The sequence below is a fragment of the Sparus aurata genome, chromosome 10 (genome assembly GCF_900880675.1).
Source record: "Sparus aurata chromosome 10, fSpaAur1.1, whole genome shotgun sequence".
In the NCBI taxonomy this organism is placed as follows: domain Eukaryota; kingdom Metazoa; phylum Chordata; class Actinopteri; order Spariformes; family Sparidae; genus Sparus; species Sparus aurata.
Window position 1 is genome coordinate 35,298,926 of NC_044196.1, and position 72,089 is coordinate 35,371,014.

At 42.1% G+C, this 72,089-nt stretch overlaps 3 protein-coding genes across 15 annotated transcripts in view; 1 reads left to right on the forward strand and 2 right to left on the reverse strand.

Moving 5' to 3' along the window:
* rcor2 (REST corepressor 2) overlaps nucleotides 1-1,539 on the forward strand; it is a 15,676-nt gene extending 14,137 nt beyond the window's left edge. Inside the window, exon 14 of the mRNA XM_030431503.1 lies at nucleotides 1-1,539. This exon is cut by the window's left edge and continues 772 nt beyond it. The gene's annotated coding sequence lies outside the window, so the exon portion shown is untranslated.
* A 1,191-nt stretch (nucleotides 1,540-2,730) lies between these two features.
* mark2b (MAP/microtubule affinity-regulating kinase 2b) lies at nucleotides 2,731-57,616 on the reverse strand. Of its 11 annotated transcripts, none has more exons than XM_030431086.1 (21): nucleotides 56,273-57,616; nucleotides 36,557-36,724; nucleotides 35,008-35,061; nucleotides 33,354-33,402; nucleotides 33,092-33,157; nucleotides 32,683-32,753; nucleotides 32,270-32,326; nucleotides 30,375-30,611; nucleotides 28,131-28,250; nucleotides 27,088-27,187; nucleotides 26,826-26,938; nucleotides 26,376-26,450; nucleotides 26,006-26,063; nucleotides 25,503-25,651; nucleotides 24,145-24,233; nucleotides 20,607-20,756; nucleotides 13,189-13,455; nucleotides 10,965-10,991; nucleotides 7,431-7,469; nucleotides 6,570-6,679; nucleotides 2,731-5,542 (listed from the first exon to the last, which is right to left on the reverse strand). In XM_030431086.1, exons 1-21 carry the CDS (start codon nucleotides 56,321-56,323, stop codon nucleotides 5,193-5,195), a joined length of 2,400 nt encoding a protein of 799 aa, XP_030286946.1. In that variant the 5' UTR covers nucleotides 56,324-57,616; the 3' UTR covers nucleotides 2,731-5,192. The 11 variants fall into 11 exon arrangements, with proteins under 11 accessions (XP_030286946.1, XP_030286950.1, XP_030286947.1 ...); XM_030431090.1 differs by having other exon boundaries at nucleotides 26,412-26,450; nucleotides 27,088-27,190; XM_030431087.1 differs by having other exon boundaries at nucleotides 7,431-7,466; nucleotides 27,088-27,190.
* Nucleotides 57,617-67,632: 10,016 nt separating this feature from the next.
* The window catches only part of krcp (kelch repeat-containing protein), a 7,228-nt gene continuing 2,771 nt past the window's right edge, over nucleotides 67,633-72,089 (reverse strand). The window contains exons 5-13 of one of the 3 annotated variants that reach the window (XM_030431097.1): nucleotides 72,073-72,089; nucleotides 71,874-71,972; nucleotides 71,466-71,597; nucleotides 70,841-71,028; nucleotides 70,555-70,751; nucleotides 70,364-70,458; nucleotides 69,900-69,954; nucleotides 69,510-69,607; nucleotides 67,633-68,774 (exon numbers count right to left, since the gene is read on the reverse strand). The exon at nucleotides 72,073-72,089 is cut by the window's right edge and continues 242 nt beyond it. In XM_030431097.1, coding sequence (XP_030286957.1) covers nucleotides 68,542-68,774; nucleotides 69,510-69,607; nucleotides 69,900-69,954; nucleotides 70,364-70,458; nucleotides 70,555-70,751; nucleotides 70,841-71,028; nucleotides 71,466-71,597; nucleotides 71,874-71,972; nucleotides 72,073-72,089 — 1,114 coding nt within the window. In that variant the 3' untranslated portion in view covers nucleotides 67,633-68,541. The remainder of the gene's footprint in view (nucleotides 68,775-69,509; nucleotides 69,608-69,899; nucleotides 69,955-70,363; nucleotides 70,459-70,554; nucleotides 70,752-70,840; nucleotides 71,029-71,465; nucleotides 71,598-71,873; nucleotides 71,973-72,072) is intronic. The other 2 variants (XM_030431099.1, XM_030431098.1) reach the window with 2 other exon arrangements.

Here is a 72,089-nt window from a genome sequence, read left to right on the forward strand (position 1 = left end):
GCAACTGCTGAACATCTGGAAAGCGGAGGAGTGTGGTTGAACACACACACACACACACACACACTATATATATATCTATAGTGTAGGTTCCACTGGGCAGGTATCAAGTCATCCAAACAACCTTCAGGAAAATGAAATGATGAGTAAACGAGGGAAAGGAAAGATGGAGGAAGAGTTTCTCACATCTGAGCCGAACCTGAGAGGTCGTGCAGATGATAAAATCATTCTGGAGAGGATGTGGAGAAACTTGCCTTTTCCTGTTGAGCTCTGCTTTAAAATTTGACCCTCAGAGGAGTTAAAAAGGTACTTTTGCAAAGAAATCAGACTGAGTGTTTTGTTGGTTCAAAAATGGAAAAAGAAGCAGTAGAGGTCCCTCCTCTCGCTCTGTCATAGCCATGTATTACTAGTGTTAACTGGAGTGATGTTTTCCTTTCTTTGTTTTGACTAGACTTTAAAGTGAGCCCTAGGTCGGCAACTAGCTATTGTAAGTAGTATAGGTAGTGCATACTTTATTCTAACGATGATGATTCTTGACTGAGCACTAAGGAGAAAAAGAGCCTTTTAACACAAGTGACTGAAGACGCCTGCCGCACTCTGTTTCTGGCTGGCTCAGTGTTCAGGTCTCACTGCTTACTGTCCAGGATATTTTCAGACTTCAGCCACAAACACGAAACATTAGGTTCTTTAGAGAGTGTGTGGAGGATTGATCTGATGGAAACAGATGGCCTCTCCTGACCTTCTACAGACACTGATGAAGCTGGTTTCCCTCTGTCTGTAGTCTGCAGCTGAACTTAGCTAAACATTGACGGTGCAGACATGAGTGGTCGGCATCTCTTTGCAAAAACCTGAACAAGTCTATTTACCAAAATGTTGAGGTGATTCAGTTCAATGTTTTATGTCCAAATTACAAAAGTGGATTTATAAAGACGTGCTGACACCTGCGTAAAGCACTGTAAGTGTCGTAAAGGCAGCTTTGTGTCCTGTAGTCTAGAGCTGAGAGGTCAGAGGGCGTCTGAAAGGATTAGTTCAGCCGTCGCGAAATGCTGCGTCATGCCCGTAATGTTCCTCTAGGTCGCGTTCAAGGATATCAGGCAACCTCAAGAACAAATGTACGACTGAATGATCTCCCGCTCTGTAGTTTTCTTTTTGAACTCCATCTGCCGGCCGCCTGCTGAATCTGTCCCTCTTCATAGTCTAGTTTCTGCGTATCGATGCCTTTTCAAGCAGATCTGGGATCACACGTCATGTATAAACCTTTCCTCAAACTGTGTCAGTGCTTCTTCACTCATACATGTCACATCACTTAGTGTTGTTAGCAGAGGCCTTTTAGGCACTGAGCAGGACTGAAAGCGGCCCATCACTATGTTTGGCTTTAAGTGGCTTGCCTTTTGACTTTGCTTGGACTCTTCTTCTTACATTTGTTCCTTCCTCCAAAAAACTGCTTGTGTGTTACTGTATGTGAGAAGTTGTTTACATTGTGGAAACTGAACTGTTTGTGTTTGAGAAATGTTTTTTTAGAATAAAGAAATGACCAAATCATACAGTGTTTGTCCATAATTTTATCCTAAAGATTTACATTTACACCTACGACTGTTGGGCGTGAGCTTCATGTGCATCTTATCAGAACACCTGCAGCTCCACATTCCTGAGCAGGGCTTCAACCAGTGAGCAGCTTAGATGAATTTATCATGAAGATTTGAAAACATCCCAGAAACATCCCAGTCACTCATAGTAATTAGACGAATTTCAAATTTGTTTGGGAATTTGTGACCCTTATCCAGTAAGAATCAAGGTGGGTCCCTCGTTCTAACCAAACTCTGTGTCCCCCTCTTCCAGACCAATACAGTTTAACACATTGTGCTTATGTTACGTTCTATTTTACTAGTCCGACAAAAAGGAAAGAGGCTGAGAACGCCTGCAGACACGTGATGTTGATTTGTCACGTGTGAACACAAAGCAAAGGCGACAGCAGGTGGTGATGTGTTTAAGTCCTCAGATATTCATCAGGTAAATGAGAAAAGTGGAGAGAACAAGTGATTCAAAGTGCAACAACTTTTGGTTTGATAACAATGTTTTTGATCTGATGCCTCTCTATAATTGAGTAAAGCCATGATGGATGCCGACACTCTATATTCAGAAAATACATTCCACACTTTCAGCTGTTCACATCTGCACAGGAAGTTAAATGGTTTCTGTCACAGCGCCCCCTTCTGCTGACGAGGAGCTCCAACATGTGTCTGACACATACAGAGTGGAACCAGCAGCAAGTATTCATCTTAATTTTACTGCCAAATCTGAAACCCAGCTGTTGTGTATCCTGATACAAAATAGCCTTGGATCTGCCTGATGTTACTCAGTGGCTAAGTTGCATTGTGGGTAATGTAGTTTTAAAAAGGATCAAGAATGCATGGAATAAAAAAGGCGGTGCATAATTTGCACACTGCCCATAATGAGCCCACAGTGTTAGAGTGCAATACTAGACCAGTGAACTGCTTTTCAAAACATGGTACCTACATTACCCACAATGCAACACAGCCAGCACCAATTGAGGTAATTTATCAGACTACATGCAGCCACAAAAAGTTTTATACTCCTTTTTCCACACGTGCAGTTGAACTCTTCAAGGCCTGTCAACACACTTCCAGGTCCATATTTCACCCGCAGCTGTACAGCAGCTACTAAACGGACCTGGTGCTCACATTCAACATAATGGATTTCAGAGGCAGACTATCATTATATCATTGTTTTTATTACTATCATTGTAATTTTTCATCATTTTGTCTTTGCACAAAAAAAACAAACAAATAATACATTTTTTCAGGAGTTGATCACCCCTCCCAACCCCAAACCCACCACTACAGTTACAGTTTGCTCAAAACACATTTAAAATCAATGTAAATTACAGCAATGTAAAACGAAATAATGTAAAATAAAATCAACCCTGAAAGAGATAATATAACAGCAACAGCCAGAATAATAATTAGAATCCAATACCCAGCACCTTAATACAATGAACAACTTTTAAAGAAAATATCTGACGTATTAAAAACTGAAAGAAATAATAAAACGACAGTGTGTCATCGTGATAGAAAGAAAGAAAAGTGTTAAGTTAGGTACAACCAGCTGACGGGACCTTTCTCAAACCCCCGAGTGTGTGTGTGTGTGTTTGTGTGTTTCTTCTGCTTCGAACAAACTGGAGCAAAGAGAAAGAGAGACGGCGAGAAGCAGCTTCTTCTGGTTTGCGGTTCTGAATGTGAATGTGCTCTGATATGAGAAACGTCTTTTCTGCCGTCTCTCTTTGCCTCGAGCCTTTCTGGACCAATACGGCCTTTAAATAAAAACAAATGGATGAAATTAAAGAAAACGGCCAAAGATGAACGCGCAGTAGTTCTCACCGCCACCGTCAACATTATTAGATACATCGATAACTCCTGTCTGAACTTGGGGGGGCTTTGTGGTTAATCTGAAACATTATGAGCTGTGTGTTAAATGTGTGTGTTAAAGGTGCACTACACTGAAAAAGGCAGCAATGATATGATCCGATGTGACCCTTCACACCCGGTCCAACCCCCCTGAAAATCCAAATCTGTACAAACCAAAAATCTTCAATGACGCAAAAATATATTATCAAATCAAAAGAAGAAGAAAATAATTCACCATTCGTCATCGTGATCATTGTCGATTCTTCTTGTACTTTTTGGGGACCATAAATCAAAGTGTGTGTGTGTGTGTGTGTGTGTGTGTGTGTGTGTGTCTGTCTGGGGGGGGGGGGGGGGACAAGAAATGTGTCGGTTCAGGGTTGACATTCTGGATATGAAGGCATGATGCCAACTGAAGCGATACCAACATCAACACACAAAAAAAAAGTACAAATAAGTCATTTGAGCATTCATGTGCTGACGTATGCAACAAAAACAAACCCCAAATTTAATTCTATAAAGAAAGGCAACATAAAATCCATGAACAACCCCATCCGTCAACTGTCCTTCCCTCCCCAGTTTCCCATATGCCTCTCTTTTCCAGTGCACAACTCTTTTTTAAAAGCCATAAAAGAAGAAACTAAAACAAAAGGTGTGGACTTGAAGGGTTGAAGCCTGAAACAATCAACAACGACATCAAGTTTAACTGGCCTCTTCAAGACTTGATGGCATGAGAGAAATTTTAAAAATGAGGAAGAAAAAGGAGTGAAGAGGCAGAAAAGATGGATGTGTTTGTGCCGAGTTCAGTTTGAAATAAGAGGGAGAGGGTGGTGAAGTGTGTGTGTGAGAGGAGGGATGTGGTGGAAGGAGGGATCAGGTGGATTTCTAAAGTTCGTTTCGGAGCAGGAGGGGTTTGTGCGGGCAGGTGGAGGCCGGAGAGGGTCCTTAAACCAACAACAGCAGAGTTCGTCCATCCACAGTCCATCTGTGTGTGCGTGTGTGTGTGTGTGTGTGCGTGCATGTGTGTGACAGTTGGCTTCAGCGACCAAAGTCCTGGCTCAGTTGGAGTCCATCAGTTTTGGAGGAGAATCAGAACAAATTCAAATCAAAACTCCTTTTGAGTTTTCCAGCAAAGTAAGGCTCCGAGCTTTCGGTCATTCATCACCACTTGTTAGAGATTCAGAGAGAAAGTAGAAAGTTGTTTTTTGTCGTTTTTTTGTGTTTTTTTAAATTGGCAGTCCCTCTGCTCTCCCCTTGTTCTCCATCCAGCCCCCGTTTCTACCCGGTTTCCCCCAACCCAAAAAGACCTGGCAGCAGAACCGTGCAGAAAAACTGAATAAATAGCAGGAAGAAGTGACAGGAGTGGTCAAAGTGATCAAAGTGTGACTTCTAAAAAACAGAGAGAGCAGGTCGGACATGCAGAAGAGTGGAACGTCTAAGTAGAACGTGACAAAAAAATAAAACCCAGCAGGGAAGAGAAGACCTCGGTCTATAAGTACTTCACAACTCAGAGGACATCAACGCCTCGGGAACTTAAGGAACAAAACTTCTAGAAAAGAAACGTTTTCTAGTCTCAGAGATCCGATAGCCCTACTTCAGACCTTTGTCCATAACAATCAGGTTATTTTTAAAGTGATCCCACCCTTTAGCTTACCTCCTGACCTCCACAGTGACCCCACCCCACTTACAGCATCATCTTCCTCCTTGCCATCACCCCCTTCACCCACCCACCTCCACCCTTTAATCTCATCTCTCCTCGCTGCTCCTCCGCACTCACAGTTTGAGCTCGTTGGCAATCTTTGAGGCAATGTTCTTGAAGGCGATGGACGTGCCCGAGATCCGTTTGAAGCGCACGCCGTTGAGGGAGAGCCGCGGGAGCTTGCACACCTCCATCTCCCACTGGACGAAGTCGTCGCGGGCCGGGTTGCCCGACACGCACAGCAGCATGTAGCGCTCGCGCAGCTCGTACTCGCAGCTGTTGGAGTCGAGCACCTTGCGGATCTCGCGCATCATCTCCATGGGCTCCATGGACGACGTGGTCTTCATGGACCAGGTGAAGCGAAGCGAGCGCGGCTTGGCCGAGTCCTTCTGGCTGGCGATGGCGGGAGGTGTGCCGGTGCCACCTGAGAGAGGAGGAAAAGAGACGTGAGAGGGTGATCGATTAGGGTCAAAGACAAGAGGGAAGAACAACAGACAGAAGTTAGTGAATGACAAACAATTGAGATGAAGTCCGGCAAAGTGATCTGTTGTCAGGGGCCAGGATTTATGAGAGAATGTGACAAGGAAATAAATCACAAAGTGCATACGACAAAGATGGGAGAGCAAAAGAAAGAAGAAAAGGAAGAAGGTGACAAACCAGCGGAGAATGAAAAATGAGGATTAACACATAATGACTGCAATATTCTCTTAACATGAAACCCATTAAAACAATTACCACCATAACCTGACTGGTGTTATAGCTGGATGACCTACAACTGAATCATGATCCAACACAGCTGCAGCCGTTTACTTCAGTCTGTTCAACAGCTATCTGCGAGGAACTCATTGTGGTAGATACATAAACAGGGATAAACAGCAAAGGTGCAGAAAGAGTTTGAGTCTTAGCAGCAACAGTGAATGTTATCATGATGCTGACTAACACACTGAATCTAATGTAGACAGGAATGATGGCAGAATGAGCGCGGGGCTCATCAGAGTTCAAACTCATCTGTGGACCTCTAGTTATAAAACAAGCTCTGCACAATCAGTAATTGTAATCAATAATAGTTTTAGTTATATTAGTCATATCATGATGTTTTATACATTTTAATACCTCTTTTCACTTTCATGGAGCTGCTGGATGCCCCAAAATGTTTGTGACACACAGGTTGTTGTTATCATTAGTAAGAACCTGCAGCTGTCCATCAATCCCACTAAAAGTTTAGGTGTTCATTTGAATTCTTTTTTTCCTCATTAATCAATCAATCAGACATGTTTTATTATTTTAAAGTGCTGAGAATCTGCAGCCTCATTTTGAAGCAGCTGTGCCACAACAACAACATGACAAGACAACTGGCTTCTGAGTTGGATATACTGACATTCTGCCAGTGACCGTGCTGCTTTACCCGACTGTTGGTCAACTTAAAAAAATAGCAATAGAGCCAAATATACCAGTGTTGCCAGATCCTGGTGAGGAGTTATTCTCGTCGTTGTTGGAAGAGGAAGAGAGAACACCACCAGACGTCTTCTCCGACTTGTCCACTGTACTGCTCAGCATAGACCTGGGTGAGGGATGGGAGGGTGGAGGAGAAGGAGAAGGAGAAGAGAGAGGCGGAGGAAGACAGAGAAGAGAACAAAGAAAGGACAGAAACAGAGATGAGGGTAGGAAGAGTTAAAGCGAGTGGTAGGAGAGGCAGGGAGAGGGGTGGAAGAAGACAGGAAAGAGGAGGGCGAGAGAAGCAAAGAGAGAAAAAGAAGGTAAGTTTGAGAATTGAGGGAGTTATTCAAAAAGTAGAGACAAAAAAGGAGGGAAGGAGGAGGGAGAAATGGAGGAATGGTTGAGAGGAAGAGGGAGATGATGAGGTCGTGAAAATGAATGAAGACAAAAAGCAAAATCTCTTAAGTACCCCTGTGTGTGTTTGTGTGTGCACGTCTCCGGTTATCAAACGTGTGCAGATTTAAATCTGTTTGACAGTAAATTTCAGGTATATTTGCGCACAAACACACACATTTGGGTACTTTGATTCGGATTTCCCATCACACACCTCCATGCAGGTCAACCTCCACACCAGCACTCTCACTCTCTGGGATGCTACCATTCACGGCTAATTTCCAGCCCCCTGATTGGTTAACCCGTTATCACCATCACCAACCAATTACATCCCAGCTCGCCCTCCCCCCCTCTCCCAGCCATTCACAACAAGCTCAGAGATCATCTACTGATTGGCTCCAGTCTACTGATTGGCAGGCGGTTTTGGTAGATTCTGGGGGTTTGTTGGGTTTTTCAGTTTTTCGGGCTGTTCTGTATCTCACCTGCTCCCCTCATCCCGACCCTCTCCCTCATACGGACTCCTCGAGAAAAATCAACACAAGTTTAGTCTTTTGAGGGCTTGGGGCAACAATTGGACTCTTAAACATGGAGTAATGAGCTGACTGAACACAGTCGCGCTGCTCGCCACGCCTATCTCAACGTTCCAATCCAATCACATCGAGTATCAATGCCAGAATGTAATCTCCACTCCAACTGCTCAGATTCAAATCCAGAGCCACCTGAGGACTTCACATCCCACAATGCCTGTGCCAATGCCTTTCCACTCTGTGCCACTGCTTCATTTCAGCTCCTCAATGAGGAGGCGTCATGAGTGTTCAATGGGTTGAAGAGATGAGCGAAGTAAAGGGCTGAGTTGTACCTGCTAGTCATAAATGCGTTACACAGTTAATGTTTAACGTCCTCCATATGTTCTTAGCAGCTACTAGTTTCAATTTAGAATTATTAAACTGGGTTTTGCCAGTGAAGAGTAAAGAAATGTCTCCATCGTGAGTAAACTAGCTGCAATGAATCAAATCAACAGAAAGTCACTGTGGCAACACAAGATTTAACATAACTTCACCTGCCACTTAATAGGTTTACAACTGAACTGTTTGTCAGGTACAACCTGGTTTCATTTGGCAAAATTGACTTTGCAAAAATCTGTTTCAACCAGGTTCATGATGGATCAGAACAGCTGGTCTAAAATAAATGGAAAGCTGAGACAAAAAGTAGATGGCTCAAAATTTCACAGTTCAGACATGAAGTATTTCCAACAAGGTGGAACTACATGGAATGGCTTGTAAAATGGAATATTTGGAATTAAATGTAAAATGGATTTTGAACATGATTGAATTAAATCAACAGAATGGAAAGGCTTGGAACGGAATGTGTCCCAACAAAATGGAAAGTGAGAACCAAACTGTGAAATGGTTCCACTTGGACCAGGATGGAATGGTTTGGAACAGAATGGTCGGCATGGTGAGGGCGAGTTGTGCGACTAATGAAGGTTAGGATAGGATCCCAGCACTGCAGTAAAACCGTTATTAGTGACATTGGACCTATACAGCGTTTTAAGATTACACACATACATATTCCCTGAAAACAACGCTGTAACTACAGCATATTATATATATATACATATATATATATATACATATATATATATATATATATATATATATACATATATATATATATATATATATATATATATATATATATATATATATATATATATATATATATATATATATATATATATATATATATTATATATATATATATATATATATACATACACACACACACACACAGATACATACACACACACACACACACACACAGTCTCTCTCATCTCAACAGACAAGACTGAAAAAACAAAACAAACTCAGTGGAGAAAAGCAAACAACAACAACAACAACACAGAAACATAAAGACAGACAACAGCAAAACACATGCAGACAATGGAAGGAAGGTGACACACAAATGACAAATCCAACAGCTTATGCTCTTAAAATTATTGTGTTGTATGAAAAGACAGCATTCCTGTTTTACCCCATTAAAATAATAACCAAAATCATCATGTAAAATACCTCCTGAAACAGAAACATGATTAAAAATACAGCACATGGGAGATGACAAGTGGGAGCAGTGGAGACAAGTTGCACAAGGAATTCTTAAATAATAGAGGTAAACTGGTGAAAAATGTAGAATTTAGACATTTTGCATGCCCTTGTATGATTTTGCATGATGAACAGATGCGATATGGCTCCCAGGAGGGGCACTGTGACATCAGGGGAAAACAAAGGATTGACATGACGATTACTTGAACTCAAATATATCCCACTTGCCTTTTTATAAAGAACTTTCACAACACTACACAAAGAGTACTGTAAATAGATACAACTACACTTAATTCATACACTCAAACATAATGAAACATTTGCCACATATTTATAAATATATTCTTAAGGCAGATTTATTATTTCCCCTCTCTTACATCTCATGAAGAGATTCATTAAAACCCTTAAATAGCCTGAAGGCTGTGCTACTTGTAGAGAAAGGTAGTTCATCTTAACACTGTGATTAAAAAAACCCCAAAAGAAACCCCAACAAATTCCAAAGTTTAACCACCAGGTGGCGCAATGGTTCAGCTTTAAGAAATATTTCTCCACCTGCTGGTTAAAAGCTGCCAACACACTAAAAATTGTTTATGTGAGTATGTGTGACAAATGTGGTTGTGAGATGTGTGCTCAGCATTTACATACAGTATTTAAATGTAAAATGTGTCCATGTGTGATTTGCATCTGCATAAACTATAAATATCTACATGAGCAGAGAGAAAAAAGTGTGTCTTGGTGTAAGTGCTGGGTGTGTCAGTGTGAGTATACATGTCTGCACTGTATGTGCATGAAGTGTGTGTATGTGTGTCCACAACAAAAAGGTCTTTTCCAGCCAGAAGAGGTCAAAGCCATCCAGTTCTGTTGCTGCTGCTGCTGCTGTTAGAGAGCCAGTGCCAGAGTGAGAACAGAGCGATGAAAGAAAGGAAGAGTGCAGCCTCCAGAAAAGAGTGCAGCCTGAGAAACACTGCAGCCCCGTCCCTCCTGGGTCCTCTCCTCCTCTCTACCTCCTTCCACAACTACCAACTACAGCCGGGGACTAATAATAAATCATTTCCCATGTGGGTTCATCTCAAACTTACACCAAAACACTAAAAACACAACTGCAGCCCTCTATGGCTAATAAAAAACCTGAGTTTTTGGACCAAACAGGTGAAAGAAGAGAGGTGAGAGGGGTAATGGTTTGGTAGGTGACGTTAGCTTGGATAATGGTTAGCAATATTAAACAATCCTGGGCAAAATGAGACTAAATGACGACCTAACACCTTGAAATGAGACAATTACCTCAAGAGATTAAAAGGAGGAGGAAAATCTCCTTAAGGGTCAAAAAGAGGACGACATTACCTGCATCTGAGGCTTACAAGGGGTTAAGCAAAGGAAAGGAGTTTGATCTATCGCACCATTAAGACTCGACCTAAATCTAGGATGCTATGGGGGCAAACAAGCTCACGTCTCTAACCTGTAAATAAATGGAAAAGGGGTGTGTGTGTGTGGGGGGGGGGGAGAATGAGGATGAGGTGGGTGGGAGGGACGATGGAGGAACGAAGAGGAAGTTGGGTGAGGTGTTATTGTGCTGCGTGATGAAGGAGTGAGTGAGTTAAGTGAGTGGGTGGCTGGGTGAAGGGGAAGTTAGTTAGAATAACTGAATAAATAAATAAATAATAAATAAATAAATAAATGAATGAAAAATGGGCCAAAACACGGCACTCAGAACCAGAAGGCTCAAAAAAGGGGCCAACCACAGAAAAAATAGGAGGAGAAAAGAGAAGGCTCAAGGCACAAAAGGAAGATTTCAACAAAAAGCTGCACGAAACACCAAAAGGGGAGGAAATATATATATGTAAAATATATATGAAGGAGAGAATATACGGATATATATCAAGGGGTTATATATTTAACGTTGGGGATGTTGCCTACCTTCTTGGAAACCTGAACGAGAGATTTCTACAAAAACAAAAGAGGGATAAAGAAAGAAAGAGAAACAAATGTATGTATAAAAACGTATAGATTTATGACTTTCCTGCAAAAGACACACTGCCCTCTGAGTAGCAAACAAACAAAAGTCCAACATGAACCACGCTCACTTGGGATTGAAGCAGCAAGCACAACCAACATTAAACAACCAAAAAATAAACATTAAGAAGGAGAATCAGTGTTACTGATGTCCACTTTTAATCTGAATGTGATTAAATGTGGTGTGAATGTGTGAACAGACATTATTAAATGTACACCAGGGCACCTTAAAGGGATCAAAGAGCTCACTGGGAAACTTCCATTAAGAAGACCCTGTTTGAACACAGTCACACACACACATCACAACATGAAATGAAGCGTTCCTCCACATACAGAGTTGTCCTGGTGATCCTGGAAAGAAGTGTTTGTAAGGTGAAAAGTTCAAACATGGCAGAAAAGAAAGTACAAAAAGAGAGAAAAACACTTCTTATACTTACAAACACACACTCACATAAAGACACATTTGAAATGAAAAAGAACAAGTTCATCAACAACTTAATCTTTAACACACATTGAGAAACCTAATCTGACACACACACACACACACACACACACACACACACACACACACACACGAAGGACTGAGAAATATCACTCTCCACACCACGCAGGAAAGTGCAGACGTGATGTTATGTGATCTGTTAATAAAACACACAGCTTCAGTGTATATGTTTGTGTGTGTTCGTGTGTGTGGTCAAACTGTACAAATGCAACACAATCTCTCTGTCTCCAGCGCCTCTACTTCCTACCAGCACGCCAGTTTGTGTGTGTGTGTGTGTGTGTGTACATGTGTGTCAAGGTGTCCCCACTTGCGGTATTTATAGTTGAGGGAAAAGTGATATCTCCGGTGTAACCATGGATACTGTCGCCACGGAGCTACAGTAACTCCGAGTGGGAGGCCGAGAGTGTGGCTCTTACACACACAGACACACAAACCCTGACACCGACACCCACACATGCAGGCAAAACACTTGATCATCCTCAATTTCTGTGTCTCTCTTTCTCTTCCTCACACACATTCCAACACTCTTGTCATCATAAACTGTTGGTTGGCCAGTCTGCAGTGATGATGACAAATCTCAACCTACCTGCTCTCTTTTATTGCTCACTTGGACCTTCCTCTTTGAGGCACCTTTAAACCGTCACTTCCTGTCACTTCCTGTCGTCCACATCTACATTTCCGATGGCGACAGCCTCTGATTACAGCCTCCTCTCGTCTCCTTTTTAACTCCCCTCTCATTCTGACTCAGCCACTTTAAGGTTTCATTGCCCTTCATGTATGAATGCTACTTGACATAATTAATAATTTTCCTTAATAACAATTATCCATTACATTTTACAGGTTAGGTATTATGTATATAGGAGCATATACGTTCAGTAGAACCTGATCGGCTTCAACAGTGTCCCCTACAGAGTCACAGACAGTACAGACCACTTTCATAATCATAAAATGCTGTCTTCGCCTCACTGTTTTTACAGAGTGGGATCAGAGCTAGACTTCACTTCCAGAGAAAATTACATAAATAAATACATAAATAAATAAAACAAGTTTAGCTTCCATTACAACCAGGTACCCACAAGAGCAGTTTTAGTGCTGCAACCTGCACTAAAGGCCTGAGATGAAAACTGGGCCAGACGTGGAACCTAAACCAAAATTACTCCTCAGTCACCACTGCTGCAAACAAAATTATAGACCAGACGCAGCTGTTCCCTTTCCTCTCCCTTTCACAGTTAAAGATCTGAACAAGTCTAGTGATAGGGATGAGTTTAGATCAGCCCCATTAAAGGAATACTCTGAAAACCAGTGAGGACATGGACGTATAGTATGTCGTTTCTCACAGGAAATTAGCACATGAAATGGCTTGTACCGTAAACCTAGTCATTTTCTGTTTCAGGCGAAAAACCTCAATACTGAGAAAAAGCTCTAAACTGCACTTGTGTTGTAAAGTAAGTTGGGAATAAGCAGAAGAAGAGTTGCTACCACAGTTTCTTTGCATTCACCAAGCTGATTCTTCAGCTACACATCTTCTCTGGCTGCTTACTTTCTTTTACAATCCCAACCACAGAGTGTGATCTGAATTAGTTGTCATTCCTGTTTTCCCATGCTCCTGCCTCTCTTTTCACTCACCTGCGTACAAACTTGGAGGTGAACTTGCTGAAAATCCCTGTGGCACCGTGTGTCCTCCGGGCCTGGCTATTGCCATGTGACAGTGACGGGGACGCGGGTCCGCCAGGGTAGGCGGAGCCCTGCTGGTCCCGAGCACCCCGCTGCTGGCCTGCGTGGAATGTGCTGCGAATGCCCACCCCTCGGGAGAAGTTGGGACGGTCTGACACGGCAGCGCTGCTGATGTTGTGGGCAGATGGGGAGGCACCGGGTGCCCGCTGAGTTGGGGCACTACAGGGGGAGGGGTGGGAAGAAACAGGAAGGATATGGAGGAAGGAAGGGAGCAGACAGACAGCGAGATGGGGAAGAAGAAAGAGGTGCGAAAAGATGGGAGAAGGATAAGAGGTTGGAATGTGTGATGAGAGAAGAGGCAGAGAAGAGGAGGTGCAAATGAAGAATTCAGGGTGATGGAAACAAGAGACAAGAGAAGAGAAAGAAGGAAAAAGAGTATGATGGAGCAAAGGAGAGGTATATAAACAAAGTGAGGCGTAGGAGGTGAGGCAGAAGAAGAGAAGTAGAAAGAAAGGCATAAAAAGAGGGGATGGGAGTGAAGAAGAAGGGAACAAATAGTTAGACAAACACTAATGGAAGAAAATCACTTCCTGATGAGCTACTTACCTCAGCGACAGGTTGTACGAGTACCTATGTCTGATCAACATGCTCGCCCTGATGTTTCACATAATCCCATAAATCAGCAAAGTCAATATCTAGGACCACGTTAGGTCAATGGCACAGACACACGCATGCAAATACACACTTAAGCCAAAGCAACACCAACCTGTAGCTCTTCCTGTCACACACACACACACACACACACACACACACACACACACACACACACACACACACACACGTGAGCTAAACGCTTGCATTAGCTTGCATCTTCCATGCAAGCGTGTGGCACTAGTACACCTGCAGTACTTTGCAAACAGAACAAACAGAAGTTGCACAAACACAAAGAACACATAGACAAACAAAGAGTAAAAGAAATACAGTTAGTAGAATAAATAGAGAAGTTTATACAGATGGATACGCCACTGTAGAGGGCTGCAGTAGGACTGAGATACCACTTAACAACACAAATGTTGCAGATGCAGGAAATGGTTCCTCTAATGTAGGTAATCAACATCATCACTCTAAGACAAAGTTCCATACCGACAACAGGAGAGGCTGCATGTACCACAGCATCCACATGAATATTTTGCCCGCCATCAAACTAGCAACCAAATAAAGTTAATTTATTCTATATCCCATAAATTCACTGTTAGTCTCTCTATAGAAGAGACACATTTTGATCTACAAAGAAACATGCCATCACTGCCATCTGTACTCTAAAATTACAGCATCTGTTTTGAATCTGTTGCTATGTGAAATAACATTACCCACCAAGAACATCCCCACTGATTCAAGCTAAAGCTGTTTTATTGCCATTAAAACATTCTATTATACAAGGCTGATTTTCATATTTTACAGATGAGCAGCTAAATAACTGTCAGTTTTAGAGGACTACATGTGTTGTCGAGGGGTTGGCAACTAACAGTCCAATGCAGAGCCTCTAATGCACTCAGCACTTGAATATAACAAGTAAAGTTTACAGTCTAGCTGTGATGAACAGCTTCAACACATCCTTTATTTTGATGTGAATGTGTTAAAGTTGTGCACTGAGGACGGAAAATACCCAAAACACAAACACACAGCTCTTCTCTGGACACAGATTCAAGGAAAGAAAGGCTGGATCAGGCAGATTAGTGGGGACAAGAGCGACATATTACTTATAATGAAGATGGCTATAGATTGGAAGGAACTGCCCATTACATATTGCTCCCATATAGTGCTGAGAGGTAAACAGCTGTAATTTTTCTCCAATACATATGAAAGCATTTGTATTGTCAGAGTAGTAGTGCATGACTGTAAGCATCTGAAGAAGGTAAGTAATGAGTAAGAATGTGTGAGATTACTTGACAGGCTGATTAAACATTGTTGCTGATCTAAAAATTATTCATTATTGTGAGTGAATTATATACATATTTAAATGTAATATTGCCATAATTTGCACTGAAACATCATGTTGTTCTAGTAAGAAATTGCCTTCTAAAAAAAAAACAAAAACCAAGCCAACTAACTTTAACCCAACCAGCATCTGTTACTTGTGTTAACAATGCTGGTTAACTGTTGCACACAAGACATACTTTGCTAAGCAACTGTATTCACCAAATGGAAATTACTTTTATAATTATTAGGCTGGTTTCCTTTTGTAGAGTTTAGAGTTTTAAACCTAATCTTTTTTTTACTGAATGCTTAGAACAGGTTTAAAGCACTTTTTTTCAAAAAATGTTCAACCATATATTTTAAATTGATCCAATTTCGAGTGTTTTCTGAGTGTTATCTTATTAGTTTGAATTTCTGTTTAGAACACCTTTAAAATGAGTTGTTAAGAACATCCTTAGTTATGAGGTGGAGTTGCATGAGATGACTGCAGGTGGACGGTTGTCATGGTGCAGCTGCTAAATGATTTTCATTCTAGGCAAACTTGATTTGAGTACAGAATACAGCATCTCTACTTTACACAAATGTGTAGCTGCCTGTGTGCTGCATCGCTTTCCTTATAACTGTACAAAAATACATATACAGTAAAGAAGGGTACTTGGGGACAGCTGGACAAAAATAGGAATGGGTGGGACTTCAAGGAAACAAACTATGTTCTGAGAAAAGGTTCCTATTCCTCACTCAGGGTACAGTCTTATTACAGTGTTGGAGCGGTACCTTCTCTCCAGCGTTCCCAACCAGGTTCTGAACAGCCCAAGCTCACTGCTGAACGACGCATGCAACAGAACGAGACTTCACCATAGAGCAGACAAAAGCACATACAGCCAGAGGGCCACCTTGACATTTGCTCAGCTGGAAATTTAGCCTGACATTTGAGGGGGGGGCTTTTTTCTTTTTACTAAACAACCATCACAAAAAGGGTGGGAGCCTCTGTCTGTGCAAATGGCATCAGTTCAACCTCTGACAGTATTTCAGGTAGCTGAGGAACATATTCACAGACCTTCCACCCTGTATTGTGACACATGGCTAGCAGGGGAAAAGAAAGAGGACTTAAAAGTCAAATTATCAAAGAAGCCCTTGAAACAGACACAAGCAGGCGATCTGGGCGACAAAGCAAACACATGCACACACACACACACACACACACACACACACACACACACACACACACACACACACACACACACACCCAACAAGACAGTCAGGTCATCACTTCATTGCATTCACTCAACGTCTCAGTGCAGGTAACGCTAAATCAATGAAGACAAAGTTTTCCCAGGCAAGTTCATAACTTATAGAGTTTACACAGCAGATTGAGGCTGGATGAGAGAGCACTTAACCACCTTTGCCAGCAAAAACAGAGGCTGTAAAGGACAAGCCAGGGAAAATCCTTCTGTCCACAAACAACATGTCAAAAACCAAATAGGGGACAATATCAAAGTTTACACATTTTAACAGAAACATGCATCAACACAACTGTTACATCTGCATTAGTCTAGTTCTCTCCAGAGCACCCTTTTTAAAATATATTTTGTTAGCAAATGCAATGTAATACAAAGTAAATAACATTTAACAGGTTGTTTTTCACCAACTTACCTGCAGAGCCGACCAGTACAGGTAGACTCCGCAGGTGAGCGAGGCTCGGAGAGGCAAGTTATTAATGGGACAGTTAGCAGAGACAATCTCATGATAAAGATTGTTGTTTTCATAGATTAAAAGTACTTTATGAAACCATATGTATTTGCCCAAAAATAGCTTAATCTAATATTTCAGTTTAAGTCTTCATCATTCTTTGAAGATGATTAAGATTGTTTTTCTTTTCCTTCGGTATCAGTTTCTTTTGGAATGATTGTGACTTCTGATCCTGTCAAGTTCAGTAAGTGTTGACTCTCCATCTACACGGCAGGAATCAATCTGTGCAAACAGGAATTTAAGACATTACATTTTAAAGTGAAACTCTTGCCAAAAGCAACCGAGGCTTAATTTGTGATTGAATATGAGTCAAACCTTCGTGTAAAAGCATAATTACAAGAAAAAGAGGCACTTTTAAGATTTACCGTAGTTTTGTTTTGGGGCAAGCTAATTTTCAATGGGGTGCATGGGGCACTGGCATGCTAGCATCAAATCTCTATTTTTAAAACAGTAAGAAGTCTCGACACAACATGAGACTTTGCTTGTAGCATCACCAGGGTCTCTACACATGAACACGAGCATTGAGAACATTGTTTGTGTACACAGAGTTTACTAAAAAGAACGTTAGTCCACCATTACTCTCCTGCCTGTTAGGTCGCAGTTTCATGTTGTGTCGAGCCTTCTGAGTGTTTTAAAAAAATTAGCTTGCCCGAAAACGAAACTACGGTAAATCTTAAACGTGCCTCTTTCCTCGTAATTATGCTTTTACATGAAGGTTTGACTCATATTCAATCACAAATAAAGCCTCGGTTGCTTTTTGGCGAGAGTTTCACTTTAAGTTCTTATTTGCACAAAATAGTAACCGACACATTTTTTAATCAGCATAATGACATCCAACATTCAGACAGCAACCTTTGACTGACTCTAATGTCATTTTGCAGGACAGGAAGGTAGCTAATGGGGAGTTTCTGTATATACACTACTCACAATAAGTTAGGGATATTGTGAGAGACTCAGTGGATTTCATACATACGGTGTTTGTTTCACTTCAGAGAGTTTTGGGATAGGGAGACAATTGTACTGGGGTGATAGACACACCTCATTTTGTGTTTTCCACATAATGGTCTCACTGTTTACAGTGTGCCTTACATATTGGGGCCAATACCAAAAACTAAAAGACAACCCTTTTCAATGTGGCATTAATTTCAACATTCTGTGGGTATAAAAAGCTGGTATTGTCAGTAAGTCATTCCAAGTTCATCATTCAAACAGCCATGAACACACGACGTCACTTAACGGACGAGCAGCGCCACCTGGCCATAGCGCGCCTTTGGGTCGGTGGCAGGCAGTCAGATGTTGCTCGTGAACTTGGTGTGTGTCAAAGTGTCATCAGCAGACTTGCATCAAGACACAGAACTACTGGCAGAGTTTGTGACAGACCCAGGAGTGGAGCCCCACGAGTGACAGACCGCAACGATGACCAGTACCTAAGGACCTATGCACTCAGACATCGTTATGCAACTGCCACACAGCTGCAGGCCCAGTTACGAGATGTGAGGGGTACTAGGGTTTCCAGACAAACCATTCGAAACCGACTCCAGCGCTTTGGCTTGAATGCCAGACGACCGTTGCAGGTGACTCCACTGACACCAAGACACCGCCGTGAACGTTTGCAGTGGGCACAAGACCATGTGACCTGGACAATGCAGCAGTGGTCTACCGTCCTGTTCACTGATGAGTGGAGGGTCACCTTGCACAGAAATGATGGTCGTCAGCGTTGCTGGAGAAGGCGAGGTGAGCGATACGCCGAGGTCAACATGGTCCCCAGGGCTCCCTTTGGTGGAGGAGGTGCAACAGTCTGGGCAGGCATCACCAGTCAGCGCAAAACAGATTTGGTTATTGTAGATGGCTCAGTCACTGCACGTTCTTACCTCAGAGACATCACAGAACCCATCATCATCCCCCAATTCCGCCAGCACACCCCCAACTTTCTGTTCATGGATGATAATGCTCCACCACATCGTGCCAGAATTGTCACAGCTCGACTTCAGGAAGTGGGAGTGCCTCATATGGTATGGCCAGCAATGTCCCCTGACCTGAACCCCATAGAGCATGTCTGGGACCAGCTGAAGCAGAGACTGGATGATCGTACCCCACCCCCACGTGACCTGGCAGAACTGCGTGTAGCACTTGTGGAGGAGTGGAACGCATTGCCTCAGAACAACATCATGAGGCTAGTGAGGAGCATGAGACGTCGCTGTCAATCTGTCATTGCGGCAAATGGTGGAAACACCCGCTACTGACATCGTCAATTTTTGTTATTTGGGGCTATCCTTGTTATTGTCTACATTTTTGGGGTAATAAATATTAAACTAATGAAAATGGTGTTTCTTCTCATTCATTATTAGTAATATCAAAGGGAACTTTTACTTATTTCATTAAAATTCAGACCAAATAGGAAAAGCACTCATGTAAATAACAATATCCCTAATTTATTGTGAGAAGTGTATATATGAAAATGCATGTAAAAAGTGTTAGGGTTAGTTATTCCCCGCAATGTCAACAGAAGGTTTCTAAGAAATGCCATCTAATTCAAGTTGCTTTACTTATTTATTCATTTGACCTATTTATAAAGGCAGCCAACAATCAAGCTTTTAGTATATATAAAGGGCTGGCCTATTATCTGTTGAGGCCTTGTATGTGCAAACCTAATCGCTGCTCAGCAGAAATGTCTTTTCTCTGACCTTGCTGTTTATTTTGCTGAAAGGAAACAAACAAGTTAAAAAAAGTATCTCTCTGTTCCAGATGAGGGGCACTGCAGTGAAAAACCTGCTCATCTTGTTCTCAAACATCTCACTTTTCAATTATGGTCCAGTGAGTAACTGTAAGCTTTGAGCGGGAATGATCTGCCAAAGACAACATATGTCAACACACTGTATCTCCACACTGAGTTTAGCTTGCACAGCCTTCTGAGCTCCACAATCTACTTCCTGGCTGTTGCTAAGTAACTGGTGAGTCTATAAAAACTGGTGTTAGAGATTTTGGACGTCTCCCTATGGTGATATTATATAGTTGTGAATATACAGTATATGGGGAAATATTCAGAGCAACTGATGCCATGACGGTAACTTACAAACTATTTCTTGTGTTGAGATGAGATAGTGTCATGCAGTCTAGAAAAATAGATTTTTATATTTTTTCAGCAGATTTTAACTGCATATGCAAATTGGGGTGTGTTATTTTCCCATTGAATCAACAATTTTGCAGTATTCATCTTTCTTAACATCTATATTAAGTACTGTAGGAGGTGATTTTAGTTGATTATGAGACAATTTTGGGGAAAAATCTTTTTAATGGGTTAGTAAGCACAGCAGTTTGTGTTGAATAAAACAACTCTTCTGAGAGAAAACTCCACATCTTTGATTGTTTTCACAATTTTATATATATTGGAAACCAGATCACCATCACTGCTGGGTGCCAGGGTTTGACACTGAGTGAATGAAAGCTAGTCAAAAAGTTGGTGCCATCCCTTCAATGTAGCAGTGGTGGAAGGGTTCAGAGCCAACAAATCATTTCATCTCTCCTTTTTCATTTTTGTCCATCACGTTCTTGGGGAAGAATGATGATCTGTGGTGCGGCTGAACGGGGCTGAGGGAGCTCTGAGTGTGTCTGTGCGAGTGTGCGAGTGTGCGAGAGAGACTTGCCTGGGTCGTGGTGCGTGCAGGTCAGAGGGGCATGGATGATTGGAGGAGGACAGGGACTTGTGGTGGCGGATACGCGAGGAGGAGGAGGAGGAGGAGGAGAGGACGGCAGCAGCCGAGGCAGTGGAGGCGCGGGAGCCCGGAGTGTTTAGGCTGGGAGGAGGGGGGAGGAACAGGAGGAGTGCCCCGCCCAATGCACACACACACACACACACACACACACACACACACACACACACACACACACACACACACACACAGACAAACGACAAATTCACCAAAGATACACACAATCAAACATACACACAGTCACACACACCGGGCAGGGTTTGTGTGTGGGTGGGTGGGGAGGTGAGGTGGAGCATGGTTAGAAGCAGCACTTATCAAACAAGGTAAGGTGGGAGGGGGGAGGAAGGAGGGAGAGAAGAGCAGAGAGAACAGACACAAGTGGAAGAAAAGAGGAAGTGCAGACATAAAGAGACAGAAAACAGAGAAAAGTGACTTGAACAAAGAAAAGTTGGCCTTCTGTTGCTCTCATTGCTTCACTGTAGTTTAACAGGAAGAAAAACAGACAATCAAAGGCTCAGCGCGTTCGTCTGCCTTCATTGTTTCATGCAAAATCTTCCCGACACAGCGGGCAAAGCACAACAGACCAACTTTTAACAGCAACAGCTCGGAAGACTGAAAACACACTGAAGACGAATCAAGTGGACAAAGTCAGGTTATCATAATTACAAAAACGCGCAAAGCAACAAAACTCAACAATGAAACCACATCATAATAAGTGAAGACATCCCAGTATTTCTACTTTTTTTAAAGCAAATCATATCATTTTTTGAGAATTGGGCAAAAGACAAAAAGTTTCATCAATTATAGTTTAAAATGTAAAGTATTATTATTGTTACGTTTATTAATAGTACTTTCTGAATTAAGCCTGTGCCTAAAATACTATCTCATGATTCTTAATGGCTCCTGCTTTTGACCAAACTCAGGAAAAACAACATATAAGCACATCTAACCAATGAAACAATGTGATGTGGATTATTGTTGCTAAAAATAGGATTTTGAGGTCTAATGATGAGTTTCTTTCTTTTTAATTTTGATGATAAATGTTCTTGTCCGCTTTAAGCAGAAATGCCAAAAGTCCAATAATTTCAGGTTCTGCTTGTCTTTGGTGTCTCCAATGATAGTTAATTGAACAGCTTTGAGATTTGATGGACTGCTGGTCAAACAAAACAAGACATCTAAAGATGTCACCTTGTTTTAATCAATACACTGAAAAATGATCTGCAGATCTATCAATAAAAGGAATTTTGCAACACTACAAGACAACAGTTTAAGTCTACATGAACCAACTAAATTTGTACTTTTGCAATTACTAATGGACAGGCAAGGTGTTTCTTCACTCACTTTGACTCTAAGCTTGCAGTATTATAGATGTGTTTCTTCCTTTACTACCATAAAATAACTATCTGTGACAAAGAGTTATTTGTTGAATTACTTTAGCAGAACAACACTTGAGTATTTGCTGAACACTCGCTTAATATCAGCGAGCGTCCTACGAGCAACACAGCTCTGCACATTACGGAGAGCTCTGACTGGACTTTATCCACACACAGAAACAAACACAGTGAGAGACAGGGGAGAGCGGTACCAGAGAGAGAGATGGCTGAAGACAGAGCAGAGGAATGAGCAATGAGAGAGAGAGACGGACATTATGGAGGTCAACCAAACAGCTGCTAATTGCACAGAAAACAAACAGAGCTGAGAGAAACACACACAGTCTTTTTGACAAGGATTAGTTTGGCTAGTGATGGAAAAAGAACTGCATTCACTGGACAACCCAGTGTGTGGCAAGAGTTTCAGTATGTGTGACATGTATGTTTAAGCTTGTGTGAGTAGGTATTTTTGTGTATGTGTAAGCCTATTAAGAGGCAAGCGCAGGGACCATATAGTGCCACTAAGAGTTAATATTCCATCACAAGTCTTCCTAATCTCCTTAGAGGAAGAGAGAGAGGGAGGAGAAAAAGAAAGATTGATATAAAAGACAAGAAGGGGGGAAAAAGGAAGCTGGAGAAATGAAAAAAAATGAGGTGCCAAGAAAATCTGAGTGACTTAAGATCCAGAGGGACAAGAGCCCAGATAGAGGAACACCAAACGGAGGAAATTAGAAAAGGACAGAAAGGAAAAACGAGGAAATGGGGAGGGAGGGGTAACAAGTATTAAAGCCCAAACTTCAAAGCATTAACGATGATCAAAAAGTCACTTTAAAATCAAAGCAGATGACAACCACTAAGTTAGCAGAGCTACCATGGCTAATAGACCCATAGTACTTAAAAAAAGAAAAATGCTGTCTCAAATGACCACATCGTCACCATTTAGCGTAGAAAAAAAGACAGAAATGTATCAGAATTTACAGCCTGAACATGTATTCAGTGTAATCATTTCCATTATATTGCATGTAGCCGACTATGTTAGGTACGAAGGGGTCATCTGAGACTGATGTAACAAGTAAAAAAGCTTTAATGACAATGAACACTGCATCATGATATGGATTATGGTTTGCATTTATTTTTAATGCTCAAGAAAGCAAACAAAGCTGGTTAAGCATGAGTTATGTGTGCATAGTTGTATGTATGGACGGGCCAGAGGTGTATTTAGATGTACAAACCCAGGGCAAAAAATCCAAAACAAAGCCATTCCTATGTGAACAAAATGTTGTCTTGTCCATATTGGAAGAGGAAGAGGGAGCTGGAAGGATGGATTATATTTAGGAAGGATGAAATGAGACAGGGGAAACAGTCGGGGATGTCACACTCCGCGATATCCAGATTCAATGACGGAATAATGGAAAAAGAGGGAGCTTGACTTGTGGCAGTACCCATTGGTAGACTTCATGTTTTTTTTTTCTCCCGAAACCCCAGAAATCCTGTTTTTTATTACCCTAGTTAATTACCGTCTCTACCAGGCTATCCCTGGTTTGATATTGGGTAAAAAGTTGTTTGATTCAACTCCAGGTTTGGGGAGGTTCTTCAGAAGAGGAACAATTTACCAAAGGAAAAGAACAAAAAAAGAGTAAATGAGGTCCCGTGTCAGCATATGTCAACCTGCATGCATGTGAACAAGTTACCATTGGCTCTGACTGGCAGGCCTCAATCAGACCATCATGGGTAATCTGTAATCTACTGGAGGTTTGGCCTAAATTCCAGAGGGAGCCTGATTTCCTTGTCCAGGAGGGCTCACCCCGCCCTGGGGAAAGCTGTGGGCCTCCCTGAGCCAGCTGGCAGAGCTCTGGAGAGTACCAGCCAAGGTCTGGGATTCAGTCACTGAGACAGCTGTGGGACTGCTTCATTCACAAACCATGCTGAGTGTGTTTGTATTATATGTGTGTCTGCGTGTGCTAGTGATGAAGCTGCCTCCACTTGGGGTGTCAGGGAAGACAGAGAAAGAGTGTGTGTGGAAACGATACACGCATGTGTATATGTATATATGTAAGTGTGTGTGTGAGTGTGTGAGTGTGTGTGAGTGTGTGTGAGTGTACCTGTCCTTGCCGTTCTGGATGCCCTGGCCCAGCGTGGCTCTCTCAGTCAGAGGAGAGTTCCGACTGCGTCCAGTGGACAGGATGCTATTCTGAAGGGAGAGAGGAAGAAAAGAAATTCAATCTTCAAAGAATCATCACTGAATAGAATTCCCTTTAACAAATACATTTTTGCTTTGAATTACAAAATTATTTTATTTTCGTGCTTGTTCATTTGCTGTCAGAATTATAATCATGTCAGACCAACACGAGTCGGTACACGAGATGTCGTCCTATGATGCTGAAACAGTGCGAACAAGTAAACACTGGTGACGAGACATTTTGTGATGTATGCAATGAGTGCGTAAGCACAGAACATAGATAGAAACATCAAGAAATATGACAAGTACGAGACAACACCCAACCAAACCAAAACAAAGAAAACATACTGATGAGAGAAATCCTTATAATAACGTCAGGATGTTACCTCTGATAGGGACCCAAGTCCACATGCCAATAAAATGATAAACGTGTAAGCCGTGCCACTTTGACAGTGTGTGATTGAACAGAATAACGAGACCAAAATTGGTACGTACATGCCCACATGGTCCTGAGGAAGCCACATCAGCTTACTTTAACGAACACAACCCTACTAACCTTTAGAGCAGCTTACCTGAGGAAATGTGAAATTCACTGCTCTCTTTTAAATAGTCTCTTAAAAATGTTCCTGCATTGCCTTTTTAAAATGATTTTATATGTCAGTTATCTTATCGTTACTTGAATCCATTATTTCCTCTTTCAAGCTATTTTATTTATGACTGTATTTACTGACAGTGATTCAAATACATGAATGTTCTCCAGACTTTTTTTTATTTGTCCTTGTTTGTAAAGCACATTTGAAACTATAGGTAACAGTGGTTTAGGAAGGTGCTATATTCATTTATTTATCTAAGTTATAATTATGATCTTATGTAAAAGCAGTGCAGGTGAACTAGGGTTTTGTGGTGACAAAAGTGACAAGAGTGACTACCTCAAATATATCTACTATCATTTCTAAAACCTAACCCTAACCCAACTTATAACACATTTGTTAGTTGGTCTGTCTGATGAAATATGTTCATTTGTTTATCTATTTCTTAACTGGCACTAAGTGAGTGGATGACAGCTATGTGTGTCATGTCACAAAAAGAAAAGCACAGGCCTAAATAATGATTCAATGATTTCTGACTTCAATTTAGTTGCTTCACTTTCAGGGTCCTGGTATTGCTCATTGTCACATATAATCATTAATGTTATGGTGACACCTGTGCTTTTCCTTACTATACCAAGCCAAAGCCATGTTGCACAAGTCATGTGAGCAGTGTGGGTGTGTGTGGTCTCACGGTGGACGGCGTGGCGCTCTTCTTGTCAGCAGAGACCAGAGGGCTGGCCGGCACCTTGGTAGTGGAGCTGCCTGACGAACCTTTCCTCCCAGAATCCTCAGCTGCAGTCCTGTTGTCTGCTTGACCCCCTCTCTTAGAGTAGGAGGAGCCTGGAGAAAGACAGAGAGAGAGTGCATCAGAAAGTCTATCAACTCCTGTGACTTGTCTTGTCTCGTATCTCAAAAGTCTGTCTCGCCTTCTTTTGTTGTACTTAAATCAATATGCAACATGTTCGAAAACTATTTTGGTGCTAAACAGGACGTTTTGAACATATTGCCTGCCTTTCGAATCTTTAATTTGATCATCATTTCCACCTACTTCATTGCGGCATAACTTGAGACCATCCTATCATGCACCAGAAATGAAATGAGAGGATTTTAATCTGCGTCCACTTTTCCTTCTCCTAAACCGCTAAACACACACCAGCTTCACCCCCTTCCCCCTGCAGCATACACCAATCTCACCTTGGTCGGTGGCTCTGCGGTTCTGAGGCTTCTGGTTGGAGGACACACTGCGTTGTACCTGAGAGATGGACACACAATGTCAGTTTGGTATTCTTTACGTGACATCTTTTCCGCAGACACACCGGGATGTAAGAATGCTAGCTGAACAAACCTACAACAATGGTGAATTCAAGCATCTGGGGAGGACATTGGTTGCTGTATGTAGGTCTGCAATCTAAAACCTAAAATGTACCTACATCAGGACCAGATTCCCAGCGTGTTTTTGGTTTAAAAAAAAAAGAAGAGGTAAAGTCAGTGTACTCATGCCACTGGCTGGAGTTGGGAGGCCCCATTATGTGTTAGCAGAAGATGTTATGTGTTCTCATTGTACCTTATGAGGCGGGGAAGGAGCGTTTATGTTGCTTACATCACTTCCTGGCCGGGGCTTGATGCCACTTTCATCCAGCTGAGGGGAGAAAGAAAACAAACACAGGTCTAAATATGTGTGTATGATGAATATGTGTGTATGATGAATATGTGTGTATGATGAATATGTGTGTATGATGAATATGTGTGTATGAGACTGTGGCGTGGCTCTTACAAACACAAAGGACTTTGTAACATGACATTTTTTGAGGATAAATATACACATTCAAAGTCAGAGATGACAGCAAACTGTATGTTCTGATGGCTTGAGGGCAAAATAAAAATGAAGCCCTACATTTTCTTGTATATAATGATAAGTATGACTGTAGCTAAGAGAGCTCTGACAACCCAAAAATAACTGACATGTTACTGTGAAAATGGATGCATGGGTAGGTGTGAGAAAGAAAGAGTATACCTCAGAGTTCCTATAGTCCAGTAGCAGATATGCAGCCATCACATCATTGTACTTCTGGTTCACCAGTGAGTCCTGGATCTCCTCCTGAGAGAATCCCATCTGCAGCATGATGTCTGCACACACACAACCAGTTTACAATTAGAATCTTGAGCATCCTGCAGGATAAATATCTTTGAAAAGAACATCTGTACTCAAGTGTGTTTGTGCGTGGCTAAATAATGGAATACATTCGTCATTTCTTTTAGGGTGTTTCTGGGTCTACCTGTCCTCCTTGGGTCCTTATAATCTGGCATGGGTTCAATGTAGGGTTTGAGTTCTTCCTCCTCGTAGCCCACATTCATCCACCGGTCCCTCATTATCTGCTGCTGGGAGCAAAGCAAACGTACAGATACAGGCAGACATGAGATGTCAAGGGGCAAAAAGCAGAGGAAGGAGGAAAGGTTAAGGAATGAGAGAGGAGAGGAGAAAAAAGAGAGGGCAAAACGATGAGTACAAGAATTTCTTCAAGACAAGTTGGCATCACAAAGGAGAATACTCCAGAATTTGGCTAAACTAAAGCTGAATAAATTCCGCATTATTAATCTATTTAATCAACTAATCTTGTCAATTATTTGGCATTTCAAATGGGAATAGCCATGTAGATTTGTTCTTTAATATGCAAATGATTTCCTTAAGAATCACAAAAAGGAACCGTAACCTTTAACAGGCTACAGATCACAACAAAGCAAAAGTGATCCATATCGACCTGTTGGCTGCTTAGAAATGCAGACTCATCGTACACAGACTTTAAGGTAGGTGTAAATTAAACAGTCACAGGACTGAATTCTCACACTAAAGCTTGAGTCTTCTTTGTGTATTCTAACTGGGCCGCCATAACATTTAGCAGGTCAACCAGAGACAAGGCGAAGACAAAATTAGTCTGTTATTAACACAAAATGATAATGGGAATCACAAATGGTAAGGTACACCTGCTACTCATCCAAAAAGTTTTTGTTGCTATAACTTTACTGTCCATTTATCCTTAGTTCATCCAAATTCAGTTACTGATGAATCCCAAACTAACAAGTGTTCACTATGCCTTTAAAAAGGACTTTACACTTCAGCAACAAACTCACATACAGCTGCCGGAGCAGGTCCGGGTGTGAAAGCCACATTCACCATTAGACTGATGAATAAACAATCACTGGCCTAGTTATTAGGAGATTTTGTTTTTTTTCTTATGCAAAATTAATCAAGCTAAATATAATGGATTTGAAATCTGGTTCAGTTTGAATATTACATTTGTGTTAATGCAGTGCAGCGTACCTCGAGGCTGCCTCTTTTGGAGGGGTTCAGGATGAGGAACTTTTTGAGCAGATTCTCACAGTCCGTGGACATGTAGAAAGGAATCCTGTATTTACCACGCAGCACACGCTCTCTCAGTTCCTGGTGGTGGACAAGGGCATGGAGAGTCAACAGCAGCTCCAAAAACATTCACACAATCCTTTTCTCTTACATCCATAGATTCTGTCAAAGGGAAGCAAACGCTCTTAAATATTTGGGCAGCACTGAAAAGAAATTTTTTTTTCCCGATTAGCCAAGCAGCAACATAAGCTGCAGTTTCACCCCCAAAATGATTAATAGTTTTGTTAAGCAAGTAAAGCTTTCACCTAAGCACAAGTTAATAAGCATTTTAAAAAGCTATGATTCTTACACGGCGGTAGCATAGTATGTGGGTGGTATAACTAAAATAATATCATTCATATACTTTTTCTTTATCGGTCATACAATCAAAAATGTGTTCAAGATTTTTCTTGTATTCTTGCAGTCAAGTCAGGTACAAATAATCAGAATCACAGTCTAACAATCGTAATTTCTTTAGTGGTCTTTAATAAGGAAATTACATTTTAATGATGTGCCACTAAACGTATTAACCTCTTCCACATTACTCTCCCCACTAGAGGGGTCTTTGTAATTATAATCTATGGAGACACTGAAGGATAAATGCATACAGACAGCTGTTACAGGGCTCCAGACAAAATTTATGTATGTATACATCTATATATATAATCTGCAATTCATGAAATTCATCTCTCTGAGACCTTGACCAGTCAAATTTGTGCACCCATTCTTCACGAAAACAGTATTTTCTGCCCTTTTTCGCCACACTCCTGTCTTCAGACTTGATTTGACTCTGGCACACTTCTAGGCTTATCGTGGAGAAAATAACCCAGAGATTCCACCAGATAGGTGTACGGTGCCTTACTGCTCCGATCCGGTTTTACAGTGCCGCAGTTATAGGTCTGTGTTATAAAAACAACAACACGAAGTGTTCCTGACCGAAGGATTAGTAGAAGAGCTTTTGTTTGTCTCTTTTTGAGATTTGTGTGCTGGTGTCAACACAGAGTGTTTTATTTTGAAAAGTAACCGGATGTTTGTGGTCGGTGCTAAATTCAGCTGACTAGCTGATCACGTATCTGGTAGAATCGCGGAGTTCGTTTCGCCATTGTTCGCTGAAAGTGAAACCTTCTCCCTCTGCGCTTGGAACAACTTTCGGACCCTCCGCCTCCACACATTAGTCAATTACAGTGCCAGTCCCTGCCCATCTAACACACATTGGCCTGCCACCTGTCAGTCCAGATTCCAGATTCTTTGATTCGCTTTGGTTCCCTTCCACTACCGGTGTTAAAAAAAAAAAAAAAAAACACCGGCAAATTCACTGGTCACACATGTCTCAAATTTTGGTCGCAAAATGCACCGATTTGGTCGCAGTCTGGAGCCCTGTGTTAACACTGCTGTGATGTATGAAAATGGCTTTCAAAGAGTTTTACATTGAGGTCCTGTATTGACATACAAATCTGTCAAACTGGAAAACTGACTGTTAACCTGAAAGATTACTCTTTTGAAGTGCTGAAACATTCACACGAAACTGTCTTAGTTGTACTGTTTGCACTGTTTTGGTCGAAGCACAATGAAAAGGAAGAATGCATTCTGATACAGTGAGTGAAATGAAATCAGGAAACAGTGAGGCTCATTTCTGTTAAATAAATAGTGAGATCAGAAATTAAAGGTGTTAAACAAAACTCCAAACAGCAGGAGGTAGTGCAAAGGCACCCTAGATAAAGCAGGCATGTTAATATCAATATCATCTTATTCAATGTCATATCGCCCACCCAAAATGTGTCTGCACTTCCAGAGTGAGTCATGTGGGTACCGACTGAATGCAGTGTGATAGGTGGTATGAATAATTGTGAATAACTTTAGTTCACAGGAAGCATTGGATTCTTTCTGTTTAAAAAACAAATGACAGTTTTCAGTGCCTGTTAGTTGCATCACACCACCAAACCCCATTTGAACACAAACTGCTTGGGTTGGCACTGACACACTCATTCTCTCTAGCTCTTAATTTTTGCATTCTGTAGGGCAGAAGTAACTGAAACCAGCATGACAAATACTACAAACACCCACAGAATATAGACATCCGCTTACATAACCCACATGCACCGTACACACACATACGCAGGCAGACACACACACACACACACACACACACACACTCCTCTTCCTGACCTTGAGGTTCTGCCCGTCGAAGGGCAGCGAGCCGCTGACCAGTGTGTACAGGATCACCCCCAGGCTCCACACGTCCACCTCAGGCCCGTCGTACTTCTTGCCCTGAAAGAGCTCCGGGGCAGCGTAGGGCGGGGAGCCGCAGAACGTGTCCAGCTTGTTCCCCAGAGTGAACTCATTACTGAAGCCAAAGTCTGCTATCTTGATGTTCATGTCTGCGTCCAGCAGCAGGTTCTCTGCCTGCGGACAGACAAAGTGAGGGGGTGAGAGGAAAGCATAATTATGATGTAGTGAGCAGAAACATGCAGAGGCAAACAAGATGATAAAGATGGAGAGGAGGAAAGATTATAAAATGCAGGGTTTGTTTTTTCTGAATACTACATGCGCTAAGAAATGAAACACACTCTTAAGATTTTCTTTATGCGATATTGTAATGAGATAACATGTGGAAATAATTTTTCACCTTCCCTTCCTTACAGAAAAATCTAAACAACAAGAAATATTTAAAAGGCTTAGAGTTTAACAGGCCATCCTGTCATCCAGTGTCAGAGTAACAAAGATTTTCTCTGACATCCAAATGAGTTTGATGACAATCTATTTCACAGAAACACCTTTCTGTGGGGAGGGAAAACAACTGTGCTGGGTGAAAGAGGAGTGTTTTAGAGTAATGGTCTGGGGCCTACAAGTAGCTCACAATGGGCAAAGTGAGCTGCCTCAGTTTATTCCTGTGTGTGTTTGTATCCCTGAGCCTAAAGTGAGCCAGTGAGCAAGGAGGCTGGGGTTGCCTAGCAACAGGTGCGCTCTCCTTTTCACTTGCTCTGAATACTCTGCTGCTTCTGTGTGTTCGAGCGTGTTCGACGTGTGCGCGCACATTAAGTACAACCACTGACATCATCTCCATGCATTGACCTGAGCAATAAATGAACATCAGCTTCTGACAGATTTGAACATCTATAGCTGATTAACACTTTACATATAGTTATTTGTCTCTCTTAAAGTCTTCGATGTTCCTTTTTAGAAAAGAGAGCCACTGGAAATAATTGGATCCAGCAGTATTAACTATATCAAGAGTAGAATTGCAGCCATACTGTTTCTCATCTTAGGATCCAAACAGAGCAATTTTAGCCTCTTTATGAAATGCAGCCTCATCACACAGTGCTGTAGCAATGTAGGACCTGCTAAAGTGAAGTGTGTGCCAGATTACACATTACAACCCACAGATCAAGAGTGATTAGGATAATGTGCAGGATGGTACGCATTATAGTAATGAAAACTGTCTGTCCTCAAGAAGTTTTATTTCCCATGCTGCCTTCTTTGTAATTGCAGATCATTTCACCTGCTTAAAGCATATAAAGTATCTTATGACCTTGGTCAAAGCACTGAAAATGTTTATTGAAAAAGGCAAAAATAGCCAGGAGCGGGAAAAACAAGTTCGAGATTAGAGGTTCCTGTAAGGTTAGTAATCATGATAATGTCTTGTCTACAGGTCTGCCTGCTGGCACAATAAGAGGATTTACAACTCTGCATAATACTACAAACCAAAATGACCTGGAAGCATTAGACCTGTTTGCGTGTTTCATTTTTGGCACCAACTTATGTGAATCAAAGACAGGAGAGAGGGATCCAGTCTGCGACAAAACTGGAGAAATACATGGGAATACATGCGTGAATATTCACATGTAAGGGTACGTGTGTTTAAGCCTCAGCACTTGAGGAGGGATGTTATAACATCTTGTGATGAACCTCCAGGGCCGCTGTTCATGAGGGCAGGATTTCATCTCAAAAAGTCAAACCCTGCCTTGAAGAATAAAGTGGAGAGAGAGGAAGAGAGAGACTGCACGCACTCCTGCTTATACTTTGACACTCAGTGTAATTCAATAATGTGTGTGTCTTCTCACCTTGAGGTCTCTGTGTACTATACACTTCTGATGGCAATACTGCACCGCTGACACAATCTGGAGAGCGAAAAAAATGATTGAGAGAAAGACAAACGATGGGGACAGGTGAGACAGGAGACAAAGATGACACGATGGACGAATTGAAATGATTAGAAAATGAAATAAGACACTCAATTAGGGTTTCATCAGAAAGCAATGGCAAGGAAAACTAAGGATAGATCATAAAAAACATTGATATACAAAATGCTTTTTGGTACAATTGAAGCTTATTTCTTATTCATTTTTAAATCAAGCAAACGTTACTATTATTACAAAGCCACTTAATATCAGTCTAATATGCTTTAAAAAAACAGCAACTCAGACACAAATATTTATCAAATCACACACACCGATAGGCTCTAACACACACAAACCTGTCTGAATTTGGCACGGGCTTCTTTCTCCTTCATCCTGCCATGGGCCACCAAGTAATCAAAAACCTCTCCTGGGAGACAAGAGAAAAAAGAAGGAGAACAGATTTAGTGCTAGAACCTGATACTGGGTCAACCGGACATTGAACCAAGTCATGTCCTTTAACAGTGAGATAAATATTTGACTAATTCATCAAAATGTAAACACTTAAAAAACAAGCTTTTGATTTGTATTTATTTCATAAATGTTTTAAATGATAAAATTTAAAGCAAATAAACAACACCATGGTCAAAATACTGACGAGCCTGTACAGTCGGAGGAAAGGGAGCGTTTTTATTTGGGAACCTTTGGATTCTAAAATTTAGAGTGCCAAGCCTCAGGGGGAATGATTTCACAGTGACACACACTTACCTCCACTAGCGTACTCCATTACCAGGTACAAAGTCTTCTCTGTCTCTATCACCTCAAAGAGCTTGACTGGAGGTGGAGAAAGAAAGGCAAAGACAGTGGATTGGGGGTGGGAGGGAGGAGCAGGGGAAATAAGAGAGTTTAGATGGACAAGACCAGGGCAGCAAAAGTGAAAGCAAATATAAGAGATAAGAGAGAAAAGAGATTATTATGATTTGGCCTGAATACAGAACTGTGAAACATTAATCAAATCTGAGTGACTCACCTATGTTGGGGTGATTCAACATCTTCATGATCCTCACCTCTCGGAAGAGCTGCAAGAAACAAGCCACACAGAGTTGTGTGTCAAATGCACTGTCAGATAAAGGTTTCTGTCAGTGTGAATTTGAGTTGTGAGTTACATTTATATTTTACACTTTGTGCAAATTTCATACATTGTTATTTGTGTCATTGGAAAGACTCCAGAATCAACATTTGTAGAGGGTAAAGGGACACTAGAAACCTTCACTTCCTGCTTTTGAGCATGTGTGTCAAATTACTGGAAGGAAAACATCAGTTAGAATAGTTAGTTATGAATTACCGTCGGGAAAACAAGCAATACCTGGTCACATCTAAGGTCTGGCACAATGTAGGATTTTAAAGTTAAATAAACAATATCCTGCTGTAAACTCTCACATGATAATTTAAACTACTGGGTACAAAGTACTTATTTAATCAAGTCTAGCTCAACGTCATCCAAAGATGTGAAGAGACATTTTCAATCTACAAATATGTATTTCCTCAGAGGCTGCAGGTCAAACTACTGTTTACTGGAGTTTCATCTGGAGGACACACTGAAGACCGACCGCTAGGAGCTAGCCTACAGCTATCAAGGTGTCACAGGTGTTTACTACATTCAAAGACATCTCTAAGCCACTTTTTCAACATAACTTCAAAACCATCTTATATTTGGGAGCAAAACACTATATTAAATCAAGCTTTAAAGCTGATCTTATGTTTATCATAACTTTGAGACCACATACATTAATTACAGTGCAGCTACGCAACTACAAATCCATCACACATCAGGAGTTCTCTGTAAATTCTGGTCCTAGTGCGCATGGATGTGCATTTGAATGCGTCTGTCCATTTAATGTAAGGGTACGCAAACGTTTCTCTTTTTTTTATGTCTTCGCTCTTTCAGCGTCTTTGCTATGTCTTAAAGTTTTCTTGCCATGTGTTCTGTGTGTCTGAATTGGCAGAAGTGTGTATTCTGTGCGCAAGCATACATGGTTAGAGAGTGTGCGTGTAAGTGGACAGACCCCACCCTGCCACCATCAAAAGAAGTAATTGCAGCTTGTTTCCTGTAATTAAAACTCTCTCTGAAAACTAGACCACTTCAGAAAGACAGAGAGAGAGAGAGAGAGAGAGACAGACAGACAGACAGACAGACAGACAGACAGAGAGAGAGAGAGAGAGAGACCAAAAGAGAAAGACACGTGGGGCAGATGACTTGAAAATGACTTGAGAGAAAATGAGAAAAGAGAAGGGACTGAAATGTGTGCGTTTGTCTGTGTGCATGTGTGTGTGTGTGTGTGTCTGTGTTTGTCTATGTGCATGTGTGTGTGTGTGTGTTGTCTGTGTGCATGTTGTCTGTGTGCATATGTGTGCGTTTGTCTGTGTGCATGTGTGTGTGTGCGTTTGTCTGTGTGCGTGTGTGTTTGTCTGTGTGCATGTGTGTGTGTGTGTGCATTTGTCTGTGTGCAAGTGTGTGTGTGTGTGTGTGTGTGTGTGTGTGTGTGTTTGTCTGTGTGCGTGTGTGTTTGTCTGTGTGTGTGTGAGTGTGTGTGTGTGCGTTTGTCTGTGTGCAAGTGTGTGTGTGTGTGTGTGTGTGTGTTTGCCTGTGTGCATGTGAGTGTGGAAGAGAGAGGCAGACCCACCTTCTGCAAACTGGAGGAGTTGAGCTGTGTCTTATCAATGATCTTTACAGCCACCTAGAAGCAAGAACATGTTCATTTATTATTACACTTTTATTCAACAATGACATTTGCTGCAGTGGGCCTGACGCATCTCACTCACACAAGCCTGCACAGCTACAGCCATCACAGACACACAGCTATCTTTTTGGAGTTGTCACACACACGCACGCACAGCGATGCAATCTCACAGCATTAAGTGATAAACACACAATCACAGCAGGTGACAGTTACATAATAGGCCAAGTATAAAGACAGGGACACACACGCAGCCCAGCTGAGGCATGGTTTATACCCATAATGAGGTCTATAGTTCATAATCCAACAGTGGACACCAGTTCAGGAGAGGGATATGACAGAGGTGAAGAGGGAGAAAAATAAAAATAGAGAAACAGACAGATGGGAGAGAATCAAAGTGAGAGATGTAGAAAAAAGGGATGAACCAGAACAAGAGAAAAGAGGACAGAGAGGAAGGAAACAAAGACTGATCTCTTAACAAGGACACGGAAAGAGAGGTCTACTTCTCTCTCCCATTTCTGTCTTCCACTGTCAACTAAATCCTTTCTTCCACTCCTCTTTCTGGTTGTGCTTGTCTGTCTAACTCTTTCATGCCCTCTGACTCTCCCTTGTTTTCTGTGTGTGTGTGTGTGTGTGTGTGAGAGCCAGTCACATGGAGTGTTATCAGGGTGTCAGGCACAGAGCTGTCACACATTGACAGAGCCCGCCCCCCCTCCCCAGCTCTCTCTCTGAAACACAGAGCGAGAGTCGACTTGACTGGGCCTCAGACCGAGCCCGGCATGGGCTCACTGCAGACGCAGCTTTTCCCTTAAAGGGACAGGCCACAACGTTACATCACATCTGGAATTCACAGTAAGCTGGAGACATTTAGGCTTCTCTATTCAAGCTGACAATGGTGATCTAATCTCCTGTAGCAGATGTACTGTCTCCAAAGCCATGCGAGCCCAGGACCAGACCAGACCGACTGTGTTTCACAGCATGAGCCCTTCCCTACACTCAGCAAGCAGGAAGCAAGATTAATGTTAAGAAAACAGCTAAACATTTATAGTGTTTTTAAACTTTTTACCACCTCAGCCAATTACATACACCTGAATTTTCTTTTCTACTGAAAACAGTTTTTGGTGATAAAATAGAAACTGGCTAAAAAATTGAAGTAGTAAGGTTTCCTCAGCTGCTAACAATGTCTTATGGTAGTTTTACTTTGTATGAAACATACTGTTTGAAGAACAGTCAGAGCAGTTTGTCTGAAAAAGTTAGTCCAACACCAAAGATCTTGACATTTCTTCTTTTTTAACAGGCTTTCTTAGCCTTGCTGGTGACAAGGCGGTTTAAAGTTAAATAGAGACTCAATGGTAAAAGCATTTATCCAGAAAGTGACCGAAGTGGCTAAAAATAAAAGTCTAAAAGTTTAGAAAATCAGTCACATTGTCAGTGGAACTAAATGATGGACTAAAGCTTTCAGTCTAATCTAGCGTGTGTTTGCATGCATGCCTACCTCTTTTCCGGTGAGGACGTGTCGTGCCAGTTTGACCTTGGCGAAGTTGCCTTTGCCGATGGTTTTTAGCAACCGATAGTTACCAATGTGCGGCTGGTCATCTGATGTGGTCGTGGCGACGGAGTTCCGACATCGCGGCATACTGGAGCGGCCAGATGACTTGGACTCCTGAGAGGAGAGGAGGCAAAAATGTAAGCAAGAGAGGACATGATGACTTGTAGGCAAAATATGATAGAAAGTGAAGATTAAAATGTACCGCAGCAAAAACAAGGGGAAACTTTTACATTTAAAAGCTATCCTGAGCACTTTGTATCTATGGGACATGTAATCACGGGATACTCAGCTTTTAAAGTACCGATAAGTTTTAACAAAGCTTGTATTTCATGTTCATTTTCCGTTTAGTGTCACTGGCCCACTTCTTCATTTCAAGGGCTGATATTCATTTATTTCTTATAATAGTGGCGCTTCATTCATTCATTTAAGTGATACAAGTAACAAAAAACAAATTATTAATATGCATTAAAGAAAACTGGGTTAGGTAACTGTACACATCTCGTTAACATGGCTGCCTCTTTGAGAGACCACAATGCTTCTAAAGCAGCAGAGAGAATCTCACTCAAATTGAGCTTTTAACATTGAATGCTGTGAAAATGAACCAAGAATCAAAGCATTCAGGACAGTCCTAACTATGACTAAAGTAAAATAAATGTATCTAATACATTACAAATATTTGAGAAAACACATTAATTTAGGTTTATATAGAAGAAACAAACTGCCAAAATAAAATAAATGACACAATGGCAAAATAACACAAAGCAAGCAGGACTCTGTCATAGAAAACAATATTTACTCACTTAAAATACTTCATACTTAATACAAAAAGTAATAAAGTAAAGTAATCACAAGTTGTGATTGGAAGATACGTTCCGAACTCATTCCACAGTCACAAATACAAATTTGGGGAATAAGCACAAGCACTGATTACAAATAAGTGATGTACAATTTTAGCAAAGCACTGCAATTGTCTTCCGTGTTCTTGTCCTATTAAAACGCATCGCCACCACTTACATTTCCTCACAACATTAAAATGTATAGTTTTCTTGTTAATCTAACATAATACCACTTAATATTTGGACACAAGTACATTCAGTCCCTGAGAGCCAATGACAAAACACTGACTATGCACAGTCTGATGACATTGGTTTCCTTTTGTAGAGTCAAAGTAAGTGTGCTGCCACAGTGAGCTTAGTTTGGATTTTCCTATTGTCACTGTTTTACTGTGGTTAATGTTTCACCCTGTAGACAGTTATAGCCTCCACACAATATTCATCGTTTAGTGAGATATTCAGCTTCAGAGGAGTGATGATATATTTTACCCCCTGCTTCCTTCGACTGTATCTGAGTGACTTTAATTTGAACCCACAAGGCCAGTAGTGTATGAAGTTATTTTAATAACGTCTATATATGGACACATGGAGTAAAAAAAAAATGCTTCAGTTCATCTTACAGCAGACAGTAGGTCTTTCGAGTCACACACACACCCACAAAAAGAAAACAAAACCTTGCTGTGCTGGCAAGTTTTGCATGCTTGGCAACTGCGATTGGGTTTCAACTCCAGGAAAGGGTCACAGCAAGTGTGTGTATGTGTGTGTGTGTGTGTGTGTGTGTGTGTGTGTGCGTGTGTGTGTGTGTGATCTGAGCGGACAGGTGACAGGGATCAGGGTCAGAGGAGAGGACGACTGGCTCCAGGGTGACGAGACCCAAACACACACGGGCCCTGGGACACAAACGCCCACGCACAGACACAAGAATACACACTGGTGTGGGTGGAGACGTGCGCGAGGATACGTGGTGGCAGAAATCGCACACACCTCTCAGAGACTTGACACCACAGAGAGAGTCGGTCCAGTGAAATTCACACTGTTGGTGTGGAGTGATAGGGGTTTGCACACAAATCTTCTCTTTACCTTGTTCTATCCCTCCAACACCGACTAGTCATTTTACTCACCAAATTATCTCTTTCTAATTTGAATAAATTACAGGCTCGCAAACTACCCACAGACCACTTTTTCGACTAACATCTTCCTCCCTCTGTTGCCATATCTTGGGCCATGGGAAATGAGGATTACTTCATTGTGTTTGTTGCTCCAGATGGTATGATCTAACGTCTGCACCCCCCCACCCCTAACATCCTCATACTGACAGTGAAGACCTGCATAAAGTGTAACAGGCTAGATTAAGCTCCAGTACAAGAGGGGGAACTGGGATTAAAAACAAATGACAGTTGCATTAAACCCTGAGGACAGGGGAAGAGCCTTATGAGGCCTTGAGTGAGGGGGAAGCAAATTATTTTTATTTTTGGAACAAGTGAGAGAGGGGAGAGGGAGGACAGACAATATGTCATATGTGGACACTATTTGTGACATTGACGCCCAATCTGACCGTACAAAGCCGATTTCCCGATCAGCTGGGCTGTCCTCACAGAGGTTGTATGATCTAACTCCCTCGGTCAGAGAGTACTACTGTCCTACATAGCGCCTGGAAGTCAAATTTTAACCTCAGCAAACATTTTGACTCTCCAAAACGTTCTAGAAGGTACTGAGTCCTGCCATTTTTCTGTTCTGATGATAATTTAAAAAGGTGAGAAAAATTAAACATGAAAAGAGCTCAAATAAAAAAAGGTACAATTCCTTTTGTATACAGACACACAGATACAGAAAAATTGTTTTTGTATTTACATAATCTTTTCAGGCCTGACAGAAGATTATCGGGTACAGCCTGACATGCAATCCACTCGTGGCCTTTTCCATTGCTGCGTTTACATGCACTGAAGTGACCAGGTTAAGGTCATTTTACTGCAGTCAGGTGATTTCTTGAACATCATTTTAAAGAAAATGAAACAAGAAGAACATCACATTTTCATAATTGTGGTAGCTGACTGAAGAAACTGGATTTCTTGGTCATGTAAACCTAAATATGTTTGGCACTGACTTTTGTCATGTACAAATGTGCATGACATAAGAAAACTGAAGCAAAGAAGCACAGGTCGTGGGTAAAACTGAAATGAACATTACATGAAGCATTGCCTCTGGCTTTACATTACAAACTGAAAGTGCACAGCAGCAGCAACAACAGTGGCAGCAGAGTCACTGCTGGATGAACAATAGCAGCAAGTGTTGAGCTCACTGACAAACAACCTGTGTTTACCATGAGAACTTTACCTTAAAATTCAACATGTGTTTCATTGGTTATATGCTGATAATGTGAAGCAGTAGGAAATGTTCAGTTTGCACGAGCAGTCACACAATACAGCACCTTACATACATACGGCAGCTTTTCATGTAAGATCAATGCTGGATTTTGGGGTTACACAATGGGGGAGTTAAAAAAAATCTGTGATACTGTTAATTTTGGCACATGTATGCTTACAAGTTACCACCATGCATAAAAACATGTGTTTTTTAATGCTCTATCTCAGAGGTAAAGTCATTACTGACAACACTGAATAGAGACAACATTAACGCATGCCTTTAAAATGGAAAATGCCGATATTGGCAAGCAAAGATCAGCCGAGGCACTATAAAGACAAACATAAGATGTCTACATAACTCTTGAGACAGAGATAACTTGACAACATTCAAAGACACAACAACCCTTCAAAGGAGTTCTCTAGCTGCCCAACACATTCAAACTACACAAGTGTAATGAATCAACTAATCAAGGCTCCTGAACAAATGCATGATCAATCGAGGGTAAATTGTTGCCGCAACTGCCAACTGGGACTTTCCACAGCACAAACACATCACTACAACAATAAAAAAAAAAAGTCTCAAAATAAGGGAGCATTTACATTAATACATACCTGAAACTAAAACACAAAGCACAACAAATCACAAGAGGAATAGTATTATGGATGTCTGCTGTGTAAACTGCATCTACAGCAGTGGAATCCCCATCTTTGACCCTGCTGAGCTGTTTGGTAGAGATACGCGAGGATCAAAAATTCAATACGGTAACAAAGCAGATGCTGGCGTCCTGTAAAGTTTGTTATTGTGAGTCCTTCAGCGCTCTAACAAAATGATGAATATTAATGTCAATATCAATTCCTTGGTGTTAACCAAGATGTCAGCATGAAACATTCATGGTTACATTTCTGAGTGGCAATTTTGGAAAATGTGCCGTTTAAAAAGCAATTAACTGCATATAAGAATTTAAAATGGTTTTCAGTTTAGTACTCTGAGGAGGACTCCTCTATTATCCAGCTGTCTGAGTTGGGAAAATGTAGAGGATAACAAGGTTAAGACAGGACAATTAAGCTTTGGATTAGGCTGTATGAGTTTAATTTCCCTTTTCCCCCCTAATAAAACTCAGTAAAACAATGTCAGGCTTTCCTCTAGTTTCAGAGACGGCTGAAACAAAACCTAATCAGCTAACTAAAGCTGTACAAGAAGTCCAACCTTGGTACAATTGTACTACAACTGACATGAAGGTCAGCAGACGGAGACAAACTGTCAGTCGTTATTTGAATGGTGCTTAAATAGATCATCCCCCAGGAGACTGCAGGCTTGACTTTTAATTATGTAGTCTACAGACATTGTACAAAGTACAGCAAGTTAAAATTCAAGTGTGTTTCCTTCTTTTACAGTCCTCCACTCTTTAGCCCTCTTTCTCTCCTATCCTCTTTCATGTCTGACTATTTTTGTCTTCTGATTCTTCCTTGGTTTTTGGGCAGCTGCAGGCTGAGCTCCCCCCCTCCCCCAACACACATATCCACCTCTCCTCACTCCCCTCAGTTATAATTATAGATGTGTTGGAGGACAATAAGTGACATCATTGTTTTGTTCTCACATTACTCTTTGATGTTGTGTGTGACTCATGAATACTAACTTGAATCTGCTAACATACACAGTTTAGCAAAGAACTAACTGACTTAAGATGCCAGTGTACTCCAGTAAAGAAAATCTAATTTGACATCTTTCTATAAATGCACGGAATCTCTGTCTGTCTGTGTGTGTGTGTGTGTGTGTGTGTGTGTGTGTGTGTGTGTGTGTGTGTGTGTGTGTCTGTTGGTCAAATATCTCTGCGGATCAGGATCACACTGACCTGAGACTTTCAACATGGCTGCTGCGTGGTTCAGTGGTGTGCATCTAGGCATTTGTTTGGACTGCAATGATACCGTGAATAAATTATTTCATAAATGCTTTACAAATTCCGCTGAGCATTATCCACCAGAGCCACCACAGTCACGTGCGCACCAGAGCCAATCACTGGAGAGCCCACCGCCACCCCTCACCTCCTGATTCGACGGACGCATCGGTGCTTCACGTGACTGGGTTGTACCTGCAGCGGCGCGAGCTGGATCGGTATATAGCCGGCGGTTCGCTCCCGTTCTTTGCATCTAAACTGACTGTTGTGGATTAATGACACCAAACAAGTCCGGACCGAGTCTGTTCCGGTCTGAGGAGATCCGGATCCGCGAGGACAACAAACTGGAATCGGAATCTGTGGATGTTCGTGTGTAGCTGCTAGCTAGCTGCTAGCTACACGGCCCACCTCCCGAGGCGACGGACCGGACGCATCGGCACGTCCAAAACCGGACCTTCGGTAAATGTCCGCCACACTTTTTCGCGAACATTGCCGTCACGTTTGCTTTGTGTCTGGTGCAGAAAGAAACGGTAAAAACAGGCTTTTGTCATGAAAGTGTCCAAGCAGCAAGTTTGGTTGTTGAGGAACAGGAAGTTGTGGGAGGGACCTAGGCGGATGATTGACAGGCCGAACGACGGTCGGTGTACAAGACAGCGATATTGAGAGTTGAGAGATTTGTGACATTTAGCGTGTTTGGAGTGTGTAGTTAGTGTGTTATGTAGTGTTTGGTGTAGTGTGTTTAGTGAGAAGTGGAGTCGGTTTTTCGTTTAATGAGTCAGAACAATGACAAGATGCTGAATGTGGAGCAGGCAGTGCAGCTCTTAAGGAGCACAGGCAGACCTGAGCATTGCCTGCATTTAAATGTAAATAGTTACATTTAACTTTGTAAATGTTTTAAATGTATGCACAAATTTAGTTAACAATTTATATTTGCATTATAAGTAAAAAAAAAAAAAAAAAAGGTTTGTTGTAAATATGTTTATTTGTGGTTTTCACAGTAAAAAAAAAAAAATCTAACTTTTTCTACTCGGATTTTATGTTTTTTTGTGATTTTAGGTCCATTGTGTTAATACAGTTTGTCAAAATAAAAAAAAATAACTGTACAGTCACACATGTGAGGTTGTGCTGAAAATAATGACACCAAGTAAATAGTTTTTAAGATGAAATATAATGGCAAAATCAAAAATCGTCAAAAACAGCCAATTATACCCTGGAACATCGGATTTCACAACAAACCTAAATATCCCTGATGTCCCACCTTCAAACACAGCCTCATTTGGCCATCCATGAAAAAGCTCCTTAACTTCCCACTTTTTTATAGGAATACACTTTTGTTACGGGCACTGCACTAGTATTCACAATGGCTGACAAACTGCAGTTGAACACGGAGTTGAATGCACACTGACTAAAGCTCAGGGCTTGTCAAGGACAGTCATGCCAGATAAATGGACTTCTTGTGAAAGGAGATGTCAAGGAAGGATTAGAGGTAGTGAAATTGGAAACACAAGGAAACAATAAATGGAAACAGTCACATTACATTATTAACTGCTTCAGGTGACACTAAACAAGGGACAGCGAGCATGGCCGCGCAATAAGGTTTAAGATGCTAGTATGGTTGGCTACACTGTAAATCATCTACTGCTTCAGTAACATACTGAAGAAATGGAAGTTGGAAAAACTGGGACTGAAAGAACAAAGCCTCTACTCCATGAAATCTAATGTACTCTCATAAATCTCACAACCCAAGCAAATTGCTGACAAAGAAAACTAAAACCAAAGAAAAAGGGATCTGGCTACACAGGGCTAATGGTGAACATCGCTAACCAGAATCTCTCTTAGTTGCCTGGGAGGTTTTCTTTTCATGGCAAAAATTCAACTTTTACAGTATCACGTTTCCGATTTTCATTACCTCTATCAAGAAAGTTACCTTTTCCCCTGTGTCTGTTTGTTGGCTCAGGGAATATGGCATGGATCTGGAAATAAAAGCTGGCATATTTAGCTGGTACCTGGCAGACGTACGCAATCTCCTGCCTTTCTAAATTGATAAAGCATTTCTTCTGATTACAAAAAAATGCATCATTGAGTTTTCTTAAAAAACAAGATTCCTTTTTGCGGTATGTCTCAAATTTTGCAGTTTATCGAACCGACTGTATAAAGGTACCTTTAACTTGGATGATGTCTATGTTATATTTTTGCCTCCGATTTATTTCCTGTTTCTACAAAAATCATTCAAAGCACAATTTGAACCCAAATTCATTGGCTACCGTGCATCAAGCCCGTCTGGGGGGTGGGAGGAAGGTCTTTGATGTTCTTTGCCTACCGTGTGGAGAGATCATTAGTATAGTGTTTATATCCGGCCACACAATTCAGGTACCCTTCACACACACACACACACACACACACACACACACACAAGATGTTTGCAGTTGAGAACCATTTACTGCCACACTGCAAATGTGAGCATGTACACGTGACCAAAACACACACACATACACAAAGCATTAATGTTAATCCAAGGCAGTCCTGCTTGTGTTTTGACTCAAGCCTCATTATCACTGACCTTTACTAATCTGAGTTCTGAGAGGAAGCCACTCAGATACAACCAGATGGAATTTAACTCAGCTCGGTTCAGAACATAACCTGAAAGGACAGTCACACATGAAGTGTGTGCAGCACGCAACTATTGAGAGACGGCTCAAACCACAAGCAAGATAGGCAAACACGTCATCAACAGTAGGGAGGCAAAGTACCGGCAATAAAAAAAAAAAGGGATGAGCTAACAAATGCAAAATGAACATGACAAAGTGGACAAATCTGGAAAAAATTAACACCATTTACGACATAGTAAAACATAAAATTCTCTCTCCCACCCTACTGCGTCTCCACATCATTTTCATCAAGTATTAACACAAATCTTATCAGTCCCAGATTATTATTCTGCCAGTTTTCCACCCTGCTGAATAGACTCGCTCACCTTACATTACTTCTTTCTTGAGGCACAATTAAAACCACTCGTGTATGTCATTGATTACTTTATTGGGTTCTGTTAGAGAAGCTGGGGCACGCGTTTCCCTTGGAAGACAAAATAAAATCTGATGTGCAAAATATGTCAGACCCATTTTTTATGGTTGCGTCCAAAATTCCATACTGCTCAATATGTGTACTATTGTTCAACATACTTTTGAGTGAATAACAGTGGTATGCATCTTTTCAGACGCACTGCTTAGCACTTCCTGAGAGACTCTTGCCGGTTGGATTGAAGACACGTAACCCTGGGAACCCGTGTCAACCTCACTGGCAATCTGCAATAATACTTGTGTACCACACTGTTGTGGTTGTAATGTTAACTGAGCTAACTAAGGAGCTACCTTTAATTAAACAGCTACCGTTAGAAACTTAAATTTAAGCATTATAGCGTTAGACGTTACACCAGAGCTGCACTGGTTGCTGTCCGCCATCGTCTGTTGTGTTGTTGTTGTCATCACCGCTACTTTGCACTCTGGGATATTTATGCCGGTGTAGTGTCCAGTGCTTGCATACTGTACTATTTACCAGAAATAGTATGCAGCTCACGTACTATTGGGTTCATACATACATGGGACATACTAAAAAATCTCACATACTGTTTTAGCATACTCAATAGCATGCAAGTATGGAATGTGTTTCTTATTTCTGAAATATGGAGTATAATTACACAGGCTCATTATTACTTCAGTTATACATAATTAAAACACGCCAGCATTTCTGCCAACTTTGGCAAACAATAAACTCATGGCTCATTGGCAGCTATAATTACAAGTTGTTTATGCTTGTAAACAATTTCTTTTTTAGATACATCACAACCTGCAGTTAACAATTTCTCACACATTTCCCGCTCATTTGGAAGATTTAATTACAAATTAAGCACTTTGTCCCTTCCTGTCCAAAGACTACTGCAGTTTGTCACTGTAGGAAGAAATCAACAGACCACTGAAGACGGACAATTATAGCAGGGGGGAAACTATATCACATTTAATTTAATTTAGGAAAAACAAGCTGCGAAACCTATTTATTAGGTTAAACTAGAGGTCTTAATACTTCCACATTGACATTTCCCTCCACTTTATATGACATCTTTATGTGCAGTTTTTCCCAAAGGTGTGAGAGCCTTCTGTTGGGATAGAGGGGACAATTGATTAACAAGTTCTAGGGATGTCCCGATCAGGTTTTTTTTACCCTGATCCGAGTCCTTAAATATTTAGTATCTGTCGATACCAAGTCGCGATCCAATCCTTAGCCTTAACTAATATTTTCCTGGATAATACAACTGCATTAAAAAAAAAGAAGTACCTGCATCCAAGCTGTTCCTTAATAGGTTTTTTATTTTGTTGAATCAAAGTCTATATAAAGTCTGCATATGCTGTTGCACCATTGGCCTCCACCTTCCTTGTGTTAGCAGGTGAGTGTGTGATGCTGCACTGTGACAGCAGACCCTTGTTACAGCAGCTGAAGTGTGAGAGATCCCACACTTGGTACCTCCATATCATCCACTGCTTTTACATATTCCTTACGTTGTCAGGTAAAATGACGCAGACACACTGCTCGTCTATTTCCCAGCGTTCAGCATCTCCTTGACTGTCTGTTTTACATGATAAAAAAAATAAAAAAAATCTAGCTTGGGTCCACGTTTGGGACATCCCTAATAAATTCCTTATGAAAACATTTTAATCAATATAAGGTTGTAAGTCAGAAAGTAAAAAAGTTTGGATTTATTTCCCTACAGGAGGCTAGGTGATTAAGTAGCAGTGATATTTTTGATTTGTCATCACATGTGAGAACATGGGTTTTAATGCCTTTTTCTGTTTTTTTTTTTTTGTTTTTTTTGTAAAGTACTAGCTACCAATTTACACTGACATTTAGTCCTAATTGGAGGCCTGCACATTCAGGGAGAAGGAGAAAAAAACGAGCTGTTAGAACAGTCAGACCACGAGTTCATTAAGAGCTGTTGTAATGTCAGCTACATGTAGCTTACAATAAGGCCTGCAGGCTTTTATACAACTAATTTGACATGTAATCTGGGGAACGTGTGGTCTATAACAAACCACCTGCTGTAATTTGCTGAAAAATTACTGCAGTTAATGAGCATGAACTTGGTAACTACACTTGTCTAAATTAAATGTGTTTATTAATTAATTCTGTCCAAAGGGGCTTACCTTGACTCCAAGGAGGGAAACTTTTCCACCTTATAAAGCTCCCCTTTACCAACATCCTTGTCGTCAGCAGCACTGCTATTTAACCGCTACTCGTTGGAGCTCTAGGAATCAATTTAAGCTTTTATAAAGGAATTTATATGATTTATTTTTCTGGCATGGTAAATCAGACAGTATAAAAAAGATGGGCCTCTGTGGGTGAAATATTAAACTTTTATACCCTGAACATAAAAAAAAAAAAAAAAAGATAAATACTTGGTTCCGTTTCAAACCATTTTTGACATTTACAATCCTCAAACTTAATTTACCACAATTCAACATTTAAAAGACATTTCTCCATCACTTCTACTGAATAATCAAACCTTTATGTGGACCAAACAGAATAACCATGGTCTTTATTGTAAACATAAGAACCACATAACAAAAGCTGCTTTTTTATACTGAAATTTGTGGGTGGGAGGATACACACACCTCCCGACTCTAGGTCGTGATGGCTGTGTTGCCATGGAGATTTGTCACTTGCTGAATCCTGCCCTCTATCTTGATGTTGGTTTGTATCCATTTCGTCCTTCCTTCATTTTCTCTTCCTCTTTTCCTCCCTCCCTCCCTCCTCCCCCACCATTCTTTTTCTTCCTACCCTGCTATTCATATGTTTATGTTTCCATTTATACTCCTCTTTAATGGCCAAGATGGGTTTCCACAAAAATACAAGTGACAAGAGTATGCTGTCGTTAAACGGTAGCATATCAGTCTATCAGGAGATGGTCAAAAAAAGCCAACCTCACACTCAATAAGTACATTTTTTTCTTTTCTTAATCACCACATTTTGTTTTCAATAACAAGCCTTACATTTAAACATCCATTATGGCTGAAGCAACATGTGCAGATTGGAACTACTAGCTAATTACAAGAAAATCCCAACAGGGAACAACTTCAGGAGTACTCATGTGAACAACCCTTCTAATGAGGTGGAAATAAAAGGACAAAAGTTACAAAGCTGAAAAAATGCCAGAGAAATGCTACGGCACCTGTTTGACAGTTCCTACGTTTACACTCAGAGCGGAAAGCCAGCTGAACAGGACGGGTGTAAACTCTTCTGCATAAATCATCATCTTTGACAAAGGGGAGGGAGCAATTAACAAATGCAGCACTTTGCACTGAAGTCACTCATATACAGTAAATAAAAGGAAAATTGGGATATGGGATGCCTCAGGTCAGCAGGGAACCAAGTTAAAAAGAGCTCAAGACAGACAACGTGAACATGTTCTGATATAAGACTGAAAATCTTAAGGCATACAATCTAATCTATTGTTTTTTCAGTCAAACCTTTTCTCAATCCATTTCACACCATTACCTTGTGGCATGAATAGCTGTACTCAGCCTATTTCCACCACATCAAAACATTACATTCCAGACTTCATTATTTAACATTTATGAGCTTCTTCTATCTTAAAACAGTCCAAGTTATAGCATCGAAGCGGAGCTAAAAGTACCCATCTGTGACTCACACTTGTAAATGTCTTTTGGTACCAAAGCAGAACATTATTTCATCATGCCTTTGTTTCAGTAATACATTATTAATTATGTAACCTACAGACAGGGGTCACTGTAGACAAGCTGAATCAAACCCTAGCCTATCCTTAACTATGACACTGCAGCTCCACTGCCACCAGCTGTAGTGCTTTGGTCAATGTCTTGCTTGTATGTTCCTTTGTAGCCTTTTCTAAAACTCTGCAGAGCTTTGTCACACATACAGTGTAATATATATATATATATATATACACACACACACACACACACACTAGCTATACACACTCTCCACACACATATGGCTAAGTACATTTGTGAGAGGCCCTTCACTTTAGCAAGGGGGTGTCACGCTGGGTCTCAGTTTGCTGTGAATGTAGTGTTGGGTGCATGTTCTCTTGAACTGGATTACCCCAGCTCCCTAGGTATGTGTATATTTGTGTGTATGCGTGTGTGTGTGTGTGTGTCAAATCAATTCAGACCTCTTGTTTGCTCTGTTGCTGTCACAGTTGGGACACACTGCACAGCACTTCCTTGCTTGCCCTTGTTCTGCTGCTATGCAACTGTGTGTGTGTGAGTGCGAGCCACCAGAGTCAACAGGCCTGTGTAGCTTTCGCAGGGTGGCTGGTTTGAAAAGCTGATGAATACATGTATACATGGACAGCAGGGTTTCCGGCAATGTGCTATAGCAGATTTGGGCCACCTCGTTGGATTTTTTATTCTATTTCACATAAAACATCAATAAAACAACTCAATGGAGAGAACAGCCCTGGTGTTTTTTCAGCTAATGCCATATATAGGCTGACATGCAAGTCTGACTATTGTTTTCGGGAGTAAAATACATCCTTTCATAATTTCAGAAGGGAATCATGAAATAGTGGGTCTGAGATTAAAAGATGGTGTGGTGCATGTTTGTAGGTTAAAGGTGCCATAATGTCCAAAAGTGAGTCTTTTGTTAATTTTCACAAAGAGGGTCTAGTGCCTTACAAAAACTGTGAAAGTGCCTTTAAACTAGTCATCAGGACTTCCGTTAGTTTGTAATGACACAGCTATATAGTTCGCTCACACTAATGCCCTCATCACAGTTGTGGCTGCAAAAACAACAGTGGAGCTGATGTGAAAAAACATTTCTCAGTGCCTGCTCAGGCCTGTGACAGCTGACCAATTAGAGCAGACTGGAATTTTGGGGAAGGTGGCCTTACAGAGACAGGTACTAAGGTGTGTTCAGACAGAGTGAAGAGAGATGTTTGGACGGTATGAGGTATGGGCCTTTTAATCAAATCAAAGGCACAACAACAAAAATTCACAGCAAGTTACAGAACATGTATTCCACTAAAATACTGCTAATTAAGATGGAAAAGTCTAAAATGAAGATAAAGATGAAAAGAAAAAATAAATGAGGTTTGATGATTACAAAGCATCCCGGATACAAGCGGCCGAAATGAGCGTCCTCCGCTGGGTGGCGGGGTGCTCCCTTAGAGATAGGGTGAGGAGCTCTGTCACCCGAGAGGAGCTCGGAGTAGCTGCTCCTCCACATCCAGAGGAGCCAGCTGAGGTGTTTCAGGCATCTGTATTGGATGCCCCCTGGACACCTTCCTCGGTAGGTGTTCCTGGCATGTCCCGCAGGGAGGAGACCCCAAGGAAGACCCATGACACGCTTGAGTCACTCGGCTGGCTTGGGAACGCCTTGGGGTCCTCCTGGACGAGCTAGAGGAAGTGTCCGGGGAGAGGGAAGTCTGGGTGTCCCTGCTCAGACAGCTGCCCCAGCGACCCAGCGCCGGATAAGTGGGAGAAGATGGATGGATGGATGATTACAAAGCAAATTTTGGCTCTGGGGATACATTTGATTAAGCAACTGGGTTCAAGTAGCAAAACGGTAACAATATTAGGGTTTATACTCTATTAACCAAAGATATAGAATTATAAGCTTGATCTTGGCACCTTTCTTATTCTGGCTTTCCCAATATGTGATTTGAACTCCAAGTTACCAAACATTAACACTCTGCCTGGGTTTCTGAATCAGTGTGACTCAGCAGAGATCAGAAAGTTTGCTCCAGTGGACGCAGCTAATCCTGCAGGATAAGAGTGGTGAAGGGATTCGGATTTAAAGCCTTAGAATCAAATTGGGCAACAGTGAGGTCTAGTAAAAGCATTTCAAACTAGCTTTGTTTCAAAGACACTTAAGTAGGTGAAACTTGGTGTCATGTAAGTAACATCACGACTAACACCTCTGACACGCATCGTCTTAGCTTTGGGAAATATGTTTATGGAGAACAAGCTGCATTACTATTACTTGGGTGACGCATTAAGTGCACAATTGAGGCTTGAATGTTTGCCACAAACTGTACTGAAAACCACTTCTTGGAAATGTACCTTTATCATAGATAATGACAATACATATTAGTGCGTATTGCACACAATCATAAAAAGGGCTGAAAACCGAAAATAACATGTTCATTTAACATTTCTGAGTAATCCAAAAAAATTTGATCACAGAAGGAGATGCGAATAATGACGGCAGACTGACATCAGTTGACTAAACAGAAACACTGAATTAGTCCACACACCTTCACCTGAATGACGTCAAGGCCTTCAAATCGCAGGTCTACAGTTGGCTGCCACACCTACACCTCGGCTCAACAAGAAAGGCCTGTTTCACCTTTCCAAGACAATCCAATACGCACACAAAGCACTGAACTTCACTGCATTGGTTAAACACACAGGTTGCATCTGCTTGTCATATATTTATAGGTATATATAGGAAACAGAACTCACTGGATCCAAACGTCATTCCAATCCAATTAACGAGTAACTGCATTTGTCTCTATGAGCAGGGAAAATGAAGGACTGCTAGTGTGTGTGTGTAAGCCAGCAAGAACCAATGTGAATGTGATGGAGTAAAGGATCTAGTGTGTGTGTGTGTGTGTGTGTGTGTGTGTGTGTGTGAGGCAGGTTCTCTGTTGCTAGGGCCCTGGCTAGCTTTGTCTTTCTGTTCATCTGCCTAGTGACTGGTCTGGTAAGGAGAGAGGCATAATTTATGGTTTCCTGGGCGTAACAGCAACGTGTGCATGTGTGAGTGTGCTATAGATTGCTTACAAGATGACTCATTCAAGGGGAGCATGACTGATGACAGGCAAAAAGGTGAACACCAGAATATTAAAAAACCATCTCCGGCAACATACCTGTGTCAACACTCACATTTGGTGCTTCTCTCTCATTTATATTGAATTTCCAGCTCAGCCACTTGCTGGGAGATTCTCTGTGAGGTGTTCTCACACCCGAGGTGTCGGGTGAAATACATCAAGCTGTGTTCAGCTAACCTCATATTTCCAATACAGTGCTTACTTTGTCTTCCGGTGCTGTGGTGCTTGCTGGCCCTTTGAACCTGCAACTGTCAAGGCTTTGGTCACGTTGAAGGTTACAAAGGTCAAAATAGAGAAGAATGGACCCAAGTGCTGACGATATTCATATTATGATTCTGACTTTTTGTGAAATAATACATGGATGTATGGCATATGTCCTGGCCCACAGTCAAATTCAACATTTCAGGTTGACTTTGGATTTAACAGTCACGATTCCATACAAATGAATATGCATTCACCACTGATGGCTATGCTATTATTATGTTGGACTATCACATCCAGATTAGTACAGATAAACAGATCATTGTTTTAAGGCCGGGACAACTGTCATCTACGTTTTAAAATGTGTTTTTGGGAGGACAGGGACATTTGGCTACATTCTACTTTATCCTGGTGACTTTTGCGAGTTAGAGTTAAGCAAGTTCAAAAAACATTTAAAAAAAAAGAACGGTACCAGAGTACAACAAAAAAACATCACCCTTCCGTGATCAACAATGAACAACAAAAGATTGTTACAAAGAACTTAAATCTCTTCAGAGTAAACAATCTTCCCAAGCAAATCAATAAAAGACTTCTGACAATGTTATCAGTTCAATTCAGTTCATTACCCACTCATACACATTCTTCTCAGAGAAAGAAAGAAGAATATTATCAATACTGCCTTTGAATTCAATGACTTATTTCAATCATTTTAAAATAAAATTCAAAATCATGACATTCCCAATCAAAGATCAGATGTAATTTTCCTTACCTGGTTGATAAAAATAAAGACCATACAGTAACAACCTATAATTGATCAAATCATCTGATGAGATTACAATGAATGTCTAATCTTTTCAAAAGTATTTTGTTAAGCACTAAGGTAGGCTGGAATACACGGAGGGGGTAAGGCAGCGCTTTGTGCCTTCATACAGGTCATCCTGTGATTTCTGCTTCATTTCCTTGTTCCTTGTTTTATTTCCATTGAGGACCATCTTGCACAAATAAACTATGGGTAAAACCATTGTAAACACTCAAAATTAGTCCTAGGTAGTCCAACAATGAGGAAAAGTATAATTTGGACAAATTAATTATTTCACACACCTCCATGTGGGGTGGATCCAGCTCACTCAGCTAGTGGGCAACTACCCAAACAATGAAATGGAGAATGGAGTAACAATTGAAGAGGCAGACCAGTATTTCTGGCTGCATTAGTCTGTCTTTTCAGAAGATGTGGCTCAATGAATAGAGAGGCAGCATTGTAAAACAGGAAATCAGACAATCAAGAGATCGTGTCTGGGGAAGTGGACAAAGAGTTCAAACCTACAGCAAACACATTAACAACAAAAGTAAAGTAGAGCCCCATTTTGTTCCAATTTACTTAAATAACTTAATATACTCTGAGATAAGTTATACTTTGTGTTTTCAATAAACCTGCTTTATCACTCGACCTACAATGACCTGGTGTCACACCGAGAGAGTGTCGTATTCAAATAAGTTCCTCAAACTCACAGCCAGTACCAAACCTTGTGTAACATGAAAAACATGTCCAATTGAAGCCACTCCAAATATCTGCCATTTCACACTGTCAGAAAGATGTCACAAGCCACTTCTCTACACTCGATAGCTCTCTTGTATGTGACGGTATAACAACAGCATGGTACTCTGACTTGGTCAGTGCCTTTTACATTAACTTTTTACAGCTCAGTTTGCCTCACATGTGTAAGAAAAGGCTTTCAAACTTTCTAGCAAGTCCAGCAAATCACCATTAGGCTAATATGATGTAAAACATTCAAACAGCCTTTCCATTCCAGTTACTTTCAGAATCAGAATCAGAAAACCTTTAATGTCCCGCAGATGGGGAAATTGGTTTGTTTTCTGCGGATGGTGAGAGATATTTACAGAATATCTGCTTTTAATGAGCAGCATGTTGACTAACCGGATGAAAATATAGACTGAAGTGTCTGACAGGAACAGAGACAGTTATGTCAACACTGAGCCCGTCTTCATGTCCGGTGCCATTTTGTCCTGTATGTTGAGACCTGACACCAAAGCCTTTCTATACATGGCCTTCAGAACAGACTGCGTTTATGTGGGAGTATCCATCCGTGAACTTTTCCCTACAAACCCAGTTATGGACTTGCCATGACCCCAAACTTTTTCTTCCGACCCTAAATCCTCACTTGGTGCTGTAGGATGAGTAAGGGTCCACTCAGGCCATCAGCGGAACCACTGCAAAGCACACAAGGGCCTGTATTGATACAGGCACGTTGCTAAAGGGTACACAAACAAGGCATACCAGGAAGTTCAGCTTGAGGGTTATTAATCACTAAGATACTGCACTTTGGTTTTATACCCTTTCAAGCCTGAGTGTGCAACTGTTAAAAGTTATCACAGTGGCAGTTTATCTCCCTCTGATCATCTTGTGGTCTGTGGAACAAGGCTGCTCGCTGCACACTACAGGGTATTAAACCCAACGTGTACGCTTGCATTTATATGAGGAGTGGCCATCACCAGTGTGTTGTTGGATGTTCTTGCATAGAACCAGGTCAAACATTTTGGACAGGCAGTTTTTTCTAAATCCATTTTTCCAGAGGCCTCTTCAAAGCAGGGTTAGTCCAGCCATACTGAAGGTTCATTCTCATGTTTTGTACTAGTGTTCGATGTATGTTCCAAACACACACAACTTATGACATGAACCTTAAAATCCCACTGGATATAGAGAGGCCATGTAAATGTGAGTGTGGGTGCTACAGTCAAAGTCTTATATAATCAAGTGTACTGTTTATGACCTCTGTTCCAGGTAAGTAAGGGTGTAGCCATGAAAGAATATGCAAGTGTCACTCCCCCTGTGTGTGCCTACACTTATCTACCTACCTACATGCATACATGTCAGTCTACACGTCGATCTGCTTTTGCTGTAAACTCTAATGGAAGCAGCGATCCATTGTGTGAGACAAGCCAGCACACACACCAGCGCTCGCAGTGAGATCATGGTATCAACAGACAACTTCCGTCAGCATTTTATTTGTACAAGAAGCGAAGACAGACTAAATCTTTTAACCTTTGAGTCTTCAGTACCAACAGGTTTTCATGTGAGAGCAGATCTGCATTCTGGTTGGCTGCACTGCCACAGTAAACACACCTGGGTTGGGCTTTCAATGTCTCAAGTACAAAACTGTTTGACAGAGGGTGCAGCTCCTGGATATTACCATTTAATAACACTCCCCTCACTTATCATGTTAATTGCTGTCATTGTTGTTAACTCATGTCTAATCGAATGTGTTTGATGTAAACACATGTGCTCTACTTATGCTGCTAACCCTATACTCAAAGCTTCTGACCACCTCTGATAATAATACCACACAGCATCTACATTCATATACCTCGACACTGTACAGCACAAATATGGAAATAGGTTTAGCTTCACACACGCGTCGAGATCATCCACTGCCTCCTCAGTCAACATGTAGACACACAAACTTTTCCATCCAGCGCTCAGTAGAGCGTAGATTTTGCATCACATGATGCCTGTAGACAGCTATCCAAGTAATGCAAGTCAAAGTCTTTATCAGAAACTATAATGGTTTTCATGTGAGCATGTGGCTTTTTTCTGAATTTCAATGACTCTACAGATAAAACTGTCTACAATAGTGAGACAAACATTGCAGTAGTTTTGTTCTAGCCTTTCAGTAATGATTTACAGAGCACGGCCAAAGCATTTCTTGGTCTTATAAACTTTTAAGCACGTCACCAAAATGTTTTTCAACTCAACTCAACTGAAACATAAAACCTCTTTGAATGTACAGCTCTCAAAACCCTTTGCAATTTGACACACGTATAAATGTTATTTAAAGTGTGTTTCGGGGCCCTCTGGATAAGGGTCAGTGGCTTTAGGTCAGAAGAGGATGTGTACTGTTTGTGAGCGCCTTCAGTCCCTCTGTGCTCGTATGGAACCTGAAATCACAGCTAAACTTCTGGGAGACAGTTTTCACAAAGCTCGACTTCATTCCACATTGGTCCTTTCTGTAAAATGTACTTAATGATTAATGAATGATGGCACCTTGATTTTTCAAAGTTTGCATTTGCACTATATGCAGTGGGGTTAGGGTTATATACAGTGGCACACTGGCTGAAACAACAACGTGTCTGGCTTATACGTGGATGCTGGTTTCTGTACTGTCAACTATGTAGATTTCACGTGGAACTGGCTGACAGGGTTGTCTGTATTGCAACAGGTCAAAGTAATGAAAAGTCAAGTAGGAGGACATGCCCCAACACACAGACTAAACAGAAACCTAAATTTGTTCTTCTGCTCTGCAAGGAGTGGGAAATCCAGTGAGTGCGTAGGCAAGCTGGTGAATCACTGCTGTGTGGCAAAGACAACAGAGGAAAGGCAAAAGACAACCAGAGACTCTGGAAGGCCATCTAGGCCCTCACTGCACAGCACACAAATACATTATTTTATAGGCAAATATCAACTACTGAAGAGTTATTTTAGATGCACATCTTACCTGTCCGGTCGAATTTTCAATGACTTGTACCAGAGGAATCCTTGTTGACATTTTTGAAAGACTTGAAGTTGCCAAAAAGGGGAAAAGCAACGGCGAAACAAGGACGATTCTTCAATGTCTATTGTGCATTTAAAACCTGTCGAGTTGATGGTAGAGGGAAATTTCCAACAGATGTCCAGTGCTAGCCAGCTAGCAGCACGACAGATAGCCCGTGAATCAACAAGTTGAATCCCACATCAGCGGCTAGCCGAGTTAGCCAGCTAGCTGGAAACTAGCTAGCGGCAAACGCACGTCCCATGTTTGTCAACACGCACAAAACAGGAAAAAGAAAATGACTTCTTTAGCTTCGGTCTGAGTGCGAAAACATTCAGTTTCCAATTGGCATTTATGAGCGTCGATGAAGACCAGACAGCTACCAGCCTGAATATGTGACGTTTTGGCCAGCTAGCTACTTTGGCTAGCTTGAAGAAAAGTTGGGCAACGGTTGTATTGAACAAGCCAAGGTTCAATTAGGCAGGTAGCATGCTAACCTGTAGACTGCTAACTAACGTCCGAGAAAGCCAAAACTGACACCGAAAATCTACAACAAGTGTTTATCCAGCGTCGTTTGCATAACGCTGTGTCTACGCCTCTTTTTCTCTTTTCGTGGCAGATATGTTTCCTTTCAGGTCTGAGACCAGGTCCGGGGTCTACAAACTTTCAGGCCAAAGTTATTCCCGGCGAGGTCTCGACCTTCTCAACTCACACAAAACAATTCAAAATGTTTCCAGGTTGATATCCAGGTCAGAGTATCCGAAAAATAAAAAGCAGTACCATGTAAAATGGTCACATGGCAGGTGAGAAACACGAATTAATCTGTTGCGCTAGCTAAGTGGCTGACCAATATTAGCACCATGTAGCTAGCTAATTTCGGTGTTTCTTTCGAAGCAAAGCTAGCTGGTTAGCTTATCCTCCTGCGGCCGCAGTGGCGGTGACTGCCACAGAGCAGCCCACAAAACTCAAAATCCACGGAAATCACCGGCGCTCTTCCTTGTGTTGCGTGATTGGAATAAGGTCGTTCACCAGTGCTGCACTGCAGTGTAGCGATATACCAGTTCGCCCTGTTGGTACACCGACTGCTATTATTCCCGTCGCCAGCCGACTGAAGCAGGAATCATCAAGTTGTAAAATCCATTATCGGCAAACTGGGCTTTTCTTGTTCGGAGGTGCGTGTCACGGGCGGCAGGGGGAGAGAGGCGACGAGCTGCGCCCGAATGCAGTCTATGCGCACGATCCTGCCCTGATACCGGAACAAGCTCGCGGCAACATGGCTGCTTGCACCACGACTGAAAGAGGAGGACGGGAGAGGGAGGGGGTTCGGTCTGTGTTCGGCTGCACTCGGCTTTTTCCGAACCTCTCAGGTTGGTAAATGGCAGGTGCAGGAGATTGTGGTGTTCTCACATCCTGCCAGCATGTGTATGATTTAATACTGTGATAGAGTAACGTTTTATAGCGTGGCTGACTTATAATACAAATGAAAAACTAAAGAATTAACACAGATCTTGGATACACATTTGTGGTGGTGTTTCTCTGCAGCAGTCTGTGGTGAGTGGAATAAAGACAGGGATTTTTCCAGGGGCCCACAGAAAAATCAACATCCAAGTAGGATGAGTAAAGGGACCCGAGAACTGTATTCTCCAGGGACCCAAACAACTCCCCAACAGAACAGTCCGAAAAGTCCGTGCAGATCTGTTTAATGCACACATGTTGATCAGTGTTCCCTAAAGCCCAAGAAGATGTCATGTTTTAGTCCACAGCCCAACAAACATATTCACTTTACTTTACATTGAAGAGGCTTGAATCAAAGACATTTAACCTTTTTTGCTTTATTGATTATCAAAATAGTTGTCGATTAATTTAATAACAGATTAATGGACAAGTCGCTGCAGTGCTAAACGTAACAGATGAAACTAACGAAAACCAACACACTTTTTACTCAAGGGAAATGGAAGAACACATATCAGGCATGTGCATTGTAAGCAGAGTCTTATTGAGTCTTGTTCGTCTGTAAGAGGGTCAGAGTTAGCAACACACCAGGGAGCCTAATTATGCTCACAGGCAGGAGGATCTTTGCTGACATGTGGGGTTCTCTAGTTGAAGGTAATCTAATGATTATTCTGTAAAATAACACTTTGTTTTGTTACGTTAACAGAATTTTGTTGGAAAATATAATTTTCTTCCCAAATATGCCCAGTCGCTCTCATCTGAGACCGAACCCTGTTGTCAGACTACACTGTTGTGTGGATGAATTATGGGTCCTCTTTGCAATCACAGCTGTTAAAGCAGCATTTGTAAATATGCGCCCATAAGTGTGACTGTGATGCTGACAGCCGGCGTAGACATTCCCAAGTTACTTAGCAACAGCCATAGACTGACGAAGAAGGTAATATGGCTGCCACGGGAAGTGGTGATGTATGAACTCTACCAGTGTGGAGGTCCGCAGAGACGACTCACCATACCAAATATTCAGCATTCGCACAATGCGAGGATGTTATAGAGAAAATAAAAAAGAAATGAGGAAATGAAGGGGTATGAGAGGCTTGTTAGTAATGACTGGGAGAGCATCCAACTGGCAGGATTTCCCGATGAATCAAGGGAAAAATCACTTCTCTGATGATGGACTCAGTGTGCTCAGGGATATACAAACTGTTAAAGGAGACAAACATGTAATAAAAGTGTTTGCATATCATCAATACTGTTCTTACTGCGTCCCTCTGTCTTTGTTGTAACTTATCCATCAGTGTGTCTCAGAACTTGGCAGAATATGTCCTCTTCTTTTTCATGTTCAGCATATTGGAGCGTGTCCAGTTTGATGGTGGATCACAGGGGAGCGGATGTCACATGTCACAGTGTTTTTGTGACCAGGTGTTAAACTACATCAGAAAAATGTCATAAGTGGTCGTGTTTTAGAGCACATGAACTCAACGACACATTTTAACATGACAAACTGAGAGAGAGTCAAGGTAGTTTCTGGGGAAAATGTACTGAAGTGTCGCCATCTGCAGGATGTCTGAGTATATTACGCAGTATTATCTATCTATCTATCTATCTATCTATCTATCTATCTATCTATCTATCTAAGTGAATACATAAAAAACTATATCCCATCCTGACACTATTTACTGCTGTGTCCCATAAATGCTTGGATGAAAACACGTTTTCTTGGCAGCCGTCCTGCTATTTTGCTTTGTAGAAGAAATGACACTCTGAGTAGGAGGCTGAACTGCAGACTGTTAATTGCAGCTGATTATTAGGGGTATTTTAACTCTCATTGGACGGACATTCAAAAGCAAACCAGCCTTTTTATCTCCAGTCTCCCATTTCAGTCTGCCAAATGCATCCGGGCAGATTGAGGCTGTAATAACAGTTATTTTTAATATGTAGCCAGTGATTTTCTCTGTGGAGGCTGGCGTCTATACACCTCATCAGACTGTTGATACATTATTGTCAGGAAAGTCTTTTTGCATTAATGTTTACCTCAATAAGAATCGTGCTCACACCCAGTCCTGCTGTCGGTAACTCTGTGTCGGTAACTCTGTGTCGGTAACTCTGTGTCGGTAACTCTGTGTTGGTAACTCTGTGTCGGTAACTCTGGGGGGATATGCAGATCTTGATTGTTGTGTCATCTGGTCAAAACAGCGTTATGTTCCACATTTTCACACGTATCATCACTGGAGCATTAAGCTCCCAGCTGCTACCAGTGAATTCCCTCTCAGCCAGTTATTGAACAAAGTTTGGAAGTAATCAAAGTAATTCTTCAAAAGACCAGAGTGTGTGATTTAGTGACATCTAGAGCGAACCACCCAAATTGCTAGTTTTTGATTTGTCCATTATAGGCTACTGTAGAAGCACGTCAGGCCAGCGTGGCTTGTGAAACTATATATTTACTAAGGCAAAGGCACGACCCACCCTACTCTGCCCATGATTGGCCAGTGCTTTGGTAGTAGGTTAGGTCCAGGGCCCTGAGTAGAGAGAGAGAGAGATGTCAGATAGAATGGCATGAATATATGAGAGACATAGTTATAGTGTTGGGTGTTCATAGTTCCTACATGATTTATTAATCATAAGAAGGAGTAATCTGCCTTGATATAGCTGGTCCTGGACCGCTGATGATTCATAGATATATACTGTGATTACCAGAGCACCAAAAATAATCTGTTGGAATAATTACAGCAGGTGCAGATAAACATTTACGCTGCAACCTTTTGAGACAAGATGTACCGAACATGATTATAGAAGAAGAGACGAATGAGAACACGCTCAAACATAAAATTTTTGAGTGTAAAGTACAAGGATCATCTCTCTTTTGCCTAATTCATGGCCTAACAGACTTATCCTTCTCTAACCTGGCAATTTAATAGGTGCTGACTCATAGCGTGGGCAAAATTAGTGAAGAAGTAAGAAGCTTAGGCCAAAAATAGGCTCAATCTGTACAGACTGTGCTACAATAGCAGTTAGTGCAACATGATGTACTTTGCTGAAATCTGAAAATCAAAAAATGATTTCAACCACATACTCTTTAATTACAACCAAAGTAATGAGGACTTTCTTCATAGCCCATTAAGTATGTTGCATATTTTATGGTTTGCAGTGGAAGTGGGAAAAGCCATGTACCTAAAAGTATTACAGGGAAATGAGAAGACTGATTTGTTTTTGATTAAAGATTTTGAGGAAGCCCTGCTTTCCTTTGCATCACCAGAGGAAATGCCACGGAGTAGGTGAAACCAGTTCAGCGCTCTGTTTTTCAGTAAGATGCCGAAACAGCACAAAGCTATGTACACGTCAGTGTGTTCAGGATTTGGTTTTTTCCTCCTTTTACAGTATTTTCCAGGTTCCGTCTTTATTCTGATTCTCCTGCTTCTCCTCTATAGTAAAAGAGTTTCTCAATCTGCACCAGTCTGTTATATATAACGGCAGTGTATTATATATATAAGGGCTGTGTATTATATATAAGGGCGGTGTGGTTAGCGTGTCAGCCAAGACCAGTTATATATATATATATGGACAGTATGTTATATATAAGGGCAGTATGTTATATACATAAGGGCAGTGTGTTATATATATATATGGACAGTATGTTATATATAAGGGCAGTATGTTATATATAAGGGCAGTGTGTTATATATATATGGACAGTATGTTATATATAAGGGCAGTGTGTTATATATAAGGGCAGTGTGTTATATATAAGGGCAGTGTGTTATATATATATATATGGACAGTATGTTATATATAAGGGCAGTGTGTTATATATAAGGGCAGTATGTTATATATAAGGGCAGTGTGTTATATATATATGGACAGTATGTTATATATAAGGTAAGTATGTTATATATAAGGGTGGTGTGTTATATATAAGGGCAGTGTGTCATATATAAGGGCAGTGTGTTATATATATATATGGACAGTATGTTATATATAAGGGCAGTATGTTATATATAAGGGCAGTGTGTTATATATATATGGACAGTATGTTATATATAAGGGCAGTATGTTATATATAAGGGCAGTGTGTTATATATAAGGGCAGTATGTTATATATAAGGGCAGTGTGTTATATATAAGGGCGGTGTGTTATATATAAGGGCAGTGTGTTATATATATATATGGACAGTATGTTATATATAAGGGCAGCGTGTTATATATAAGGGCAGTATGTTATATATAAGGGCAGTATGTTATATATAAGGGCAGTGTGTTATATATATATGGACAGTATGTTATATATAAGGGCAGTGCCATCCATCCATCCATTTTCTTCCGCTTATCCGGGGCCGGGTCGCGGGGGGCAGCTGCCTGAGCAGGGACACCCAGACTTCCCTCTCCCCGGATACTGCCTCCAGCTCTTCCGGGAGGACCCCAAGGCGTTCCCAGGCCAGCTGAGTGACATAGTCACACCAGCGTGTCCTGGGTCTTCCTCGGGGTCTCCTCCGGGAGGGACATGCCAGGAACACCTCCCGAGGGAGGCGTCCCGGGGGCATCCGAAACAGATGCCCGAGCCACCTCAGCTGGCTCCTCTCGATGTGGAGGAGCAGCGGCTCTACTCTGAGCTCCTCCCAGGTGACAGAGCTCTTCACCCTATCTCTAAGGGAGCGCCCTGCCACCCTGCGGAGGAAACTCATTTCGGCCGCTTGTATCCGGGATCTTATTCTTTCGGTCATGACCCAGAGTTCATGGCCATAGGTGAGGGTCGGAACGTAGATTGACTGGTAAATCGAGAGCTTCGCCTTTCGGCTCAGCTCTCTCTTCACCACGACAGACCGATACAACGACCGCATTACTGCGGCCGCTGCACCGATCCGTCTGTCAATCTCACGCTCCGTCCTTCCCTCACTCGTGAACAAGACCCCAAGATACTTAAACTCCTCCACTTGAGGCAGGAACTCTCCTCCCACCTGGAGGGAGCAGGCCACCTTTTTCCGGTCGAGAACCATGGCCTCGGATTTGGAGGTGCTGATTCTCATCCCAGCCGCTTCACACTCGGCTGCAAACCGCCCCAGGGCATGCTGGAGGTCCCGGCTCGAAGGAGCCAACAAGACCACGTCATCCGCGAAAAGCAGAGACGAAATCCATTGGCTCCCGAACCAGATCCCCTCCGGCCCGTGGCTGCGCCTAGAAATTCTGTCCATAAAAGTAATGAGCAGAACCGGTGACAAAGGGCAGCCCTGCCGGAGTCCAACATGCACTGGGAACAGGTCTGACTTACTGCCGGCAATGCGAACCAGGCTCCTGCTCCGGCAGTACAGGGACCGCACGGCCCTTAACAGAGGGCCCCCGACCCCGTACTCCCGGAGCACCCCCCACAGTATGCCACGAGGGACACGGTCGAATGCCTTCTCCAAGTCCACAAAACACATGTGGACTGGTTGGGCAAACTCCCATGAACCCTCGAGCACCCTGCGGAAGGTATAGAGCTGGTCCAGTGTTCCACGGCCAGGACGAAAACCGCATTGTTCCTCCTGGATCCGAGGTTCGACTATCGGCCGAATTCTCCTCTCCAGTACCCTGGAATAGACTTTCCCGGGGAGGCTGAGGAGTGTGATCCCCCGATAGTTGGAGCACACCCTCCGGTCCCCCTTTTTAAATAGGGGGACCACCACCCCGGTCTGCCAGTCCAGAGGCACTGTCCCCGACTGCCACGCGATGCTGTAGAGACGTGTCAGCCAAGACAGCCCCACAACATCCAGAGACTTGAGGTACTCAGGGCGGATCTCATCCACCCCCGGTGCTTTGCCACTGAGGAGCTTACGGACTACCTCAGTGACTTCGGCTTGGGTGATGGATGGGTCAACCTCTGAGTCCCCAGCCTCTGCTTCCTCTATGGAAGGCGTGTCAGTGGGATTGAGGAGATCCTCGAAGTATTCCTTCCACCGCCCGACGATGTCCCCAGTCGAGGTCAACAGCTCCCCACCTCCACTGTAAACAGTGTTGGTGGAGGACTGTTTCCCCCTCCTGAGGCGCCGGATGGTTTGCCAGAATTTCTTCGAGGCCGACCGGTAGTCCTTCTCCATGGCCTCCCCGAACTCTTCCCAGACCCGAGTTTTTGCTTCCGAGACTGCCCGTGCTGCCGCACGCTTGGCCTGCCGGTACCCGTCAGCTGCCTCAGGAGTCCCCCGGGCCAGCCAGGCCCGGTAGGACTCCTTCTTCAGCTTGACGGCAACCCTTACTTCCGGGGTCCACCACCGGGTTCGGGGATTGCCGCCGCGACAGGCACCGGAGACCTTACGGCCACAGCTCCGGACAGCCGCGTCAACAATGGAGGTGGAGAACATGGTCCATTCGGACTCTATGTCCCCAGCCTCCCTCTGGATCTGGTCAAAGCTCTCCCGGAGGTGGGAGTTAAAGATCTCCCTGGCAGAGGGTTCTGCCAAACGTTCCCAGCAGACCCTCACGATACGTTTGGGCCTGCCAGGTCTTTCCAGCTTCCTCCCCCGCCAGCGGATCCAACTCACCACCAGGTGGTGATCAGTTGACAGCTCAGCCCCTTTCTTCACCCGAGTGTCCAAGACATACGGCCGGAGGTCAGATGACACGACCACAAAGTCGATCATTGATCTCCGGCCTAGGGTGTCCTGGTGCCACGTGCACATATGGACACCCTTATGCTTGAACATGGTGTTCGTTATGGACAAACTGTGACTAGCACAGAAGTCCAGTAACAAAACACCACTCGGGTTCAGATCGGGGAGGCCGTTCCTCCCAATCACACCCCTCCAGGTAACACTGTCATCGCCCACGTGGGCGTTGAAGTCCCCCAGGAGTCCCCGGTTGGAGCACTCTCCAGTACCCCTCCCAGGGACTCCAAGAAGGCCGGGTACTCTGCACCGCTGTTCGGCCCATAAGCCGAGACAACGGTGAGAGCCCTATCCCCGACCCGAAGGCGCAGGGAAACGACCCTCTCGTTCACCGGGGAGAACTCCAACACATGGCGGCTGAGCTGGGGGGCTATAAGCAAGCCTACACCAGCTCGCCGCCTCTCGCCGCGGGCAACTCCAGAGTGGAAGAGAGTCCAGCCTCTCTCAAGGAGTTGGGTTCCAGAGCCCAGGCTGTGCGTGGAGGTGAGACCGACTATTTCTAGTCGGTACCGCTCAACCTCCCGCACCAGCTCAGGCTCTTTCCCCCCCAGTGAGGTGACATTCCATGTCCCCATGGCTAGAGTCACCATCCGGGGATCGGGCCGCCGGGGCCCCCGCCCACGACCGCCACCCATATCCCTCTGCACCGGCCCCTTCGGAACCCTCCCGCGAGTGGTGAGCCCACGGGAGGGCGGGCCCACGTTGCTCGTTCGGGCTGCGCCCGGCCGGGTCCCGTGGGCAGAGACCCGGCCACCAGGCGCTCGCCTGCGAGCCCCAACCCCGGGCCTGGCTCCAGGGTGGGGCCCTGGTGACGCCGATCCGGGCGACGTGCACGTCCTTGGTAGTATAACTTTCATCAGGGGCGAGTGAACCGATCTTAGTCTGACCCGTCACCTAGGACCTGTTTGACTTGGGAGACCCTACCAGGGGCATTAAGGCCCGGACAACATAGCTCCTCGGATCATTCAGGTGCTCAAACCCCTCCACCACGATAAGGTGCCGGTTCAAGGAGGAGTATAAGGGCAGTGTGTTATATATATATGGACAGTATGTTATATATAAGGGCAGTGTGTTATATATATATATGGACAGTATGTTATATATAAGGGCAGTGTGTTATATATAAGGGCAGTGTGTTATATATATATGGACAGTATGTTATATATAAGGGCAGTGTGTTATATATAAGGGCAGTGTGTTATATATAAGGGCAGTGTGTTATATATAAGGGCAGTGTGTTATATATAAGGGCAGTGTGTTATATATAAGGGCAGTGTGTTATATATATATATGGACAGTATGTTATATATAAAGACAGTATGTTATATATACAGTGATATGACAACACAACACTAGTGTTGTCTCTTCCTGGTTTTAAAGGCTGCACAGCAGGAAAATGATCGGATTTTCTTAATTGTTGTGTGAATATCAACAGTCATCCAAACAATATTGTTGCAATATCGACTTTGAGGTATTTGGTAAAAGATTTTGTGATATCAGTCTTTCCCACACACACATTTTATTTGGTGGGCTGCCCAGGTATATTTTATACTGGTTTTTTTTTCACTGTCCAAGAGAGATCCGTGATCCATGAACTTGTGTCATTGGGAAACATTGATGTTCGATTTTATCGCACAGCTCTGGCACCTGAGCTTGCGAGGAGATTTCATAATATGAATATCAATACAGAGGATCATGTATCAAAATATGGACAAAATATATTGATATATTATTTGAACGGCCACATCGCCCAGCACTAATATGTGAGAATATATGCAAGAAGACTTACTCAGCCCCCAAAACCCTTTCACATTATTGGTACCTGGGTGTTCACCTGAACAATAAACTGCACTGGACAGACAATACTACTGCAGTTCACAAGAAAGGCCTAACCCCTAACCGTAACCTGCTGAGGACCGCCCTCCTACACATTTTAGGGGACCTCTATTGACTCCGTTGTTGCATCAGCCATTTTCTTTCGAGTAGTCTTCCTGCATCACGACTGCAGACAGGAAGAGACTTGATAAACTGGTTAAGTAGGCCAGCTCTGTCCTGGGACGCCCCCTCGACTCAGTGCAGGTGCAGCTGGGAGAAAGGAGGCTGATAGCTTTCACTGATGGATAATGACTCCAGCACTATGCAGGATGCTCCAACAGTCCTGGAGAGCTCGTTCAGCATCAGGCTGAGTGTGTGAAGGAGAGGTATCACAGGTCCAGCTGCTGTTAGACTGTACAACCAGCACTGCAGACCACACACACACGTACACACACACACACACTTCTGAGTGTGCACTAGCGTAAATATTAGTAGTTTTTCTTATATAATTTGTATTGTTCTTACTGCTTTTCACACATATATTTTGTACTTATCATTATAATGGTTTTAATTAATGCTCTGTTTTAGCCTGCCTCCCCTTCTGTGCTGTACTAATGCAAATTTCCCCACTGTGGGACTAATTTTTATCTCTTTCAGTGTCTCAATTTACTTCATAGTAACCGTTAAAATGTGTGTACATCATGTTAAGAATTTCTTTTTGCTTAATTTTGTGTATTCAAGTCATTATTCATGTATTCTACTTTTCTACTTATCCATCTGTATCTGTCGCCATACGTTTGTTCCTGTGACACATACTCTATGAAGTTTCTATAATCTGAGAATGTAATTGCAGCTCATGTTTTATGATTACACGGTTTCTCCTCTGCTTTCTGCTTGGATGAACAGACGTGGTGACATTTAATCTGCTGCTGGTTTGTGCATTAAATAAATAGGCATTAACTGACCTGTATGCACCTCCTGTTACTAAGGAGGTTGGCAGCATAATCCAGTGAAAATGTAAAAGTTACAAAACATTCATGACACCATTATCAGCCAAAAGATAATCCCTCTCCAGTGCCGCTAATCTTTTATTAAAACATCTCCATTTAGCTTGGCCTCTTTGAAGATGACATCAGTGTTACTCTGATAGGCTGGCGTTAGCTTATGTTAGCGTAGAGTTACTGGGACAGAGATGTTGTTAAGCATCAAACCTCATTTAAATGACATCAGTTTGACACCACTTGGTTTCAAGTACACCTCAGTGTTTTATGTCAGACTGAAGAGATGTGTTAATTATTCTGCAAATGGAAAGGGTTGTCTAAACTGAGTCTAAGTGGGTTTAACTGTCTCTACATCTCTGCACTTCTTTTTAGAGACATTACTGAGCAGGAAAGCAAGAAGTCGTTTTGAAGAAGGAGTAAGCTTAAAAGGCAGCGTAAAATCAAATGTTTATTAAGTAATGACAGAAGCCAAGTGAAGACAGAACAGCACAGGAAATGAGATGTTTTTCACTCAAGCATAGCCAACATTTTGGAGATAATATCAAAAACAAACACTGTCGTGATTTTGACCATTATGAAATACAATTACTGCACTTGTCCCTGTCAAGAGGCAACATGAAACAAGATATATATACGCTAAAAATAAAAAGATATTTTATTACAGCTGCCACCTTAACACAAATACATCAAATGGCTGCAACACAGAAGTTGCTAATTGCTGTGAACTGTAGCTGCTAGTTAGCTGCACAGCTAACCTGGGGGAGTGTTGGCAAATACACCGCGAGCGAGTCCAGTTCGAGGACGGGGGATACGCAACAGGTGTGAAGCAGCAGAGGAGCAAGGTGGAAGTTATTTACAGTATTCCCATCTTTTGCAAATGAGACTTGTGATATTAAAATGTGTCGATATGAATTTAAAATGTGTTCAGTCCGCTTGCATGTAAGTTCGACATGCTCAGAATCATCAAGGCTTTTGACGTCAAAAAATATGTATTCAAATTAAATTGATCATAAAGTGGGATGAGGAGTCAGCTAATGGCATGAACTAACGACAGAAGATTGGCATTGACATTAGACCTGAGGAAAAACTTGAAAAGCTTTAAATTATGAACATAAAAACTTTGTTCTTGTTAATTTGGATCCACAAGGGGAGAGGAATGCACATGCACCATGTTGCTCCACTACTAAAGTTTTCTAACCCTTTCAAAAAAACAAAAGAAAGAAGAGAGGGCTGAAACAACTGAAGAAGACAAAGACAACCTATAGACATATAAATAATAAAGAGTCTGTTTCACATACAGTTAGGCAGTGAGGATTCACCTCTGACTCACTCTCACTCTTTAAATAGCAGTGAGCAGTTCCTCCACAGCGACAATCGTCAGGTCGGAGTAGAAGTTTCCCTCGTTGTCGCCACCTCCGAACACCAGCAGAGTTCTGCTGCCGGAGTCGGCGTCCACCACTTCATCTACCTCTGAGAAGAGGTGGTGACCGCCTGTTTGCATCGTGATGATGGAGTGTCCCGCCCTGGGGACGGACAGCTGAGGGAGCGTCACCTCCGTCCAGCTGTTCGTGTCTGAACCAGTGAAAAAAAACCAAACAGCGTGTTTAATAATGTGATCTTCATAAATGAACAAGCACGATTCTGTTAGATTCTGAATATATTTAGGTGTCGGACTGTTAAGACATATAAAGCACTCACTGTCAGATCAAATCATTGATCAATTACATGACAAAATACTCAACAATTAAATTAATTGTAAGTTGCAGCGCTAGTTGTAATGAAGGCCTAAATCACATACTAAGCTACTGTCTGTACCCATATACTGGATATGGACACATATTTACTTATCAAATTACTTTTGTAAATTCACACATTCCTTTTGCTTTCAGACTGGTCGCTGCTTCATGAGACATGACGAGTGATTAGTGTGGAGCAATAAGCAAATCACTTGAAAATTATCTAAATAACAGATCATAATTTCTCAAGAAAAAAAGTTTGCCGGGTCCAGATTTGCTAGACTTTTCCCATCGCCATTTACTTTTGGGTTTTGGATATAACAGCCAGTCTAAAGATTTCCCCGCTGAGTCTGTGAATCCGTGAAATTTTCCCTATTTCATGACATTTTTTTAGACTGCAGGATTTAATGACAAATAAGCGACAATTTTAAAAATTTTTTTTAAAAAGGACAACTAAGTGGACTCGTTCATCGACCAACACCAACAAAGAAAACAGTAATTGTCCTGAAAAGCTTTCCAAGCAGACAGAAGTGCGTACAAAGCTGGAGTGTGACTGTGAGCTGCCTCTCACCTGTGTCAAAGATGAAGGTGTCGCTGAGAGCATTGTTTCCATTGTAACCTCCGTGGATCAGGAACTGTGTGTCTGAGAGCACAGCGCTGCCGTGCCAGCTGGAACACAAACACACAAATTAACTAACAAAAAGGGTGGAAACTTATTAAGAAAAATATCTGCCATTTACCAAAATCTGCTTAACTTCATGTTAAACACTACGTAAAAAACAAGACATTTGCCTGAATAAAATACAAAACTGGCAATTCCTCTCATGTACATCAACAGCTATGATTACTGAAGATTCTTGATTATCTCAGATTCTGACATATATGATTTTGTATCCACCCAAAATAAAAAATTAATAAATTCCCCCTCTGGCTGAAGTTCAATGTGTGTTGACTACTTTACCTTCGAGGAGACGGGGCTATCCCAGTTGTTTTCACAGCAGAAAACTCCATCAGACCTAAGAGACACAAAAATATTCAAATATCAATTATGCATGCAGTGCTACACGTTCACAACTCTGATTAAATATACACTAACTGGCCACTACATGCACCAAGTGTACTCATATTTTTCAGTTTTGGTGCCAATAAAAAAAAAGGTCATAATTTTACTTTTGTTCATTACTGAATTCCTAGAGGGAAGTAGCATTGTACTGGAGTGGAGTACATCACATTGAAAGGCTTTTGTAATATTCTGCATCTCTCAAGTAGGTACATAAGCTGGCAAAACAAACATTAGAAACATCTTTTGATATGTTGCAAACTACAACCCCAATGAGAAAAGTGCAGTTAGAATAATACCTCTGACTGTTTTGGTGTAAGTGTATCTAGTGAATGTGCCTTTTGTGTGCATGTAACTGGGCTTACCCAGGTCCAACATGTACATGTCATTGTAGCAGACAGGAGTGTCCCATCCACCAAACACATAGATCTTTCTCTCCTGCATCACACACGCAGAGTGACTGAAAGTGAAACCAAGAGGGAGGATGAGACCAAGAGAAAAGAAGTGAACTAAAAATGTGTATGGAGAGAGGATTGATGTGGATCAACCATCTTACCCGGAGCGGGCGGAGGGTGCGTCGCCTGTTACAATAGGCTGGTACCAGATGGAGAGGTGGGGGTCGAAGATATACAGTGAGTCGCTGCAGCCGTCGGGCTCTGGGTTCGGACAAGGAAACACTCCTCCAAGCACAAACAGTTCACCACGGAACATGCTGCAGCTGTGGTAGGCCAGAGGAGGGACCTTACCTTGAGCCTGGAGGAGACAACAGAGAGGGAAGGATGACGTGAGGAAAGGACGAGCAGCAAAATGGACAGTAAACAAGCAAAACAAAACACGCAAACCTCCACCATGGTCCACTTCCAGCTCTGCGTGTCCAGGATGTGAACGTCGTTGAACCACTTTTTGTTCTTTGAGCCTCCAAACACAAAGATCCTCCTCGAGTCCGGGTCGTAGACGGCTGTGTGGCCGATCCTGGCCTCTGGTGTTGGACCCTCTGCCAGAGTCTCAGCTGCAACCCAGGACATGTCCTCTGTTGGACAGAGACAAAGGGTTAGCACACCTTTTCAAACCTTAAATTTTGGTACTTTTTATGGATTTTCCAAGCTCAATTCCAGCAAATTCAAGGATCCAACATAGCTTAGTTTGAGACACGACCAAGGATAATCACTTTTGTAATACAGAATTGATTTATAGAAACATCATGCATGTAGTCTATCTATTAATGTTAAGTAAAGTTTCTAATCATGCACAAAATATATAAATTCAAGCACTTTCAATGTCCCATTTCTATTCACGCTTTTCCTTTTTTTTTTCCTAAATAAAACTTAAATAGAAAAAAAAAAAATCACATACTTTCAAGGATGTTAAGGATCAGTAGGAGACAACACCTGCTCTGATGTGGACCCCATAGAAACTAAATCCCCCTTTGTGTGTAATATAGAGTCCATAATGTCGTCCATGACTGACCTGTGCAGAGCTTCCACATTGGATCTTTGCAGAACTGCATCCTGGCTCCCTGCCCTCCAATCAGAATAGCTGTCTGAGCATTGATGGGACACAGAGTTTGACCCCAGCGACCTGACGGGCTGACCAATGGGGCTGCAGGAAAACCAGAGACTTGTTATTCAAATGTTAATGTCTCACAAATAAACTTTAAATGATCCAGACCCAGCTAACTCCAAGTTTACAACAAATGCAGGGCAACTTTATGTTACATTTCTGCACTGAACATAAACAGAGAGCATCATTCTGTAACCTGAGGTGGGCGATGTGCATCAACGTACCAGCTGTGGGTCTGAAAAGTGAGCATATATGACAAAAACAGTGAAGGTAAAAACAGATAAAAGTGGATGCAAAGCGCATGCACGAACTCACCCGTCTGCGTGGGAGTCTTGGCCTGCCTACTCTTTGTCCTGGCTGCACTTTGAGGAGGCGTCCTTCCCACAATCCCTTGCGCTTCTCCTGCTCCATTAGCTGCAGAAAGGAGAAAAGGAAGGACAGTTGATTGAAGTTACAGCACAAATGCTTTACTCCTCCACACAGAGCCACAGGATCACTGATTAATTATCATTACCAGTCAACAATGAGTCG

Coding starts and splice junctions, on each gene's coding strand:
- mark2b (XM_030431085.1), bottom strand. CDS start 56,323: ATGTCAACAAGGATTCCTCTGGTACAAGTCATTGAAAATTCGACCGGA. Junction 35,062..36,556: donor ACGTCCTCACCGGAAAAGAG/GTAGGCATGCAT, acceptor TCTTGCTTCTAG/GTGGCTGTAAAGATCATTGA. Junction 32,754..33,091: donor AATGGAGTACGCTAGTGGAG/GTAAGTGTGTGT, acceptor CTTGTCTCCCAG/GAGAGGTTTTTGATTACTTG.